Source organism: Antedon mediterranea, chromosome 1, assembly GCF_964355755.1.
Source record: "Antedon mediterranea chromosome 1, ecAntMedi1.1, whole genome shotgun sequence".
NCBI lineage: Eukaryota > Metazoa > Echinodermata > Crinoidea > Comatulida > Antedonidae > Antedon > Antedon mediterranea.
In genome coordinates this window covers 25,692,967-25,750,391 of record NC_092670.1, presented here as the reverse complement: position 1 = coordinate 25,750,391, position 57,425 = coordinate 25,692,967, and the positions used below count along the sequence as shown (strand labels likewise).

General features: G+C 33.5%; 1 protein-coding gene across 4 annotated transcripts; it reads left to right on the top strand.

Moving 5' to 3' along the window:
• Positions 1–27,214: 27,214 nt before the first annotated feature.
• LOC140048573 (uncharacterized) lies at positions 27,215–57,017 on the top strand. Of its 4 annotated transcripts, none has more exons than XR_011845095.1 (13): positions 27,215–27,438; positions 27,717–27,788; positions 33,537–33,608; positions 40,889–40,960; positions 41,380–41,451; positions 41,783–41,854; positions 44,210–44,281; positions 44,464–44,591; positions 44,813–45,185; positions 45,372–45,507; positions 48,779–48,897; positions 54,679–54,824; positions 56,585–56,624. XR_011845095.1 is itself a non-coding variant. In XM_072093321.1 (13 exons), exons 1-13 carry the CDS (start codon positions 27,239–27,241, stop codon positions 56,906–56,908), a joined length of 1,821 nt encoding a protein of 606 aa, XP_071949422.1. In that variant the 5' UTR covers positions 27,217–27,238; the 3' UTR covers positions 56,909–57,017. The 4 variants fall into 4 exon arrangements, 3 of the variants coding, with proteins under 3 accessions (XP_071949422.1, XP_071949429.1, XP_071949438.1); XM_072093321.1 differs by having other exon boundaries at positions 27,217–27,438; positions 54,716–54,824; positions 56,585–57,017; XM_072093328.1 differs by lacking the exon at positions 33,537–33,608 and having other exon boundaries at positions 27,217–27,438; positions 54,716–54,824; positions 56,585–57,017.
• The last annotated feature ends 408 nt before the right edge of the window (positions 57,018–57,425 follow it).

Genomic DNA, 57,425 nt, shown 5'->3' with positions numbered 1-57,425 from the left:
GTGCATGAAAAAGGTGTGATTTTGGGAATTATAAGGAAACCTGTATCTGAGTCATTTGAGGGCAAAGAAAAGTCTACGAACATTTTAGTTACATTATGTATGCAAACATTAAGAAATGGGGTCGAGGGTCAAATGTTATACTACCGGTCATTTTTTTCGTAAATATATACATTCTGAATAAATCAGTAAAAAATCAACTCTCTCTTGCTAGTAGATTTTAAGATATGGTAACCCTGTAATTTCACCTTAACTTGCATATTTAAGTATATCATCGGGATGAGTGACAGGTGTGATGCTCAAATTAAGATATAAGATTTATAAAGCGCACATATGTGCTCAAGGCGCTTGTGAAAATCATGAAAAATACAAACCTTGAAAATAAAAACAACAACAAAATTTGAAAAAACCGAAATAAAAGCAGACCAATCGAACCCACTGCTCCCGTTTACCGGCAATTTAAGGTACAGACCTGCCAGAACATTACTCACATGTGTTTTCAGTAATGTGGGTATCTAAAGCTAAACAATAACCTTTCAAATTCCAAAGACAGCCGACAGCAGATGTGTCTTACGCGCACACTTGCTAGATCTAATATGAGATGGTTCAGAGACGAGGTGCCTGCAACATTAAATGACCTATCATCCCATGAATGCCTGGACCTTGTCACATGAGGATGATGCAGACTACTAGACCTACGATGCCAGACCAGCAATAACGTAGGTACGCGGAACTTCACCATTTAATGTCTTGAACGTTATAGGTAAAATCTTGAAAATCGACAGCCAGTGAACGTCTTTCAAAATCGGAGTGATGTGATCAAATACCATCATTCAGTTTAAGGAAGTTATTTAGTCATCCAGGTCTTCAGCCCAACAATACCATTTTTAATAGTCTCAAACCTAATCTCAATATCTGGCTACCCTCATTTCACAGATATTCAAACCACTGGTGCTGATATATTATCTATTATCAACAAACTAAAAACAAGTAAAATCTCCTGGACCTGGTACAGTAGCATAACTACAACTAAGATTAAAATTGCTGCTGTCTACATAGTAGAACCATTATGTAAAATATTTAATCTATCTCTCATGAAGGTAGCCAACATCACTCCAATCCATAAATCAGGTGACTGTAGTGATGTTTCTAATTATAGACCGATTTCATTATTTTCGACAGTTGGTAAATTGATTGAGAGGCTTGTTGCTCAAAAGTTACTATCTTTTCGTAAAGACAACAAAACACTTCTCTCTGAGAAACAGCATGGCTTTGTGAATGGCAGGTCTTGTACCACCTTACTTACAGATGCAATAACTGATTGGTATAAAATATTTGATGAACGTTCTCCGCCCCAAATTGATGGCGAAAGGCTTTTGATAAAATTAGTCATACAATTCTTTTAAATAGATTACATAATTGTGGTATCTGTGATTCAATGGTGGACTGGTTTAAATCCTAGATCTCAAAAGAGTTACATTCAGGGGATATTCGAGGATATTATTGTTTAAATTCGGGGTTCCTCAGGGATCAGTGATCTGGCCAATCCTCTTTAATCGCTTTGTATCTGATCTCCCCTCCTGCAATAAATCACAGATACAACAATATGCTGATGTACAGAGCCATCAAAAGATGACCATAGCGATGGTCGTATCTTCATGCTACCAACAACTGATGTGTGACAAACAAAATTAAATACAGTTAAATGTTTGGTGATGCACCTAACTAGATCTAACAGTCGTCTTGAACAAGCATGTGATTATTTTATTGGAGATGATAGATTGCCCGTTACGAATTCTATTAAAATATATTGGAATTAACCTGAATCGTAAACTCACTTGGGTGATCATGTCCAATTTATTAAATCTAAATCTAATAGCATGTTTGGTTTTGTGAGGAGCATTGCTAAATGTCGTGATAAAGCTATTATATTGCGACTATATATTATATCGTTAGTTATACTTTACCCTGAACGTTTGAAACGCCTTAATCTAATGTCCATTAATAATCGTATTAAGTATTTATGTATTCTTTATGTTACCAAATGTATGTATCATGTTGTAGATTTTAATTATATATCTATAAATTGCAGACATGTTAATAATCTTAAGTTGCGTAATAATGTATTGCTCGGACTTATTCCTTTCATAACTCTGTCTTTAACTTTTTTCTTAGACATTTCAGAGACCTACCCGTGGATCTCTGCGACCTATTATTATTAATTAATAAAAACCGTTTTAAGCATAACCTTAAGAAATATCTTACCAACCTGTTTTAAATTGTATATATATAATTTTTTTAAAGATATTTTTTAGCTGTATCTATTTAAATTAACAATATGTTATATACAATTGCAGAATTTTAACGTTTTATCTTAATATTATAGTAACTGATGATTATTATGTGTGTAATTCATTTTTTTCATTCAAGTAAGTATTTCTATTTGGAGAGAGCCGCTCGACGGTTATTTGTATTTATAACTTTTAGGTGATTCTGCCTCATCGATTTACTTTTAATGTTTTTATGTCTTTTTTTTACTTTATTTGGCGAAATAAATGATATGATATGATATAGCAATGCTTAGTACATTCGAGTTTGAATACGCGAAATGTGTAAATAATAAGTATCACCACATAAAGCAAAACATCAAAACCACAGAACCCAATTTAATTTAAAAAGTAGCAAAAAAGATAACAAAGCTCCCAACTGCAAAATATTAAAAAAATCATTGAAATAAAAAAAATGTAAATGAATAAAAATACACAAACAAAACGAATCTACTTACTCATCCAATGAGTATATAACCACATACTAAGACAGAAAAAGACGGACTGCTGGTAATATAGTTCATTTTACTTCAACTGTTTCAAATTTCTCTTCAATTTATGTCAAGGTGTAATGTTTGAGGAAAGGAGGCAATGCTAAACACGTTGTTCACCTGTCCCGGTGGCAAATTTGAAGAGCTTGATACTTTAATTATGTAAAATAATTAGTAATGAAAGTCATAAAAATACTAATGAAAGCAAGAAATACGTTGAAAAAACATTCATTACTTTAAAAATCGTTTCAAAAATTAATTAAATAATTTTCAGTGTATCACCGGGCGGTTTGGAATTTATTTCTATGCCTGTTGTGTTTATATATATATAAAAGTATCTCTCGAGATCCCGCTTAGTGAATAAATATACTGAATTATAGATGAGGGCGTATCAATTTGATCTCTGGTGCGCGTGCGTACCACTGAGGACTAGTTGTGTTCCAACCGTACCACGCCGAGAATGTTAATAGTCCAAGAGCATTAGTTCATAAGTATAGGCAGACCCGGACATTTCTGGTAACAAGCTAATTTTTTCAGGAAAGGTCCAGAACTATGATTGGAACATCATACTAAAAGTCCTGAAAAATCCTCCGTGTGCTCTCCGAGAAATTCAAGATGGCGTCCAAAATGGTTGCCATTTTAATTAGTCTATATAACTTTGTAACCGCTTGTCGTAGAGTATTAATTTTGGTGTCAAATAGTTCACAGTATATACATTCCTATTTGCTCTAACAGAAAATTTTGTCAAAAAATGGCCGCTACTACAGTTTCTAGTAGTTTGACCTTTGACCTGGTCTTATCATATCTCGGTAATGGCTTGTCATAGAGAATTGAGATTAGGCCCGAATTGTTCAGAACATGCATATTTATATTTGGTGTAATAAAATATTTTATCTCAAAAGGACCGGAAGTGAGGTTATTGACCTCTTATTGACCTATTCAAATATCTTTTAGTTTTACCGTATCTCAAGAAATATTTACCGTATAACGTTACTTTTGGTGTCAAATTGTTTGGAACATATACATTTCTATTTAGTCTAATACAAAAGTTTGCCCTGAAATGCTCGGAAGTAAGTTAAATTATTGAACATTTTAAAAATCAAAGAGCTGCATAAAGGCAGAGTATATGAATACTGTAGATAAAATCAAAAACAAAATTTTAACTCTGCCTTAAAACATGTTTTTGGAGTAGCACATCATCAGGTAAAGTGAATTGTTACAAAAAGAAAATATAAAGTCAATAAATTACAAAGAACAACTGTCTGTGGCTAATCAAAGTTTGAACATGGCACATATCCGGATTGTCAAAAACAAATGTCAAAGACCCTTTATCTGCAATATACGATGTCGATGTTTTCGTTATTTTTACACTGGATGTTAATACTTGGAGACAAATATAAATGTTTTTAAACATTTTTCAAATTTTTTTAACATTTTCAGCAATTTCGGCCGGTTGGTCAGTTAGTAACCACTAACTCATTCATATTTTTCCGTTATTTTGACACTCGATATTAATACTTGGAGGCAAATATAAATGTTTTTAAACATTTTTCAACATTTTTAAACATTTTCAGCAATTTCGGTTAGTCGGTCGGTCGGTAGGTAAAGACTAACTCATATTCATATTTTTTCGTTATTTTGACAGTGGATATTAATACTTGGAGGAAAATATACATGTTTTAAAATGTTATCAACATTTTTAAACATTTTCACCAATTTTAGTCGGCTGGTCAGTAAACAATAACTCAAATTTGCACACGCGCATGCAGCCATGTATATGGACTGACTTATTAAAAATAATGCATTTTGAAACATTCCTTGTTTTAAATGTTCGTTATGGTTTATTTATGATAAAAAGAGAATGTACCCTAGGTATTTCGCATCAAACACCCTTTACCAAGCATGCATAGACTTTTTTTTCAGATTCAGATTTTATTTGGTACTTGTGAAAATCCATGAAAAAATAGATTGAAAGACACAGGCAATGATCCCGGTACCTCTACTAAGTGAGTGCTCTACCATTTGAGCTAGTCCCCCAGTTACATATTTAATTGTTCAAAGATGAAAAAATAATCGCCATTTGCCCTATATAGGATTTATTATATATTGAAAATAATGCAAAATAAGGGTCTTTAAATCTCTGTAACATTGATCAGCAGCATTCTGTTACATTCATTCATCATCTGATGTTGCATCTTCAACATCTTGGTGTTTGTTGCTTTCTTCACATCATTATCATGTTCATCTGTAGGTGTTGCATATTTGCCCAAAACAGTTATGACGTTGTTTTGTTTTCATCTTCAAACAGTTAAAAGGTTAAAGTCTAGGCTTGCCAGTTGGAGAACATTCAAGAGTGCATTCTCTTTTAAAACAAGGAATGACCTGGTTTCATGTTTTAAAATACATTATTTTTACAAATAAAATGTTCTTTACATTTGTTTCTGACAATCCTGAGTATAATATATTCCATGTACATACTGTAGTGTTTGCCAATTGGGCATTTTCATGCGAAATGTATATGACCTGTTCATTTTCACAGTATCGTAAAGTCTATACATTTCCTAAATTACATAAAAGTTATACTTTTATGAACAAAAATAATAAAATAACAAAAACAACGACGTGATTTCAACAAAGCACTAATTCGCGTATGTAACGCGAGTTAAAGACGAATAAAGCATTTAAAATGTATTCATGACATCTCTACATATGGGTGACATTTTGTAGCAATAACATTTCAACCATAACTAGTATGAGAATTTACGCTTCCCTGTTTTTAGGTCATGTCCATTTTTTGTAACAAGTGTTACCGATATTCTTTGTTGTATCAAAGTAAAATTTACCCTCAAGGTTATTGTTGAAAACAACAAAACACTCTTCAACTACCCAATAAAATGTAACGCTTGTTGTGGAATAACCCATTTTTTTTTTAAATTAACCAACTTAGTTATTGACTATGCAGCTCTTTGATTTCTTTAATTTTCAATAATATAACTTACTTTCGAGTATTTTAGGGCAAAATGTTGTATTAGACTAAATAGAAATGTATATGTTCCAAACAATTTGACACCAAAAGTAACGCTATACGATAAATATTTCTTGAGATACGGTAAAAGATATATGAATAGGTCAATAAGAGGTCAATAACCTCACTTCCGGTCATTTTGGGATAAAATATTTCATTACACCAAATAAAAATATGCATGTTCTGAACAATTTGGGCCTAATCCCAATTTTCTATGATAAGCCATTACCGAGATATGATAAGACCAGGTCAAAGGTCAAACTGCCAGAAACTGCAGTAGCGACCATTTTTTGACAAAATTTTCTGTTAGAGTAAATAGGAATGTATATATCGTGAACTATTTGACACCAAAATCAATACTCTACGACAAGCGGTTACAAAGTTATAGACTAATTAAAATGGCAGCCATTTTGGACGCCATCTTGAATTTCTCGGAGAGCACAAGGAGGATTTTTCAGGACTTTTAGTATGATGTTCCAATCATAGTTCTGGACCTTTCCTGAAAAAATTAGCTTGTTACCAGAAATGTCCGGGTCAAACCCTAATGCTCTTGGACTATAAAGGGTCGTTATGCGATCGAGTTAAAGAACAATACCATGAAAGCCCCAGTGGTCTAATGGTTAGGGCAACTGCATATCAAGCAGACGGTCCGAGTTCGAGTCTCGGTTGGGGCGACTTTTTCTCATTCTGCCAGATTTCCTCATCTTTATCGTTTCAAAAATTAATTAAATAATTTTCAGTGTATCACCGGGCGGTTTGGAATTTATTTCTATGCCTGTTGTGTTTACTTTAAAAATGTTTATATACCTGGTTGCATTGTGAATAAACACTATAGTAATGTAAAGTGTGTTGTAGAGTAAGTAAAGTTGAACATGTTTCAACATTTCTGTGTATGGTTTACCACAAATCTGAATTATTTTTTTCCGTATTAGGTTAAGGCAGAAACTATAGAGGGTGGGCATGAATATGCATGATGCATGCGTGATCTCATGACGTCATACTTGCAAAACACACTGTCTGATGCACGTTCGGAGATCGGAATCTTTTTCTCTTTCGATGTTGTTAAGTTGTTTGTTCGCCTACTTCAGGTAGTTGTCCTAAGGCGGTAGTTGTCCTAGAGGGTAGTTGTCCTAGCGGGTAAATGTCCGGGTGGTAGTTGTCCTATGGGGTTATTGTCCAGGCGGTAGTTGTCCGGGTGGTAATTGTCCAGGGGGTAGTTGTCCGGATACGTTCAGGTATTTTAACATAATTTATAATAGCGCATCCCTTTATTATTTAATTATTTAGTGTTGGTTTATAATTAAACCTGTATAATCATAATTGCACTATATTCAACTGTAGGCCTATACTTACTAGGCCTACTGTATATCTGATGGTTTGAACAGAAAATCTATATCTGCATACGAAGTCTTTTAACATGGAACATAGGATCTTGGATCACATCAACTAAGCATCATTTGATACAGTAGACGCTGTAAATTCGAAAATTATGTTTCCTCATATTTAGCTTTTATTTACCACAAAAACAAAAAAGTAACTTATTAAAAACATAATAATAAGAATAATTGTCATGATTGCGCACCACTACATATTAGCTACCATGTGTACCATGTAATTTAAAAAAGTATAACATAAATAATAAACATTGAATGTGAACCACAATTTAAAGCCTGGAGTTAAATACCTCCTTGATTAACGGAAAAAAGTAACCGTTGATGATTCTAAGGTTATGTGTAGGCCTAAGTTTTAATTAAATATTTTAATTCATTTAATATGTACATTGTTGGACGAAAAAAAAAAATTCAGAAACATAAGCAACATATATATTATAACGTTTTTGTTTTTATTTTGTTTTTGCATTAGCAGTTCCAAAGATGGATTCCCATGTATATAGAGGGAATAATTTTTGCTATGCCTAAATTCTTAATCAATTTAATTTACACTCAATGTTTAATGCTATACGTACGTAGGTGTGGCTACATGGTTGGTGAGTGTTTTTTGCAGCAGCAGCTACCCTACCAGGGCATCCTTTTTTTTTCATCTCCTTTATTCAATTTCAATTTCTCTTACATAATCATACATACATAAGTTACAGAGCTCTTAACCATAGTGTAAGCAAAATAATAACTCAATTTGATAACAGATGTCTATCATTGGTTCATACATCTTACGAATAGATCACTGAGGAGTTTGTATGTATTTTTTTGGAAGCAGTCTTCTCTAATGAGATGTGTATCTCAACCTCTAAAGTAAATTTCATTTTTGAAAAACTACATTACAGTCTGGTTTCTTATTGTTCACTTTACAGTTAAAAATATATTGTTTACAATAAAGTTTTTAAAATTTACTGGGTTGTAAGTATCTTGAATTTTACCAAAGAACAACTCCTCCTTGGTTAGGACAAACTGTCTTCCAAAGAATAGTTGTTCACAATCTAAAATAAATCTTGAGGTTACATTACATAACCAGAATAGGTGTTCTAAGTGTCTCTATTTCTGAATGACAGAAAGTACAGAGTTGACTATCTGCTATACCCAGAAGAAAAGCCTATTAGTTCCCAATTTACGGTGCAAAAAGCGAAATTGGAAGTATTGTATCTTGGCCTCAGTAGCAGTACGAAATGGTGTTTCAAATATGTTTTCCCAATTTTCTGGCGTAATATTGAAATTTAAGCCCCATTTGTCATATACTATTGGAGGTTTAATAATATCGATAATTAACAAAGGGTAAATTAAACGTGACAAATTAATTGTATGGGCTACATTATAGAAAATATGATCGGAATCATTAAAAGGGATATTGGGATCAAATTGCTTCCAATGATTGGGTATAGCAACTAATATTCCATTAAAATGTGATAAAAGGAAAATTAATAAGATTATATCTATTCAAAAGCATTTCATATGGTAATACTTCCCCATTAAGAAGAAAAAGATCTTTAATATAAGTAATTCCCACTTCGTATAACCTCTTTTGATAAACATGTGCATTGTCTATTCTGATGTTTGTATTGTTCCAGAAAATTTGGTTACTATAGTTATCCCGTTGTTCAGCATCAAAGATTGCATTCTGGACTTTTTGAATAAATGATTCCGGAGGATTTGGGAGAACTTGAATTAAGAAAACAAGCTGGCAAATAGCAAATGTTTTAACAATAACACTCCAAATCTTAAGCTGATTCTTTAGTCTAGATAATTTTTGTAGATAATTAAGGCGGAATAGGTAATTACCATCGTGTGTAAAATTGATACCTAAATATTTAACTGGACCGTCAGTAACCGCGATAACTGTATCATTTATGTAAGGCGGATGCTCTGCCACATATGAACCTAATGGAAAGAACTGCGATTTACTGTTGTTCATGTTAAGGCCGGATGATAAGTTAAAGTCATTCAGTAAAGCAATTAATCTGGTCGTCGAGTTGCGACTTCCATCTAAAAAAAAACGTGGTATCGTCCGCGTATTGTAAACTTTTAATATCTTGCCCTAACACGTTAAGACCTCTTACACCGTTATCATTATTAATTCTTCTGGCCAAAACTTATGCTACGAGCAGAAAAAGGTAGGGACTGAGAGGACAATCCTGCCTTACTCCTCTTTCGATGGAGAAAAATCCCGTTGAATGACCATTATTTAACACGCAGGCCGTGCTACCGTTATATAGTGTTTTAATCCATGAACTAAAATCGTTTCTAAAGTAAAAATAATTTAGAGTACTGCTAAGAAAACCTCAGTCTACCCGATCAAATGCCTTTTCAAAATCAAAAAGAGAAGGAGGCCGGCAATCTTACGTTTATTTGTATAGTCAATAACATCAAGTATGTATGTTTTCTCCTATGAAACGCCCAGTTTGGTATTCGCCTATGATATGACTGATTACTTTTTTTAAGCGATTACCTACTGATTTGGCGCAGATTTTGTAGTCAGTATTCAACAGGCTAATCGGTTTATAATTTGTAAGGCGGTCGTGGTCTTTTCGGGTTTGCGAATAAGTGAGATGATGCCTCTGGATTGTTCAGGGGATAAAAAATGGCGTTCTTGTGCAAAATTAAATAAGTCTATCACAATCTGTCCTAAAATAGGCCAAAAGTGTTTATAACAATCAGTCGACAGACCATCGGTACCAGTTGATTTACCACTCGGTATGGAAAAAAGGTCAGAGGCTTTACATAAATTATAATCAATATCCTCTCTGTCAAATTCTGGAAGCGCATATATGAAAATGAGTGGTATACAGGTCGAATCACGAGTATAATAGTGTTTGGTAGAAATCTCTAATTTCCTTTAGGATACTTTCATTATTAGACACCAAATTATTTGACTTAGTTTTTAGTCAGGAGATATTATTATCCGGTTCCTTTTCTCCAAATTAAAAAAAATACTTGGTGCTCTTTTCACCATCTTCGACCCATCTGGCTCTAGAGCGAATGACAATTCCCTGAAATTTATTGTGATATATATCATTAAGCTTATTACGCGCCTCGTTTATTCTATGTTTAAGTTCCTTTGTGTTGTCATTACGAGTTGCTCTATATGGAGATTTCATTTATTAAATCACTTTCATTTTTCGAGTAGCCCCGGTCTTGTTCCTGGAGTATTTTATTGTTTCGCTACGTAAAAAAAATTTAATTCTTTCTCATTTAATTGAAGGACCTAAACCGTGTGCTTTTTGTGCCTCTGATGTTAACTAGCAGGGCATCCTTGACGCACCCTTCTTTCTACAATTTCCGAGGGCGGGTATATTTGCTAGAATAGACACAATTCAGGTCATGGAATGGCATGCATCAATCCTTTTAACCGATATCTTTTTTTATCTTCAATCATAAATGTCACCTATGTTCATTCGTTAAAATGACAAATTAACATCTACTTTTATAAGTTTGTATATGTCTGTACTATACTTGAGTAAGAAAAACAAGAATAACTCATTCGTAGTTGTAAAGGTATGCACTGATTGACGCGAGCCGAACGAACAAAACGTCAATGGTTCACAGTGTTGGTCGCAGGGCTAACGTTAAACAGTGTTCCCCTTCTTGTTGTTGGTTTCAAATACTTAAATAGTACGATGTATCATTCTTATCAATGTCACGCTCTACTGCTTCGATAGCCTGTTAAAGCTTTAAGCAATATTCCACTGCTCACCTGCATTGTTTAATTACAATTCAAATGAAATTGTGATCTATTGTCTAAAGAATTCAATTTCACCTGCATTTTAATCAACCAGTTGATTCATTGTCCAACATCTTCCGGTTTTTGTTCACTTATTTGTTCAATTTTAGTCTTGTTCACTTTACCCTTATCGTGATGCACTCGAAATTGTCACACGGTTGAGTATTTTTCTGACGTTTTAGAACTCTATAGTTCACTATGTCGGTCTGTCGGTCTGTCTGTCGGTCCGGTATCACTATGCGTTTTAGCACGCGACTTATGGCTGTTGGCCTTGTTTTTAAAAAATCTATTTCGGTATAAAAGTAGTAATCAGCCGCCAATGTCTGAATTTAATTGCTTTACATAAAAACACATTATTATTAAAATAAATAAAATACATCAATATTACACATTTTATTCTATAAATTCATAAAAAATTACATGAATAAAAGGATTAATAAAATTATTATTTAAAAAAATATTAATATATTTATTATATAATAAATAATATATCAAGATAACAATATCAAAGTTTTAAAACAGATAGAAAGAAACAAATAACGTTATTTACTTTGAAAGTTGCTTTATGTTAAAATACTAAATGCCTTTTATCTTGATAAATAACATAAAATGGATTGAGTTTAGTTTTGGTTAGAAGATTAAATTCACTTTACTCTGTGGTAGACATTAAATAGGCTTCCTCATCTTTCATGTTTGTACTCAAATATTTCTACATTTTTACTTGTACTATTATGAAAGAAACATTGTTAAAGTTGAATTTGAGGTTTCAGGTTTCTAAAAGTAAATAATATGTGTATTCTCTATAATACATTTATAATTAGGATGAAGAATATTCAAAATACAAGATATATAATTTCATATTTTTTACCAGATAATAAGAGATCAACTTTGAAAAACGCGATGAGTTTTAGATTTAAAATTCATTCAAACTAATGTTATATCCCCATTGTTTCCTTTTAAAACAATTACACTATAAAACTAAAGATGACATTTTTTATTCATTTTTTAAAAGTATCATATCATACCTTTGCTATATTCTTAACATGAAAACAGAGAAAGTAAAGGGTAAGTCAATGAGGAAGAAATACCAACAATAACAGTCGAGAAGCCCTCCTCAAAGAATACTTAAATAAAATTAAGATAGCAAATATTTAGAAAAAAAAAACATTAAATTACAAATAGAAATTTAGCGAATTTCAAACAAAGTATTTAAAAATAGGCCTATATTAAAATAGATTAGTAAAATATTTCTTTAGACTATGTTTGAATGAGTTAAAATTAATTAATATTGGTCTGTACAAAATAGGTATAAAGTTGCTCCCACATGCTCCAGAAATATTTAAAGACCGATGAAATATGACTTTAAGGAATGATGATATTATGTGATTTAATTATACTTTATTTCAATATCAAATCAACGTTTTGTTTCGGAAATAGTCACGATTATTATTAAAGTATATATTATGAACAAGTACCAGTAATTTGACAACAAATTTAATTTGTAGCATTCATTTCCAAAATAAATTTAGTTTAGTTTGCAAAAGGAATCTCGAAAAGAAACCCATCTCGAAAACAATCCATCTTGAAAAAAGAAGCCCACCCAAGAGTACTAAAGAAAAAAAAAAGTCCAGTGGCTTCTTTTCGGGATTTTACGATGACTATGAACAAATAATTGTCATCATTCATTTATATTTAGGTACCAGATGATTTGAAACATTTGGAAAATGAAATTTTCTTTCAACTTTATTGAGTTATATTAGTTATATATCATTGTAGACATAATTGAATAATTATTGAAACGTGCCTGATCTTAGACCAGATCGCCTAAAATGTACAACATTTAGGCCTAAACTTGACAATACTTTGTGTTGTATATTCTAGAATAGATAAATAATACCAAATCATTTTAGGCATATATTAAAAAATACCATTGTTACTGTAATTAATAACGCCATTATAATATTACTTAGGCATATATATTTTTAACATTTTTACCATCCTATTCATAATTAATGTTCTAATGTGATTAAAATACAATGAACAGGAATTAAATTTTTATTTTTTTCGATGGTTAAATGTTTTATTTATTTACTTATTCATTTTTCATAGCAACTTTATTCAAAGTGCTGTTGTATGCCCATGGCTTTACCACCCGAGCACTAAAAACCTGATATTAACATTTAGGTTCGGTATGCATACGAAAGAGTATCTGAGAACACTTTTTCCAACGTTTTAAGGAGAACATGACATTAATCTCCTCACTGATACTTAACATCAAGTTAAATTCTACGTCTACAAAATAAAACAAATTATATAATACTTACGTTTCAGATGATGCAATGTTCGTACATCATTTTAGTACGACGAAGTTACAAATATACCAGCGTTAATGGCGCTGATGATATTTATACACGCACACATCGAAAAACATCTGCACCTTATAACTTCACAGTGATTCTAAGTTCCGGTAAGTATTCAATCGTGACAGTATAATAAAAGCGATTCTGAATAATTGAAACCCTAATCAGATATTCGCATTAGAAACACTATTGTCGGCAGGTGCTTTTCTATAACTCTACTACTGCATCTCATTAAAAATTCCGCAAAGCATTATTCGATTGCATTATGGAACATCGCATTCACGAACAGTTTTTGAGAAATGTTATTTCGTAATTTCCGTCACCAAATTTTGATAAGCGTTGAAGCGACGAGAAAGTTAATATTATTAACAGCACATAATATTTCGTGAATGTTATAATATTTATTAAGTACAATCTTACTTTAACTTGGTGAAATTATTTTATTTCTATACTACACATTCATGAGTGGATAAAAGGGAAATAATTATTCAATATATTCGTAATAATTGGAATAATTATTATATATAATATATATATATATATATATATATATATATATATATATATATATATATATATATATATATATATATATATATATATATATATATATATATATATATATACATTAGGCAAAGAACATTAATTCTAAACCGCTCGGTGATATACTGAAATTTAATTAATTAATTTTGAAACGATAAAGATGAGGAAATCTGTCGTCCCAGCCGAGACTCGAACTCGGACCGTCTGCTTGATATACAGTTGCCCTAACCATTAGACCACTGGGGCTTTCATAGTATTGTTCAAACTTGATTGGATAGCGACTCTTTAACATTCTCGGCGTGGTACGGCGGTACAGCACTAGTCCTCAGTTGTACGCACGCGCACCAAAGATTAAATTGATACGCCCTCATCTTACAGTATTTTTATTCACGAGGCGGGATCTCCGAAGAGATACTTTTATATATATAAACAAATCAGGAAAAGAACATTAATTCTAAACCGCCCGGTGATATACTGAAATTTAATTAATTAATTTGAAACGATAAAGATGAGGAAATCTGTGAGAATTAGAAAAAGTCGCCCCAACCGAGACTCGAACTCGGACCACCTGCTTGATATGCAAATGTCCTAACCATTAGACCACTGGGGCTTTCATGGTATTGTTCGAACTCGATTGGATAGCGACTCCTTAACATTCTCGGCGTGGTACGGCGGAACAGCACTAGTCCTCAGTTGTACGCACGCGCCCCAGAGATCAAATTGATACGCCCTCATCTTACAGCACTAGTCCTCAGTTGTACGCACGCGCACCAGAGATCAAATTGATACGCCCTCATCTTACAGTATTATTATTATATATTTTAAATAATAGACACATACTCTAAGATATCTAAATATATTTGCCGTATACGACAACGGCAACATTATCATTGACCCGTATTTCATTTCGGCCTACGTAAATTTGCATTTTTCATAAACGATCAATTGGTAAAAATCGACGATTCTATCAATGTGATTCAAAATGGATTTCTTTCTTTCAACTTACGCCTACTTTAAAAAAAATATATTATGTATCAATTTGATGGTGCGCGTACGTACACTTGATGGACTAGTGCTGTTTCACCGTACCACGCCGAGAATCTTATAGAATCGCTATCCAATCGGGTTTGAACAATACCATGAAATTTGTATATCACGCAGAAGGTTCCAGGTTCGAATCTAGGTTGAGGAAAAGTTAGCAGAGCTTTCGGGCAACTCTAGACCTTTATCAGTATATATATATATATAAATCTGAAAAAAATGACAATGCTGTGGGTATCAATGGCTGGATCTCAATGGAGATAAAAAAAAAAGCGAAAAGCTAAATCAAAACAATAAAGTAAAACAGCCAGAAAAGTTAGCAGAGCTTTCAAGCGACACTAGCCCTTCATCAGTGCAAGTGAAGGAATTTGGATAACGTCATAGTATAAGAACTGGCAAGTGCTGCCTGGGTGGACAGGAATAAATGAAATACAAAAAAGGAGACAGGGTGGAGTGAATAAGAGTAGAAAACAAAGAAGGGAGCTTGGTAGAGATATAAACAATTTTGGAATGAAACTAAAAAACAGCTTAAAGGGTGGTTAATATTGAAACTTAAATTTTGGTAGTCAATGGAATAATTTTACCGATCTGGGAATATGTTTCTAATGTTAAGTCCAAAAAGGTTTTGTGGTTTTAAGTTGTAATTACCAGTGGTTTTTTTTGTCTTTGCGAGTTTTGTCGCTCCATTTGACATCGTAGTCTATTGCAATAACTCTGAAATTTGCAATCGAGTGACCAGCTGAATTAAAATGTTCGGCTACAGGTTGATCAAGCTTTAATGTTTTGATAGCTGATCTGTGTTGTGTCATTCTCATACGGAGAGTGTTTTTTGTTTCTCCGACGTACTGTTTGCCACAAATATTACAGTATATGAGATAAATGACGTTTTTGGTTAGACAATTAATTGATTGTCTTATCCGGAAAATGCGGCCAGTTTGGTTACTCTTAATTTTTTCAGTAGAGTCAACCAAATGTGACTGCCAAAATTTTTGCTGTCATAAGAGTTAATTTCACTCTTAAATTTAGATCTGACTAATATATCACGAAGGTTGGGAGGTCTACGAAATGCAATAATGGGTGATTCCGGAAAAAACAGTCCTGAGACGTTCTGTGAACTGTAGAATGGGCATACGTTTCTCAATAATGTCCTAACCATTAGACCACTGGAACTTTCATGGTATTGTTCAAATTCGATTGGATAGCAACTCTTTAACATTCTCGGCGTGGTACGGCGGAACAGTCCCTTTAGTTGTACACACGCGCACCAGAGATCAAATTCATACGCCCTCATCTTTCAGTATTTTATTCACGAAACGGGATCTGAGAAGAGATACTTTTATATATATCAACATCACAGGCACAGAATAAATTCTAAACCATCCGGTGATATACTGAAATTGAATTAACTAATTAATTTGAAACGAGGAAAGCTGTGAAAATGCCCCAACCGAGGCTCGAACCCGGAACCTTCTGCTTGATATGCGGATGTCCTAATCATTAGACCACTGGGGCTTTCATGGTATTGTTTAAACTCGATTGGATAGCGATTGATTAACATTCTCGGCGTGATATATATATATATATAATACTAACTTTTCTGGCTGTTTTACTTTATCGTTTTGATTTAGCTTTTCGCATTTTTTTTTGTATCTCCATTGAGATCCAGTCACTGATACCCACAGCATTATCATTTTTTTCAGTATTTTGCCTTTGGATTTAGATATATAACACACACATATAATATAATACAGATATTGCCTGCTTAGAGGTAAAATATGATATTTGACATCCCCGAGGGAATGATATTTTAATCAATTGTGTTGCGAAGCACTGTGTAAATTATATGTAAATCAATCACTGAAAATAGTAACAATGCTGTGGGTATCTATAACTGGATCTCAATGGAGATACAAAATAAAATAATCAAAAAGCTAAATCAAAACGATAAAGTAAAACAACCAGAAATATATATATATATATATATATATAATATATTCGATGGAAATTACATTTTATGTAAAGGAATTTTAATAGAATGGATTGCCGTTCAACTTCACATTATTTTGTTTGAACAGAATTTTTTTTATCTTTCATTTGAATCACCCACCTTTATTGTAATTTCTTCTCATTTTCAATGTATAATAGTATAAATAATTCTGTCATTCTTAAAAAAAACAATATAGATACAATTACATATTTGGCATAAAGGTAAATATACTCTATACAGATGAAGCTATAATAGAACCATTGATAAAATATTTAGTGATACATTATACATATTGTATATTTAAAATTGTACTGTACAGATAAATGGAAATATTGCATATATTAAAACAGAAAATGAAATAAAATCAAGGTAAGTTCTCTGAAATGTTTTTACATTTTCCCATTTTTTGTCTGCTTTAATAAAATTACATCCGTATTCATTTGTAATTAAGGATTTCAATTCAAATGCAAACAAATTTCATATCACTTTATGTTTTTTCGTTTTTTCTAATTTTTCCAAAATGCATGATTTGTTAATGCAAACTGTGAATAATGAAATAAGTTCATTTACAACTATGTTTCGTGTACCTGTTATTACTATACCAATTGATAGTACATGCTGTTGGAAAACACTTAAATATGAGGTCATTAAATTTAAGCCATACATTTGCTGTACATTCAACTAGCATATGTAATTCACATTCAATTTCTTTGTTACACCTGTAACATATATTGTTTTACTATTTTCCAATCTTTAAGCCTTTTTTAACAAGGTAAAATATTGTGTAGTAATTTAAAATTAAATTCTCCAATTCTATTTATGTGCTTAAAGTTGTGTATTTTATTTGTCCATACTTCATACCAATCTAGTTCGGCATTATTGAACACTACTTCCCATTTTGCCTCTGCAATGAAATTGGTAGCTATTTAATTTACAAAATGCCTATACTGTAATAAAATTGACCTTTGTTCTCTTTTCGGAACAAGGATTTCCCAATTGTGTTCACTTGTTCATCATCGTATTGGTCTCTCGCTATAGATTCTTTCCATTCAATAGGTATGGAATAAGCACCATGTATTCTATTAGACCATTTTGTCTTAGATAGAGTGGGTATTAGTACATCTGGTGCTATTATTCTGTTATTTACTATAATATCATTAATTACTTTATATCCAGAATGTAACCATGTTTCGATTTTCCATTAGTTGTAATATACCTATTTTCCCACAATTGTTGTTTTTAATTTCTGCTACATTTATTGGATGTCGACCTATAATATTTTTGATGTTCACCACATCTTTTAACATTTCTACATAGAAGTCTGATAAACCTCTTAAAACTATGTGTTCTTTTAAATTAAGTAGAGTGGTATGCACTTCCATTTACTTGGGTCAGGACTTTTTTGATGTATTTTGACCCAACTTAACTTTAGAGATTTTACCATTGACTTAACATTAATCATATTAAGACCACCTTCACACACTTGCTTGATGATTGTTGTTCTTTTAATTTTTTCTTTTTTCTTTCCCCAAAGAAAACTATATATAAAGTTTTCTACTTTGGGATAGACGTAGTGTGGAACATTTAGTATACTTGCATTATGTACAATTTTTGAAATGGCAAGTGTCTTAATGATTGTAATTTTACCAAAGAATGTGAGGTTTCTTTTCTCCCACAATTTTAATACATTTTCTAGGTTAACAATTTTATTGTCCCAGTTCATTGCATTACATTTATATTTATTGTAGCCTACATAAATTCCCAAAATGTTACTGGTTCAATTGTCCATGTTATGTTACATGGTTTTAAACAACTATTTTAACTTGCAGAAATACATGATGAAAATATAGCAGTTTTCTAGCGTAATCATTAGAAACGATGCTTTTTTGTCTATACAAAATATTTTGTTTTGCACCATTTGTTTAAATAACAATGTTATTATTTAATGGGTGATCAAATGAAAAACATATTATTATATGTAATATATTGATTGCTTAATAACATTTCCGTTACAATAAAGTCATTGGCTTGTTTTAATTTTTATTTGTTTCAAATTAATTACATTTTTACCTTAGTGAATTTTTAATGCATTATCAACCAACCAATAATTGTAATATGGCTCGAGTTCTTTGCTCAGCAGGCTAATAAGATCGGATTTTTACTTCACATTAGCAAAGTATCAATCATCTGCATAAAGCACAAGCTTACAATTTACACTGATAGGCATGTCGTTAACGTAGTAAAGAAAAACAATGCTACCTTGTGGAACATAATAGACCAGAATGTGTGCTGCTTCCTGTAAAGATAGGATCTTATCCATTTGGTAATCCTCCTGTTGTGGTAATTTGTGGAATATTTCTGCAAAGGAAAAGCGTTAACATTATTAATACACCGAGGTTTTGGGTGGTATGGTATGTGTAATTTTTACTATTTTAAAGTGAATTTATACTATTATCTAATACCCTATACCTAATAATCGTGAAATACACCTATCCTATATAAGTAGTCATAAAACAGCTGAAAACACGCACGTTTCATTGTGAATTGCAAGCTGCGGATCGCACAATAAAAATATACACCTATTAATATAATTAATAAAAGGTCTAACTAAATTATTATGTTTATTAATTTCAATGAATATGGAAAATATTGAACATTTTGCTATTAGAGGTCTTCCATTAAACTTACAAAACATTACCTTTATCATCGCTATCAATTTACCTCTCTGAACACGTTTGATTCAAATGTAAAGGCTCGATGATCTTCGGTATTTTATTGGGAAACGTCATTGAGGCTAATTTGTTGTATACAATACATTTAGAGCAAACTTGTTGTTCCCTGTCTTTTGTGAGATTCATTCATCTTTATTTCATATTTTTGTATACTAATATTCATTTTGAATAAATACATTTCTTTTAAATCAATCAGTTAGTGTTTCTTTTATTTTGTTTTTGCATACACAGTATTATAATTTAGAGCGAACGGCAATAACGGTATTTAGATTAATCCCGCAGAGTTGTTAGAAATCTTTAGGAATAAGTGAACCGAATGTGAATTGCTTTAGATAGCCCTTACATAATTATTTCCATTTAAACAAACGGAAACAGAAACACCTGTATGGTTAACAATACGCCAGATTTCTCATTAATAATTAATAGAGTAAACCTAATAAATCTACATTAATAATAATAAATGAAAAGGAGACTGCAATGATAATTATTCCACTTAGATGCTTTCTAATTTGATTAAATTTGGTTAAACTTCAATTTTCGAATATGCAATTTTCTCAATTGCATTTTATAAGGAGTCATTTATTTCCTTATTTAAAGTGTTGGCCTGTTATGGTGGGAAATAGTCACTAAGGCTAAGTTACAATTTAAATCATCCTTTGAACAAATACTATTAACTTTCTGAGGTCTTGCAATAGTCGAACAAAGAGATATTTTAATTAATTTGTACCGTATTCCATCAGACTATAGAAGGATGTATAATGTGTGACTTTTATTTATCTGTATACAATTATGAGGTTTTTTATGTATAGTTTTATTTTCTATTTCATATTTTAAAGTAAAGTGTTTTATATTATTCTTTATTTTTATTTTTATTGTTATATTATTCTTAGATAATTTAATTTCTTTTAACCAAATGATTAGTATGTACTATACTATGAAATACACTCAAAATATTTTTCTATTGAGGAGGAAATAAAGTAATTTGATTTGATTTTGATTTAAATTCTACATTTTTGTCAACAAAGCAGACAAGAAGAAGATACAAGATGCAATCGAAGTACCATTTTGAAAACAATAAAGAATAAATATATGAAGCTTGATTGTCATTAATTGATACCGTATTTCAGATACAATCTATCTTGAAATATGAGCTTCTTTTTTAGATTATTTTTGAAAGCCACAGAGGTGGTTTCGAGATGGGCTTCTTGACGAAGTTTTACGGTGTTGTTCTCACTGTTAGTTCTACATTTGATATTAGAGCCTTTAAATAATCTTGAACAATTGATGAATGTGATGTGGGGGCATATATTGTTAGTTTCATTTTGACTTGACGATTATGGTGATGTTTTATGTCTTTATATAATAGTAATACTTATAACAACACAAATCTTTTATTTTTAAGATTTTCCTTTTTAATACGATAGTCTATCTCTTGATGTTTTTTCCCATAAAGAGCCTTCAAGATGAAACTTTTAGCTCATCCATCAATATTGGTTAAGAACCAGCTGTCTCGGTTGATGTTAAACAAAATCTTTCATTTGTGATTTAATGTAGGTGCCTATAGGCATACTGTAGTTATAAAATTAGTTCAACACTCGTGGAAATCAAATCTATACTAGAAATTGCAAATTACAAGTGAGGGCTGCGAGAAGATATATGAACATAGGCCTACAAATGTCTACAAACATTTTAAGAGGTAGATCCATAGTAAACAGAACGGAAGATGTATAGCTATAGGTGGCCATGTTAATACAGTTTATTTATTCACTTTCTGGTGGTCGTGGGTGGTGCACTATGAGTGAATTGTTCAAATGTTTGCGTCGAGGATTAATTGACAATAACAAGATATTGCTGAACATCTTTTTTAAATTTCATCTAAATCGGACTACGGAAAGTTTACTTTCTTACGACCGTAGTTTTAAGTAATTAATAATAAAATATGCAATTTGTATATTTGAATTTTCATATTGCTCTAAAAATGACTGAAATTGTTAATTTAAAGTTAAAGTTAATCTTTAGAATATAGAGATTTTATATAGCCGAAGGGTAGATAGTAAACTCCAATGTTATCTCAGTTCAAAAGTGATTCTCCATGGAGAGGGAACCAACAAGATGGCGGCTGAAACAGACCAATCAGATATGCCCTACGCAGTACGCACTACTATACGCCTGTCTTGAGCCTATTTGCGTGAGAACAATATGCAACGCAGCGCATGAAGCATATAAAATAACGCGAACGTATTCTATATCATCCTTGTATACAAAATTCCAAAAACTACCAATAAATTATTCATTCCATTGCGATTAACAAAATGTACTTTGAAAAGAAAATGTGTTGTAATTTATGTGTTCTTTAATGTATAAAATTACATAGCCTATGTAAATACGTGAACGTGATTGGTTGAAACTGCATCACATGACTACCGCTGCGAGGATCGTAAATCGTATATATCCTCGAGTACGATGAATTGACGTGTCCCTGTCATTAAACATATAAAATCCAGCAAATTCTCGAGTACGATGATATTGACTGTAATTTTCGTGTGGCAACACTCGTGTTTGGCAATAAATAAACAAAAGTCATCTACTGAGTCATCAACTCGGGATGATTTGTCCACACCATCACAAGACAACGTTTTACACGTCACGCCACGTAACTTTCTTGAAGAAATTAATCAACTAAACTATTTAAACTATGCAGACATAGTGCCCTCATTTGTTGTTAGCCCTCCCTAGATGTGATGAAAGACCGTTTGTTATTGGTTAATACATCCGGTGATTCGGCTCCTCGAAGAAAACGAATTATTATTTATTCGGCCTAGGCCTACCTGATAATAAAATTAATAGTATTATCATTAATGTAGGCTTATTGATGGAAATCTTCTTTAAATTTAAACGACCTAGGCCTAAGTGAATATTTTATTGCCAAGGAATCATTTTTTTTTTTTTTTTTTAAACCATATTTAATGAGGGTGATCCATCCAGCTAATGCTGATCATTAGGAACCCTCAGAGTTTTACAAGACAAACATATACACAAGATGCTCTACATAAACAAAGTCTTATTACAAGTCTTTGGGAGGGGAGTTGTAATTTGGTCCTTAGAAAAAATCCTGACATGTGACGGGACTTGAACTCAGGACCCTTGGAGTGGTAGCCAAGCATCATAACCACCAAGCCACAACTCCACTCAACAGAGACAACACGTGACGTAAAAATTCTTCCGCAGTCTGTTGATTTGCGGCAACCAATTAAAGGGCGAGAATCCAAAATCGTTCAACCGTGAGCCCTCATAGACTCTTTTCACATACGTTTTTGGGTCCAGCAGGTTAGACCTATAAATTAGTCGAGAGGTGTGATGTGCCGAAGGCTAGAGGGCGTAATTAGTAATTATCTGTATATTATTCTTCGGAACGCCTAACTAGGCAGGCTTAATATTACATTAAAGGAGGCCTAGCTACACCTGACTCAGCAGTAGATATTCAACTTGTTGTTGGCTATATAATACCCCTTTTACACTATCACCGTAACAGCGGTGTAACCCCGCAGTTGTTAGTACACCGGGCCGTTAAACTCCGGTGTTGTGGTTTTTATTGACTGGTGTAAATGGGAAAATCCGACCACCCCGGTGTGCTCTCCCCGGGGTGAAACGAAGCTGAATGTTTTCCGGTGTACATTCTCCGGTGTAGTCGAATCTACATCGGAGACACGAAGTGTAAACGGTTTTTGTGGTTCAACACCGAGCTGTTAAAGGTCATTGACGTGAAAATTTAACATGTTGTCACAGAAATACAATATATTATGCAAACAAAATAGGTTTTTTTGCTTAAAATACACCTTTTTTGCTTAAAACAATAATTGTACGATATGTTGTGCTGTTCGTTATTTTCTTTTAAAGGCACAAACAAATTTATGACTTTTCTTTTCTGCTGAAAATATTGAAATGTTCGTGTGCATTCTACCTTACCAGAAAGCCTAAAATAATGTAATATTGTGTGACCGATTCTATGTAGGCTTAATTATTGAAAGAGAGAGAAATATATATAATACTGACGTCTCAATGGATGAAAATGATATCTTTTTTAGGAACAGAAAAAGTACCATATAATAATTTTCCTTCATTGATTGTTATGCTAATTAACAAATACATTTTTTATTTTAAATACTTACCGTACCTACCCTATTTTTACGGCAACCTAACAATTTAGGGCCTATTTAATGTACGTGCAGTCTACAAGGCGGAAATGTAGTCATTTTAAAAAGAAAAATAATTGTTAGGCCCTAATTTTTAAAATAATAAATGATAATCTTAATAGCCACAAAGAAAATATAACACTGGACTATATTCAAAATTAAATAAATTGTGTGTAAATTCGGATTATTATGTTTTTATATGAGATTTGTCGATATGTTCCAGTGTTAAACGTTTAAACCATAGTCAGTTAAGTTCCACGTGTGCGCTTGCAATAGTAATTTGATTGACAGCACCGGGGTGATCGATGTAGTGTAAATGGGCGCAACTCAAGTTCATCTCGCAGTTTTTTTGGCTAGTGTAAATGGAAATTGCCTCCGAGTTCAACTCGTGTTCCTCTCTCAGTCGATAGTGTAAAAAGGGTATTATATACTAGATATCGCCTTTTAAGATTTTAAAAACCCCTTGGGAATGATGTTTTTGAGAAATATATTTCTATCAGCTAGCACTTCGGGAAATATATATTCCCTCAAACAAAATATCATTCTCTTGGATGTCTAAGCAGGCAATGTCTGTATAATATTAGATTATTATTTTTTATATTAAATAATGTGTTTGAACACATTTACGGCCTCCTGTTGAAATCACTTTTCAGTCTGGAGTACGCCCTCTAGCCTTCGGCACATCACACCTCTCGACTAATTTATAGGTCTAACCTGCTGGACCCAAAAACGTATGAGAAAAGAGTCTATCACCCGTATTCTTAAACCGGAATTTACGCCCGTATTCTTAAACCGGACTTTAGTCGTAGTTCGAGCTAAAACTAAAAAAATGACGTCATTTTAATTCATAAACCGAACTTCAACTAAATCACCGACTAAATCAGGCCAACCTCGACTAAATCGAGACGGATTTTGATCGATTTTTTTAGTCCTGGAGGGGGCAGACTAAATGGTCGACTAAATGGTTTTTAAACGATGTTTATAAAAAACGTAACAGTCATTGAGTTGTTATATTGGCCAGATATTGAAGAATGAAATATCTATATTTATATTAGCTTAATTAAATATACATTGGTATAAATTATAATAATGAAAATCATCTTTATTTACAACTGTATACAAATTACATTATTTTCTTCGCGCAAGTCCGACTTGAGCTACGTCACGCCATAGCGACAATGGGAGATGCGGCAATTCACCACGCGATGGAATGTTTAGGGGGCCTAGCGCTTTCTTGTCACGCTATGAAGTGCGTGGTTCGTGGCGATCATACTTTGTTGGGGGCCTAGAAAATATAAAAGTTACCGTACCGCCATGGTTCCTAAATATATTTTTAAGATTTTATTTGTTGTTAATCAAATATACTTCACTGTTAAATTAATACTGATATTGTTCTAATAATTAACGATTAAAATTATTTTTCATGTATATAGTCCTGATGCGTAAAAAGTGTTGTAAGAAATGGAAAGTGATATCAATGCGCAAAATTTCGTCTGCTCCTCAAATACTCTCTTGTCATTGGCCAATGTATAGCCTTTGTTACCCAGACGTGTGCAACTCGACTAAAAGCTCGACTTCATTAAGTCGAACTGCAAACTTCGACTACTTCGTTTTTGAATCGAATTTGAAGTAATAGCTCGAACTACGACTTTTCCAAGTCGAACTTCGAACTACGACTAAAGTCCGGTTTAAGAATACGGGCGTTAGTCGTAGTTCGAAATTCGACTTGAAAAAGTCGTAGTTCGAGCTATTACTTCAAATTCGATTCAAAAACGAAGTAGTCGAAGTTTGCAGTTCGACTTAATGAAGTCGAGCTTTTAGTCGAGTTGCACACGTCTGGGTAACAAAGGCTATACATTGGCCAATGACAAGAGAGTATTTGAGGAGCAGACGAAATTTTGCGCATTGATATCACTTTCCATTTCTTACAACACTTTTTACGCATCAGGACTATACATGAAAAATAATTTGAATCGTTAATTATTAGAACAAGATCAGTATTAATTTAACAGTGAAGTACTTTTGATTAACAACAAATAAAATCTTCAAAATATATTTAGGAACCATGGCGGTACGGTAACTTTTATATTTTCTAGGCCCCCAACAAAGTATGATCGCCACGAACCACGCACTTCATAGCGTGACAAGAAAGCGCTAGGCCCCCTAAACATTCCATCGCGTGGTGAATTGCCGCATCTCCCATTGTCGCTATGGCGTGACGTAGCTCAAGTCGGACTTGCGCGAAGAAAATAATGTAATTTGTATACAGTTGTAAATAAAGATGATTTTCATTATTATAACTTATACCAATGTATATTTAATTAAGCTAATATAAATATAGATATTTCATTCTTCAATATCTGGCCAATATAACAACTCAATGACTGTTACGTTTTTTATAAACATCGTTTAAAAACCATTTAGTCGACCATTTAGCCTGCCCCCTCCAGGACTAAAAAAATCGATCAAAATCCGTCTCGATTTAGTCGAGGTTGGCCTGATTTATACCCCTTTCACACCAAAACTCCGGAGTGTCTCCGGAGACACCCCGGGGTTTATGACCATTCAAAACGTCGAGAAACTCTGGAGATACCCCTTTCACACCAACCTAGCAACTCCGGAGTTTATAAAATAAAATTGTAAATGTCGCCCTCTATTTTGTTTGTTTACATCGCAACGATCATTAGAATAATTTTAATTAACAATATTTTTAATTTAATAATTACTTTCAAAAGTCTCAGAAGTAATATAATATTTTATTTATACTACTTATTATTTTTTAAACCCGCTATATATTTTGTACAAATATTTAAAGTATTTAAATAAAACTAAAGCAATGAGTGATCGTGTGAGGATGACCTTTTGACCCGAAACACTCCGGAGTTTGATGTTGGTACCTTTCACACCAAAACACCGGGGTGTCCCCGCAGTTCGCTCTCCGGAGAATGTTCAGCTGTTCAACCCCGCAGTTTTAAACTCCGGAGTTGCTTGATTTTACCTTTCACACCAAACAGCGGGGCGTCAACTCCGGGGTGTCTCCGGAGTGTCTCCGGAGTTTTGCTTTTGGTGTGAAAGGGGTATTAGTCGGTGATTTAGTTGAAGTTCGGTTTATGAATTAAAATGACGTCATTTTTTTAGTTTTAGCTCGAACTACGACTAAAGTCCGGTTTAAGAATACGGGCGATAGACCGCTTATAGCAATCCGCCCCAGGAGTTCTTTGGTTCTAGTGTGCGCGGGCATTCCCTCTAAGCAAATTTCACGCAGGCGCGCATCGTAGAACGTATAGCACGCGCTAAACAAGCACGCTATTTTTATTCGTAAATGCTAACAAATTCTTGAAAATGTTGTGCATTCGTTTTTAGTTTAATAATCATGTATGTATTAACATTTTTTATGGTTGTATTTTCACTTACAAATGCTTTCGTTTTAAGTACAGAACTGTCGTCTCCTGAGTTTTGTCCGATAAATTGTATTTGTGCCTTCGATTTCAATATTAGTACAATTTCTTGCCACAAACTTATGATGATTCCGTCAAATTTAGCTGATGTTGGACCACCATTTACTACTTCTATGTAAGTTATAGGCTTATGAATTATTTACACAGGCCTAGCCTAGGCTATGCCTGGCTGGCCTAGGCTATGCCTGGCTGGCCTAGCTAGGCAGTACCGGCGTATAATTATGTCCAGATGTTACAAGAACTTTCTATTTAAGGCCTAGGCCTAGGTTATGTCTAGGCCTATAGCCTATTAGACCAGCTTAGGCCGTTATCTTAGGCTAGGCGTGTATCTACTGACAACTAATTTTAACAGTATCCTTTTAACATACTTCTTGTCTTGTTTATAATATATAGAAATATGTCTTTTAATGAGGTCTCTGCAGTTAATCGGGGTGACTTCTCAGGACTGCACCAACTAAAATCATTGTAAGTTTCAATAATAAATAGGAATAGGCCTAGGCCTAGGCTAGCCCAGGCCTAGTCAAAATGTATACCGTATCCAGCGTGAATTTGACAAAGTATAAAATAGGAGAATCAGGACGAAACATGTGACCGGATTTATTAAACTTGCTTAGCTTACTAGGCTACTGCTCAGTGGCGTACTATCCAGTGGCGTATCTCTCCTCCCCCTCCCCTGATTTTGTGTCCGTCGGCACATCATCGCGTCCGTCGGCAAACAAAAGTGCCGGGGAAAATAAAGTTAGGCAAATAAGAATAAACTATTATTCTGACAATAGTTGAACTGTAAACATAATTCTTTTGAGTGTTTGTTTATTTACATAATCATATCATTCCCTTCAGATCAACTATTTTTAATTTTCATTACATCTAACCAACCACGTAAAAAATGTGGTTAAAATATCTTATCATCTATCTAGCACGTACGGCCGTACGCGCTAGATTGTTTTTGTAGTTGAGCCTCTCATGACCTGGGATTTGTATGTCTTCCTACGCTAAGATTATATAGTTCCACATGCCATGTGCTTTTTCCCTTAAGCCCGGCGCACACTAGAGCTTTCGGCTGAGCCAACTGGCACGAGTAACACTTGGCTCACTAAAAAAATTGCCGCAAACTATGTTCGCGTTCTATCGGACGCACACTAAACGCCTTCAGTACGCGATTTTCTGATTGGATAATTACTTACTACGCTATTCAGCACGCGCTGAAATATCATAATAAATCAGAACGTCATGTCATGCGCAGTGGAATTTTTTAGTGAGCAGGAAGCTCACGTTCGGCGCACACTTGAGGAAAATGGCACGCGTGCCAAAAAATATTAAACACGATAGATATTTTCCTCAGCGGCACGCGTGGCCGATTCCTCACGAAATCCCCGGCGCACACTGTGAGGCAAGTGTTACTCGTGGCAGTTGGCTCAGCCGGAAGCTCTAGTGTGCGCCGGGCTTTAAATATATTTGCCAAAAGCCCCGGTTTTTTCTCGATATGAGGCCTTTATTATTCACATTTTTTACAGAAAAGGCAAACATACCATAACAAAAATCCATGTATTTCATTTTTAGAACAGAATATTCCGCGAGGTTCAACTACAAAACCACCATTATTGTGATATGATGTCATCGTAAGCCAATCAAAGCTGGGCTTTCCCGTGATTGGCATTACTCACGGTTGAATGATTTTGGATTCTGGTTGATTTGATTGGTGAATGCAAATCACCGGCAGCGGAATGTTTCTCTTGCGCGTTTACCATAAAGTCACATGGCTCTCTGATCGGTACCGTACTACACAAAGTTAGAGCAATGAATTTGTCCGAATTCCGTTAATTAGGCCTAAACAACTTTATATATTTCATAAGCATTTAATAACATGTTTTATTGATATTTCCAATGGTGATATATAAAATAAATTACTAAAAAACGTAATTATATGTAATTATTTAAACCAAAAATGGCGTAGGTAATGACACTGATTTAGTCGGCAAATTGGCAATTCCCGGCCGCGATTTTTTTTTTCGTACATAAGTTGGGGACCCCCTCATGAAACGTCACAAAATAAACATGAATAATTCATCAGTTAAATTTTCTTGTTCCGAGTGCACCCAAGCGTATAGCAACAAGAAGTGATTACAGTAGTTTACACAAGTGCGGTACGATTCTAGGCCTATCTCCGCTGTGGTTGCCGCGTGCGATTTCATAATAGAATAGCGGCGTTTTGTGTGGATTGTCGAAATAATCAGCCTTTAGTTTATGGTGTGTTTAATATAATTTATTACTAAAGAATTACGTGTTAAAATTATAGTTTCTATTGATACTATTAGACCTAATTACTATTCTCTAAACCCATGTCTATTCTAGTAGTAGCTGTGTTGGTGTGTGTGACGTGTGTGTTAGAGTCAGCAAAATTAAACAATAAACATTACACAAAAATACATTTTTTATTCTCGTGGGTCTAACCTTCCCATCTCATGTGTTCATATACGCGCAGTTCCTTTGATTACATGCATATTGTTTGATAATAAAATAGCAGAATTAAAAAAATACAGTAGGCCTACACAAATTATAGCCTACACATTCTTTATTCTTGTGGGTCTAAGCTTTCTTTGGGCTATGTCCAATGAATTACATTACCATGCCGGTATGGTTTTCTGTGAGAACGGGTCATCTTGGCATCATGTCGGCACCATGCCGGCATCGACATGACCTGCTTTAGACCTAGTAATATTCCCCGCAATGCCAGCAAGACGGGCATTCTGTGAGAACGTATCGCCGTTATATTCCGGGGTTCCCCGTCGAGGCTTTTACACATTGCGCGGTCAAGTGTATCACTTTGGCGCCTATTCAATTCAATTAACAATAATAATGTCGAACTGGAGGGATAATGAGATAAGAGAGCTGCTTAAAATAAGGGGACAAGAAGAAATTTGTAGCATAATCTATAGGCCGCTAGGCTAGGCCATTTAGCTCTTTGTTTGTTGGTGCCTGACCTTTCGTCGCCTTGTAAATTGTAGGCCTACAGCCTTCTAAGGTGTTTTACAGATTGCCGATGACGACAAATTAATTGCTATACCTGTATAATATATGCACAATATACTGTACATAGCATGTATTGCATAAATATGCTATAAAGGAAGATAATAATCTGTAACTTGACATTCGCCGCCATATCATCGCTAGACAAAAATAATAACATTAAAGGACGCCCTCAATAATTATTTTGTCAGAGACTTTTTATTGGCCGAATATGCCCGACTCCTTTCTCACAGAAAGCCGGTATATACCGGTTATATTTCCGGCACGATAGTCCGATGAGAATGGTTATATGCCGGTAACGATACCGGCACGACGCCAGCACTGTACCGGTATATTGCAGGCACATCTGTGAGAAAGGGGCTTTAGTGTAATGTCTTGCCTAGCTGTCGATTAGCCTCGACTCGACACATTTTGCATAGTGGTGTGTGTGTATGAAGAAGAGTGCGCGAAGGCAATCACGTGAATTGACTTACGCCCGTATTCTTAAACCGGACCTTAGTCGTAGTTCGAGCTAAAACTAAAAAAATGACGTCATTTTAATTCATAAACCGAACTTCAACTAAATCACCGACTAAATCAGGCCAACCTCGACTAAATCGAGACGGATTTTGATCGATTTTTTTAGTCCTGGAGGGGGCAGACTAAATGGTCGACTAAATGGTTTTTAAACGATGTTTATAAAAAACGTAACAGTCATTGAGTTGTTATATTGGCCAGATATTGAAGAATGAAATATCTATATTTATATTAGCTTAATTAAATATACATTGGTATAAATTATAATAATGAAAATCATCTTTATTTACAACTGTATACAAATTACATTATTTTCTTCGCGCAAGTCCGACTTGAGCTACGTCACGCCATAGCGACAATGGGAGATGCGGCAATTCACCACGCGATGGAATGTTTAGGGGGCCTAGCGCTTTCTTGTCACGCTATGAAGTGCGTGGTTCGTGGCGATCATACTTTGTTGGGTCCTAGAAAATATAAAAGTTACCGTACCGCCATGGTTCCTAAATATATTTTTAAGATTTTATTTGTTGTTAATCAAATATACTTCACTGTTAAATTAATACTGATATTGTTCTAATAATTAACGATTAAAATTATTTTTCATGTATATAGTCCTGATGCGTAAAAAGTGTTGTAAGAAATGGAAAGTGATATCAATGCGCAAAATTTCGTCTGCTCCTCAAATACTCTCTTGTCATTGGCCAATGTATAGCCTTTGTTACCCAGACGTGTGCAACTCGACTAAAAGCTCGACTTCATTAAGTCGAACTGAAAACTTCGACTACTTCGTTTTTGAATCGAATTTGAAGTAATAGCTCGAACTACGACTTTTCCAAGTCGAACTTCGAACTACGACTAAAGTCCGGTTTAAGAATACGGGCGTTAGAATCCTAGGCCTACTGTAAAAGTATCGTATCGCAGTTGTGTAATCACTTCTTGTTGCTATACGCTTGGGTGCACACGGAACAAGAAAATTTAACTGATGAATTATTCATGTTTATTTTGTGACGTTTCATGAGGGGGTCCCCAACTTATGTACGAAAAAAAAAAATCGCCGCCCCCCCCCCCCCGACTTCAACATTCTGGATACACCACTGCTACTGCTGTTACTACTAGGCCTACGATGATAACTATGACGATACACGCTTAAGTTAAAAACAATAGAACCGTTCACACTAGGACGGTACCGGTAACTAACGATTCTATCGTGGTACGATAAAAGATCGTTTTAAATACCGCTTGCATGACCGACATTTTATTGGGAAGCAAACAATAAACATATTTCAGCCAAACAGAGACCTTTATTTATGGCAAGCGCCTAGGCTAGTCTTCTATGCTTCTAGGCCTAGGTGCCTATCTAGTAGGCATAAGACATAATGCTAGGGCCTAGGCTAGATCTAATTGGGGCCTATAATAATGTAATTATTGAAATACTACTACTAGGCCTAGCTAGCCAAGAGCCTAGATAGAGACCATACCTCTAGGCTAGGCCTAAAACTAATACTTAATAATAGGCCTAGACTAGGCTAGGCCTATTATTAAATCTCTCTCACAGATTTCCTCATCTTTATCGTTTCAAATTAATTAATTAAGTTTCGGTATGTCGCCGGGCGGTTTGCAATTGATGTTCTTTGCCTACTGTGTTTATATATAAAAGTATCTCTTCGGAGATCCCGCCTCGTGAATAAAAATACTGTAAGATGAGGGCGTATCAATTTGATCTCTGTTGCGCGTGTGTACAACTGAGGACTAGTGCTGTTCCGCCGTACCACGCCGAGAATGTTAAAGAGTCGCTATCCAACCGAGTTTGAACAATACCATGAAAGCCCCAGTGGTCTAATGGTTAGGGCAACTGCATATCAAGCAGACGGTCCGAGTTCGAGTCTCGGTTGGGGCGACTTTTTCTCATTCTCACAGATTTCCTCATCTTTATCGTTTCAAATTAACTAATTAAGTTTCGGTATGTCGCCGGGTGGTTTGGAATTGATGTTCTTTGCCTACTGTGTTTATATATATAAAAGTATCTCTTCGGAGATCCCGCCTCGTGAATAAAAATACTGTAAGATGAGGGCGTATCAATTTGATCTCTGTTGCGCGTGTGTACAACTGAGGACTAGTGCTGTTCCGCCGTATACCACGCCGAGAATGTTAAAGAGTCGCTATCCAATCGAGTTTGAACAATACCATGAAAGCCCCAGTGGTCTAATGGTTAGGGCAACTGCATATCAAGCAGACGGTCCGAGTTCGAGTCTCGGTTGGGGCGACTTTTTCTCATTCTCACAGATTTCCTCATCTTTATCGTTTAAAATTAATTAATTAAGTTTCGGTATGTCGCCGGGCGGTTTGGAATTGATGTTCTTTGCCTATATATATATATATATATATATAGAGTTACGACATGGGATTAAAGTCACGTGATATGCAGATCAAATAGATATTTGACAATGACAATGATAGTAATAGTAATCTGTAATCAGTAATCAGTAAATAATAAATAATAATTTGATATTAAATGATTATAAACTCAAAATTATTTATTTTTCAGTTACATTATATATTTTCTGACATCAGGAAAAAAAATTATTTTGTACTTAAACCTAACTAACGATAATGAATGAATCAGTGAAGAAAATAAGTTTTATTTATGGTATAAATATTATTTTTGTATAGGGATCTTTCTCACAACCACTTATCTGTTTTACTTGCGGAAAGTTTCCAAGGCTTATGGCAGCTAATTATTCTGTAAGTAAATTTTAGTCAACACATACTGTACAATTAGTCAAATTAGAATAAGAAAAATCTTCCAAACTAATTAATTAATTTTGCATTGTAGTAATTAGATTCTTCTTATCTGAAAATTTGCAATATCCACTTCTTGATTACTGCCGTTTCTCCAAACCAAGTGGAATACCACTTCTTGGAAAACCCTTGCCAATTTCAATCTTTTTGGATTATTGGAATATGAGTATTCTTAAAAGGAACGGCTCGATACTGCCTAAATAACTGAAATTTAGCAGTCAGCGTGTCAACAAAATTATTTTTCATGTATATAGTCTTAATGCGTAAAAAGTTTTGTAAGAAAATGGAAAGTGATATCAATGCGCAAAATTTCGTCTGCTCCTCAAATACTCTCTTGTCATTGGCCAATGTTTAGCCTTTGTTACCCAGACGTGTGCAACTCGACTAAAAGCTCGACTTCATTAAGTCGAACTGCAAACTTCGACTACTTCGTTTTTGAATCGAATTTGAAGTAATAGCTCGAACTACGACTTTTTCAAGTCGAACTTCGAACTACGACTAAAGTCCGGTTTAAGAATACGGGCGGTAACTCTTTATATATATGGCTCTGCGCAATATATTTGAAATTATTGAAATAATGATGTCTCACTCGTTTTATCCATCTATATCTAGACCAACTAGAATACAAGATCAGTCAGTAACACTAATTGACAACATATTTTCAAATACAATTTCCGAAAAAGTTCTATCTGGTATACTAATCTCGGACATTTCCGACCATTTACCAGTATATCAAATAACTCACTCTGCTTCGTCTTCCCACGTAAACACGCACATGAATAAAGGCACCTCAGTCTCATGTGACACGTATATAGTTAACAATAGAAATATTATGAAACTAAAAATAGTGATTTATTAAGTGCAGAGTGGCTTGGAGTATATGAAGCGACTGATCCAGAAATCGCTTATAATGATTTTCTGGATAATTTTAAGTTTCTATATAACAAACACCTTAAAAAACTGTAAAGTCATCAAAACAGTATGACAAATTCAAGCAGCCCTGGATGAGTTTTGGGTTACTAAGGTCAAGTAAAAGAAAGCATGTACTGTATAAAAGGTTCATAAAACACCCTACTGTAAAAAACAAAAATACGTATAAAGAATTTAAAAAAGCTTTTGCACGCACGTGCAAAATCGCCAAAAAGATGTAATATGAAAATCTTTTCAATCGAACAAATGGTAATATTAAAAAAACATGGAATGTTATAAATGATGTAATTGATCCGAATAAAGGAAAAACTAAAGTTCCATCTTCTTTTACACATAGCAATGAAACTATACATGGTTGCGAAAATGTTGTAAATCATATTAATGATTATTTTATTAATGTAGGTTGTAAGGTTCGAGACAATATTGAGTCTACTACGACAAAATATTCTGAATACCTCACAAACAAACAACGCAACTCAATGTTTTTTTGCTATGTTGATGAGGAGGAGGTACTAAAAGTTATTGAATCTCTCGATTCAAACAAAGCTCCCGGATTTGATGACATTTCAGCAAAAGTTGTAAAGGAAGTAAAATACAATATTTTAAAGCCGCTGACATATATTTTTAATTTATCACTTCAAACTGGACTAATACCAGGGAAATTGAAAATTTCCAAAGTAGTTCCCATACATAAAAAAGGGGACCGCCATTTGGCCTCAAACTATCGTCCCATATCGCTGTTGCCCATTTTTTAGAAAGTTTTTGAAAAGATTATCCATAATCAATTATACAATTATCTTACAAAATGTAAAGTGTTAAGCAACAATCAATATGGATTTAGAAACAAACACTCAACTTCTCATGCTATGATCGACTTGGTCCATAAAATATTAAATGCATTTGAAAAAAAGGAATATGCACTTACTACCTTTATGGATTTGTCAAAAGCGTTTGACATTATCGATCACAGTATTCTGTTGAGCAAATTGGCGCATTATGGTATAAGAGGCATCGTTTTAATGTGGTTTAGAAACTATTTAAGTGGCCGCAAACAATATGTTTATGCCAACGGTAGATCATCATGTTTAAAAGACACCAATATAGGGGTGCCACAGGGTTCTGTTTTAGGACCACTTTTGTTTTTAATTTACATCAATGATATAAGTCGAGCAAGTAGTAAAATAGATATAATTAGTTTTGCTGACGACACAACTTGTATAACAAGGGGAGATGACCCTACAATGTTAAACCATACTATGAATATTGAACTAGAAAAAATAAACGTATGGCTTAAAGCAAATAAGCTGTTACTGAATGTCAGCAAAACTAATTACGTTGTTTTTAGAACTAGCCAAAAGAACTTTGACAAAAACCAGTTTAAAATAAAAATGAATAATGTGTTATTACATAGAAAAGAAAATGTGACATTTCTAGGTGTAATTTTAAACGAAAATCTTAACTGGAAACATCACATACAGCTTATTAGGAAAAAAATGTCTAGGGCAATTGGTATACTTTTAAAAGTAAGAGAATTCTTTCCTCATAAAGTCCGTATTAGTCTTTATAACACCTTAGTATTACCTCACCTTCAGTATGGTAACTTAATATGGGGAAATACATACAAGAGCACGTTAGAAGTAATACTAAAACTCCAAAAGAGAGCTGTAAAATGCATTACCTTCTCTAAATCCAGACAAGCCTCAGAGCCACTGTTTAAGAAACTAAAAATATTAAACGTTTATGATATTTACAAAGTAAACGTCATAGGATTTATGGCAAACGTAAAATTCAATGAATTACCACATCACATTTTAAATATTTTTAATTACTGTTACAGTATTAGGCCTACTCATAACCTCAGAACAGAAACTGAATTCAAAATTCCCTTCACAAGACTAACTTGCAGTCAACAGTTTATACACATATATGGACCAAAATTGTGGAAAGAATTCACTTGTAATGGTGGTAATAAACCAGTTATCTTAAAGAAACAAAATAAATGTATAAAAAAACAGGTTAAAAAATACTTTTTATCACTATATGCTGATTAACAACACCTTTGTTTATTTAAGTTCTATATACTTGTTCTTATGTAAAAGGGTCCTACAAAAAAACGAAGCTACAGCTTTTTTATGCAGGATCCCTGTTCTCAGTTGTACTGTAATTATGATGTACTGTAATTGATGACTAAATAAATGTGGAATAAATGTAAATGCATGACGATTGGTGTGTACTCCATGACGATTGGTGTGTACTATGGAACGCCTCCTGTGCCTTCAGTTCATATTTATCATGCAGTACACACCAATCGTCATGCAGTACACACCAATCGTCATGCAGTACACACCAATCGTCAGGCAGTACACACCAAACATCATGCAGTACACACCAATCGTCATGCAGTACACACCAAGCATCATGTAGTAGGCTACACACCAATCGTCATGCAGTACACACCAATCGTCATGCAGTACACACCAAACATCATGCAGTACATACCAATCGTCATGCAGTACACACCAATCGTCATGCAGTGCACACCAATGGTCATGCAGTACACACATATCGTCATGCAGTACACACCAATCGTCATGCTGTACACACCAATCGTCATGCAGTGAAATATTGCGTAATTTATACCGCCACCTATCGACAAAATTGAATATCACGTGACGTTTATTAGACGGCTGTAAAACTAAGACTATTTAAACTTCTTTTATGGAATTCAATAATTGCAATGGCCTCCCAGCCGCGCCGGTGTCTCGCATAATAAATTAATTGTATATATAACAAGGCCAACAGCCATTAAGTCGCGTGCTACAATGCATAGTGATACCGGACCGACAGACAGACCAACAGACCGACAGACAGACCGACAGACTGACAGACAGACAGACAGACAGAGAGACCGACCGACCGACATAGTGAACTATACTGACCGAAATTACTGAACATGTTTAAAAATGTTGAAATGTTTAAAAACATTTATTTTTTTTTAATTTACACGTGCGTAGCCTGTCACTTTCGACGTGCTCGTATAACGTAATTTCGAGTTGAAAAGTAAGTCAAGAAAACAGAAATCGGGCAAAAAGAGTGCGCAATAACATTTAACGCGCAGTGCGCGCGCAAAAATATGCGCACTCATGGCAATTTTGTAAACGCTTAAAATTGCCTGAAATGTACTCTTATTTCATCGAAAATAAATTTTGAAAATGTTAAGCGCGCGTACGCATGCGTTACATGCGCTACGCACGTAATTGTATTGCCATATGATGATTTATGCCCTGAAATTTATGAGTACCAAATTTTATTTAATTGTGATTCATGGTTGTGAAGATATGATTACAAACGTGATTTCGTTAAATCGTGCGTAGACCGCGTAATTTTTTATTGCGCACCGTGAAAACATAACCACATTGATTCCTGGCCATAAGGAATATACTGTGAAAAATTGACCTAGCTAGATTAAACTGATATCAAGATAAGGTCAGAAAGCGATAAAACGCATAGTGATACCGGACCGACAGACAGACAGACCGACAGACAGACCGACAGACAGACAGACAGACCGACCGACCGACATAGTGAACTATAGAGTCGCTTCCACGCGACTAAAAAACAGAGCATTTACAGAGATGTGTAGCGGTTAAAATAAGTACAGTATGTCAAGCATAAAAGATAAAGAAAAGTCGATGTCCTTAGTTTTACTCAGCCGTCTAATAAACGTCACGTGATATTCGATTTTGTCGATAGGTGGCAGTATAAATTACGCAATATTTTGGTGTGTACTGCATGACCATTGGTGGTGTGTACTGCATGCACGACTGCATGACCATTGGTGTGTACTGCATGATGTTTGGTGTGTACTGAATGACGATTGGTGTGTACTGCATGACCATTGGTGTGTACTGCATGCACGAATACATGACCATTGGTGTGTGCTGCATGATGTTTGGTGTGTACTGCATGATGATTGGTGTGTACTGCATGACAATTGGTGTGTACTGCATGACGTTTGGTGTGCAATGCATGACGATTGGTGACTGCATGACGATTGGTGTGTACTGCATGACCATCGGTGTGTACTGCATGACGATTGGTGTGTACTGCATGACGATTGGTGTGTACTGCATGATAGAAGGCAGAGGAGGCGTTCTATACTTTACTTTATCAATTGACTATGACCGTGAAAGTTTTAACACAACGTATTAAATCACAAATGTTCTACTGTATTATTGGTATATTATTTGTAGGCCTATAAAACATGAAAAAATATTTTGTTACTGATTGGATAAAGAATATATTTAGAAATCGTTCCTCATTGCACCCATCCTCTTCCTCATCCCTCAACCCTAATACATACAAAACACAAATTGCGTTTGTTTAAATATGTATTGTCCCTTTGTCAAATTCCAAAAAAAAAAAAAAAAAAAAAAAAAAATGAGTCATTTTGAAGTATCTTATTATTAATTTTCACCAAAAATGAGTCGAAATAAAAATAATTTAACTGAAATACAGACGTTTTTTGGATCAAAAAATAACTTTGACTTCCAGTCAAAGTTTTCTATCAAAACATATCTCATAATGAAACGCGCTTATTTGGCTACTCTGTATGCATAATCATAAAACTTCCTCGCGATCTGTGTAACAACACCTTCTCATCTGTGACGAGTTGTAAACAATCCTAATTAGCATCATGCATAATGTATACTCATGGTTTGAAATATTTGTTTACTTTCGCTCGGGACGATTATCCAGACGAAATGTAATCAAATTAATTTAGCTGTTAATTACGTAAAATTGTTGTTTTTGGCTCGAATTTTCGACTCAAGGTGAATAACTTTAATATTACTTTGATATGGCCAATTTAAATTTAGAATATTTTGACCTTCTTTTTTTGTGTTTCAAGGGACAATACATCTTTAAATTAGTCCAAATCAAACATTTTTGATTTTTATTAAAAATTGTTCATTGCAATATGTAATTAATTATGCGAGCGCTTTGCGTTCCCGTTAACGCAACTGTTTGCTGAACTACTATGCAAATCAGTAGAATGTTGACGTCATCCATTAAAGTAAACGTTTACGTGCTCGAATAAAAGCTCCTTACTAAGATTTTGCGTAATACTTACGCATCGCAGAATAATTTGTTTACAAAGTGGGTGGAACTTGAATTTTGGGAAATAGCGTTAAATTAATGTTTACGTACTCATGCGCAAAAATTATCTTTAAAACATTCTTAATTCTTGGTTTATTTCATTTTTTATAAACTACTGGTGTACCGCGTAAACCTAACATTATTATTGTATTATTCTTATATGAAATCATATAGACTCAAATGCAATTTCAAAACCGGACCTCAGAATAACCTGCCCGAATTCATTGCATTGGATTGAATTGAATTAGCAGTTGTTACTATGATTCTTTGTTCATTGTGATGTGTTTCTTTCTCTATATTAGGGTTTACTTTTCTTGTTGCAATAATTTGTTCCGAGACGTTAACAAAAAATGTACTGGTGCTTTAAAAAAAACACGCGAACACATAGAACTCAACGGAAGACTTCATGTTGGAAATACGCCCGAATTTTAGAAACGTTTTTATGTGTTTAATGAAGAGGCACTCTGGAGTGTCCATAGCATCTATATCTACAGATGTAACTACAATATCTATCATCAAACACATAACCATACAGTTCTTTAACGTTTAGGCCTACTTCTTTTTTTTTACTTCTACTCTTTCTGATGGTTTCTTGTATTTTTTTGTGTGTAACATTAACTTCAGTTTACTTACTGAACGTTTATTTACGAACATCCTTCCATTCCTGTCCTTTCAACTGAATCATTCCTTTATTTAATGGTTTGAAATTCTCAACATTATACTGTATGATCATGAATGTTAATAAAGTATTTATGTTGTAGTGTTTCCAAATCATCGACTGCGGTTCTCGTCTATTATGTATACCAACGATCGATCCATATTTTAGCTTTGATGAAATTCGTTTCTAAAAAATCATATAATCCATTTCCGATAATTGGTAAAGGTGTTGGGATGCCTCTATATTTCCAATAGGTCAATGTGTGTTTACAGTATTTGTAAAAAACATTGAAACAATGGTGATCAAAAATAATATAGTTTACATGATGGTTGCACTGAATGATTGTGTCGATGGAATCGGCTAGTTTGTATGAAATTATTCATTTTAACAAGTTAGATTTTAATAACAAATAGAATTGTATAAGTCGTAGCTAGTCGTTAGCAGTAACGAATGCTGATTGGCTTTTCTATCTTTTCAGCAACATTAGTAACAATGGAATAGAATTCTTTCAAGACAATGTTTTTGATGGCCTTGTTAATTTAAGATTTTTGTAAGTATGACATATCCTTACCCTTACTTTCTAGGTCATGTATTTTTTCTATCCAGATTTAACGCCGGTTTATACAATTGTTTTCTGTATTCTCATTTCATTTTATATACGTAGCAGGGACTTCCCTTATACATAGTTTTTTTTATATCAATTATCTATTATTATTTTTATGTTTAAATTTGATGTCAGTTTTATATTATTATATTGTATTTTTAATGTTGTAATTTTCGATGGTCTTCTTATACATAAATTTTAACTTTTGATGTCATTTTTATATTTAATATTGTAATTTTATTGTAGCAATTCAGCCTTTCAGTCACAAATAAAGATACATGATATAGAATCTTCTTCCTGATTTCCTAGTTTAATTATACGCTTTAATAGCAATTTGTTCTCGTCATTCATTTACTTGGTTTCAGAAATCTGTCATACAACAACATAAAAAGTATTTTTGGAGGTATATTTCAACAAATGACTCAATTAACAACATTGTGAGTAACAGAGTAGATTAAAAAAGTAGGCCTAGGCATTTTTCTAAACTGTGTCTAATGAGTTTGATGAGTATGATTGATTAATTTGGATGTAAAGAAGTATACTCTTTTTCAATGCTACAATATTTTATGCGTAGATTAGAAAGATAGAATATAAATTAATTACAATTAAATCGTTTGTTAAGGAGAAGAGGTTTATGCCTACAACTCTCAGTGAATAAGATTAACAGATATGATTTCATTGCGTTTAAACAAAGGTTTTTCCAGATAAACCACCCAAGTTGTATTGCGGAACGTAACAATTATTAAAAATGTATACAATTACTTTCAGAAATTTGTCGCACAACTATTTGAAAGTATTGATGAATGACGCATTTCTTGGTTTAAACGAACTAAAGACATTGTAAGTATTTGATCTGAGTAAGTGAACGAACAACAACAACGCACTAGTTTTTTACAAAATATAGTCAAGATTTGAGAAAAATTAAATTCTGTAGTCTAAAATAATACAAAATAATTTAAATAAAAAAAAAACTTGTATTTATTATTGCGATGTCAAAGAGTTTTAAATAATTATATATTTTATTAAATCGACACTAACCAACATTAAAATAGAACGTGGCATGAGAGGGCTAATCGCACTTAAATAATGTAGTACTGTAGTATAATTATAAACAAGTACACTAATTTACTTTCAGTACTTGATACGAACACAAATACACATTGTTTAAGTGTCAGGCCATAGGCGTTCCTGTTTGGGGCCTAGGACAACTACCCTCCTGGACATGACAACTATCTTCTAGGACAACTATCCCCCAAGGACAACTACCCCTATGACAACCACCCATAGACTACTACACCTCACGATATACAGCGGAATCATTCCGTTCGTCGGGTTCGTTCAACGTTCTCCGACCATCCTTCCATGGGGTTGTCAGATTTCCAATCACTAACATTCATTGTAAAGTCCCTTTAAGTGTTTACAGCCAAACCAATATTCTAGTCCGGCAGCCAATAACCTTGCAACGTTTTCTATAGTTTTTTATAGATTTTGATTCTCGATTTTTTTACTGTCGATCAGCACTGTTGAGGATAAACAAAATGGCCGCTATTTTATCCAAACATGCTATATCTCAGGAATTTCTAGACATTAATTGAGTTAATTTTTGTATCAAATTGTTCACAATGCATATGTTTATATTAGCTCTAACAGCTTTTTTTTTGTAAAATTGACCGGAAACCCCATTTTTATACAATTATACTATTTTTAGTAGATTTCATCAGACTGTTATCTACAATTTACCAAGCATTTGTTATTCTTTTTTACCACTTTTTATATCTACTAAAGGATTTTATTTGTAAATGTACCATATTATTAAAACTAAAAAAAATAACGTATCCCTCGAATAAGCACCTCCCTCAAATTAACTCCGCCTCCCCACATCCACACTATAAGGGCCCTACCAAACAATAAACATTAGGGCCTATACGTAAAACGCTATTAATCATCTAAGACAGTAGGTTTAGTTTTAGGAATATCAAGCATTTCAATAACGGTAACCAACCGAAAACGTCCAAGCCAGAATGTCCTTCTAAAACCTTTTTATCCGAGTCATTATCATTCCGAGAAACATCGTCTACACTTTCTAGTATATATAATTTTCGTAATTAGCATAAACAAAATGGACGCTATTTTCATACAAACATGCTATATCTGAGGAATTTCTAGACATTAATTGAGTTAATTTTGGTATCAAATTAATTTTGTTTGTAAAATTGACCAGTCGGAGAGAATTAAAACTAGGTGCAAATTGTTCCCAAGGTATAGGTCTATATTATATATAATATTCCAGAGATGCATGTTTGTATGAAAATAGCGGCCATTTTGTTTTTGCTAATTATACAAATTGGTCAATGGTGACAGCCGTCCTGTAAAAATATTCTTCATTCTGATGGTATCGAGAATCCATTAAAAATGGAAGAAATATGCATTTGGCTGCTGGGCTATTCAAATTACTGGACTTAACAGTAAACTATTGTAAAATCCATACAAAGAACAACATTTCAATTCCACCCTTTTTATTTCTAAAGATTTTATTATTGTTAAAGTTAATTTGGAGCGTTATCGTACATACCTTAAACAGAGTAAAATATTCGAAATGTGTTGAACAAGTAAAAGATAGGATACAATTGTTTCCAGTAGTTGCTAGTATAAAAGGACTTTTTACGCTTAAGATTGGACAGAGTTTGTACAAATAGCTTTAGCTTGAAAAGGCGAAAAAATTAACATAAAATGATATCACGTCATATGAAAATTATAGTTATCCTATATATATATAGTAGTGAAGTAATTTTTCTAGGGGTAACATCCTAGAGGGTAGTTGTCCTAGGGGTTGTCGTATGAGGTGGTTGTCGTATGAGGTAATTGTCATAGGGGGTCATTGTCCTAGGGGAAAATTGCCCTAGGGGGTAGTTGTCCTATGGGGTAGTTGTCCAGGTGGTAGTTGTCCTATGGGGGGTTGGGGGGTTGGGGGGTTGTTATTCATTTGGTATTTGTCCGGGTGGTAATTGTCCAGGGGGTAGGTGTCCGGATACGAACGCAATATCGATTGACGCATAGCCATGTTGAGCGTTGTGAAAACGAAACATTGAGGTTCGATTTTATTTTCAGGAGCGCGACGGACGGAAGCACCTGTAAAATACGTTTTTAATTTACTTTTTCTAAGTAAAATTATTTATTGATATTTAATAATACTAGATATATACACAATAACAGGATTCGGTATATTGAAGGAGATACAGTTGAGACTCTACCCAATTTGAAAAGAGTGTAAGTTGAAATTGGCTTTCATATCAATTAGATTCATTAGAACATTAATGTAATTCCGATAAGATTCAACTAGAATGCAATATGCAATTGCATTAAACTATAATTCCAACCCCTTAGCAGCATGCAGTAATAATAATGGCGTACATAACGCTAATAATGATAAATAACTGATTTACTCATAGATCAATAGGGGCAAACAGCGGTCATTGTGACTGTTCATGGATTCGTCTGACATCAAGATTAGAATTCTATGATATAATTGTTATTGACCAAGATTTCTACTCTGGCTGCGAAAACGTGTCCTTGTGCAGTAAGTTGTAAAACTGACCGTTGTAGTGAGATTAAATCCTTGCAAGTACTAGAACATTGTACCTTTTAAATAGTTAGACCCATACTCTTGTGAAATGTGACCTTGTAATTTTACAAAATTGCAACGCAAACAAGCACCTTGATAATCTCTGTATGTAACGTCAAAGTTAGTAAATTGTTTAGAATAACCTATCCATGACAATTATTTTTTATTCTAAAAAGGAGAGTATTTTACGTCACAACATTCCTCGTTAATAACCTCAACGCTGGCGTCTGTGACAGGCCCTGCCGACACCTTAACGGAAAGCAATGACGTTATCAAGACGAATGGCGATAAAACAGCTTTCTCAATGTTTTCCATGGTTCATCTAGAGGTTAAAGATGGAATACTGTTTTGCAATGGGTCGTCGACATTGTTGCCTATATCAAGCAGTGTAGCCCAAGAGTACATAATCCAGTATGACCGTGCCATTTGGAATCGAATAAATGAGATTAAAGACGAGAAGACACGAGGGATCATAGGTCGTGCGTTTCATCGTCAGATGAGTGCATTTATTAAAACATACTTTGAACTTGAACCATCTTTTTCACCAAGGTAACAAGTCTATGTCTATATTCCTAACTATCCAGCTAAACGCACGCACACAAAACAATAAGCATTAAATTGTAAGGAGATGAGATACAGCAACTATTTCCCAGTTATTGATTGTTTTAAATATTTTGTAAAACAATATTATGCTAATCAAAAACATCTGTTTTTATACTTTTATATTAATTCCAGACCTACAAATTACACAGATGAAAGTCTTAATGCTACCGATTCTAGACAGCACATTGTCATCGAAGAAACCAGTATGATAATCGTTGCGGCGTCTATCCCAATTATTGCTTTTATCGCCATTTACTTCACATTACAGGTACCGTAAAAGTTAACAACATTTCATTGATTTTATAGTCAACTTAATAATAATGTTGTTGATGCAATAATGACGAAAGAGCATTAAATGATCGCGATGAATAATTACGGGTATGAGATCAAAATAGTGAAGCTGATTATGATAATTACCAACGAGTCGGATTTATTATGAAAAAATTATTATGATGATGAAAGTGTGGAAGCAAAGCAGCGCATCCCACGCACATCTCTCCTACTATATCCTGAATTACAACAATTATCGAACTTGTTTTATAAAATACAATAGTGTTATTAGGCCTATATTTTCATTTTATAAATACACTCCCCCTCATCGGACCCCCTACCTCATGTAAAATATTTGAATACACTATGATTGTTTTTTTCATTTCTAAACCAAATACAATATGTAATTCAACATTGATTAATGTACGCCCGTATTCTTAAATCGAACTTTAGTTCGAGCTTAAACTTGACTCAATTTTAATTCTTAAACCGAACTTCAAGCCAACCTCGACTAAATCGTGACGGATTTTTATTAATTTTTTAGTTCTCGAAGAGCAGGCTAAATTGCCGACTAAATGATTGTTAACAAGGTTTTTAAAGAAATGTAACATTTATTGAGTTATATTGTCAAGATATTCAGTAATGAAATATATATTTCTAGTGGCGTGATAGTCGCGTGCAACGTGACTCTAGAGCTCACTGTGTCGGTCGGTTGGTCGGTAAATACTAACTTGAGCACACGACTGCAGCCATGTATATGGCCATGGTGTATTTTTTTATATTAGCTTAATTCGTTATATATATTTTACACAGTTCTACGCAACGCAATTGATTTACATATACACAATATTATTTAAAAACCCGTTGCGTATTTTAATACTTTAAATTTATTCTGACTATAGTTAGGCCTCCATTGATTGTGAGGGCGTTTGTTGTATGATAGAATCAGGGAGTCTCCCTGATAGAATGTATCTGGTGGGTGAAAATCTGTGATAATACCATATATGGGTCTGTGGTCTAGTGGTATGGTACTCGCCCTGTAAGCTAGAGGTCACAGGTTCGAATCCCGCCAGAGAATTTTTTCATACAACTTAAAAAATACGGAACTTTCGCCAATGTGCTATGCTCGATGCGAAAGTTCCGAATATGAGCACTGTTTCTATAATTTGACAGTATGATTTATATATGGCGTGGTACGGCGGAACAGCACTAGTTCAACACATCAGGCATAAAACATTAATTCTAAACCGCCCGGTGATATTCTGAAATTTAATTAATTAATTTGAAACAATAAAGATGAGGAAATCTAAACCACCCGGTGATACACTGAAAATTATTTAATTAATTTTGAAACGATAAAATAATCTGTGAGCAACCGAGACTTGAATTCGGACCTTCTGCTTCATATGCAGGGCTTTCATGGTATTGTTCAAACTCGATTTTCGGCGTCGTACGGCGGAACAGCACTAGTCCCTCAATTGTACGCACGCGCCCCAGAGATCTAATTGATACGCCCTCATCTTTCAGTATTTTATTCACGAAGCAGGATCTCCGAAGAGATACTTTTATATATATAAACACAAAAGGCAAAGAACATTTAATTGTAAACCGCCCGGTGATATACTGAAATTTAATTAATTAATTTGAAACGATAAGACGAGGAAATCTGTGAGATTGAGAAAAGATCGCCCCAACCGAGATTCCAACCCGGACGCGATTTTTTTTTTCGTACATAAGTTGGGGACCCCATGTGAAAGATAGCCGAACTACTTCCTAAATATTCATGAATATTTTGTGACGTTTCACGAGGGGTCCCCAACTTATGTACGAAAAGAAATATCGCAACCCGGACCGTCTGTTTCCTTCTAAACATTATACCATGGTATTGTTTAAACTCGATTGGATAGGGAATCTGTAACATTCTCGGCGTGGTACGGCAGAACAGCACTAGTCCCTCAATATATATATATCCGTCTCACAATGGACTTTTTGCTGCCTGTGTATAGCGCACAATGGATTTGACCTGTCGCCATGAGAGCACATTGATGTCCTGCGTGTGTGAGGCTCTTTGGCATTTACACCAGTTGCCATTTTCCTGCTTGGAGCATGGCATCGAACCTGCTTGGGTTGAGCGGTGTGGAAATTTCGATCGCGTTTGCTATACGTCGGCAACGTTATGATTTCTCTTTGGCATTTACCTTCCAACTTTCAGGCTCTGCATTAACTTTATTTTTGTCCTTTCCTTTCGATGCGAAGATTAAAATTGAGTTGGCTTTTGTTAGTAAGACTGTACACAGTACCCTATGCATACACACATATAGACCTAGGCCTATTAGTATTATTAGCGACATTACTTACAAATAAATAATGTAATGTTAAATTATATAGGATAGGCTTAAATGTATACTGTATATTACAAATTGTGTAGGCTACTTTTACTTATTAATATTAGCCTAGCGACCAAAATGAGACAGAACTTTCTACTTGCTATTTATCCTACTTTTTTTTATTAAATCAACTTACCACTTTTTAGACAATTATTTTCAATATATCATGTAAATTTATCCAAAAATCATAAAAACATTGCATGTTTTTAAAAAAGATGATAAATATGTTAAAAACTAGATTCGTTTTTGTACTTACGAATACGGCTGCCTTTTTCCTTAAAACGAATACCCATCTACGAATATGACATGGGGATCAACTCAAAAGTAGAAATGAAATGACTTTTTTGTGAGGGGTCTGTTTTCGTAAGGTTGCGAAACCCCTTTATTATTAAAATTTACCAAATATAAAATTATTAGTGGATTTATATAATTTAAGTTTTCTTCTTCCTAATACAATATTAAAAAGTTTTGATTGCCACATTGAAAATTTTGGACTTTTGGCACACTTTGAATTGATTCTGGCTCACTGTGTGCCGGCCCGAGGCCCACGATTGCCGGCCCAAAGCCTACTCTAGAGTAGAATCAAAATTGGCAATGGGTTATTCCCAAAGTGTTTATATTACAATTTGTATACCGTTGGCTCAGAGCCGGCCTCGGAATCGCTAATACCTAGAGTGGAAATGGAGTCTCTGTTTGCACAAAATAAAAGCGTTCGGTTTAAGAATACGGTCGTTCGGTCTAAGAATACGGCGGTTAGAAATAGATCTATGGATTTAAGACAAATAATATGATGACTTTATATTTATCTATTATTTTTTTATTGTTATCCTCTTATTATTTTTGTATTGTTTACATTGCGTATGTACGGTATACATATATTAGTATGTGCATGAGGTTCGCAAGGATACAGGTTACGTTGAAATTTCACCAGGAAAGAATTCCACACAAAATCAAGAAAATGTTAATAATTCCAGTTCTACCATGCCATGTTGCTGCCTAAGGTACTGTATGTAAAATCATTTTTAAATATTAGAAAGAAATGGTGATTTTACCCCTTAAAATATGTATTATAAACTATAAATGAATGCTAGACCTCTGTATGTATATAGTCCATAAAGATGGATAGGGTATTTTTATTCATTCACAATTACAATGTTCAATAGTACAGTTTTTCAGTTTGGATACCATTTACATGTACAGTACAACATACCAAACACCGCAGGAGAGGTAAAAAAACAGTTTAAACAAGTACCTCTAATACCGTAACGAATACATATCAGTCGTATCTGTTCATATTTAGATTTTCAGAATCGTACCGAAGAACTAACCGAAAATCTCCGGAATATTTAATTACAAGAAGGAACACATCGTAGCTGCTATAAAGAAAGCAAAAGATATTCCTCGATGTCAAACACTGACGTACAAACCACGTCAGCGAAAAAAGTCGCAAAGACAAAGAAAACCACTGGGAATTACTACTTAAAACCACAAAACCTTTTGGACTTTACATTAGGAACATACTCCCAGATCGCTAAAATTATTCCATTGACTTCCAACATTTAAGTTTCAATATTAACCACCATTTTAGCTGTTTTGTTTAGTTCTATTCCAAAATTGTTTATAATTATCTCTACCAGGCTACCTTCTTTTTTCCTCTTCTTATTCAGTCTTCACCCACCATTTACCACTCTGTCTCTTTTTGTTTTTTTTATTTATTTTATTCCTGTCCACCCAGGCAACACCTGCCAGTTCTTATGCTGACTTTATCCAAATTCTTCACTTGCACTGACGAAGGGCTAGTGTTGCCCGAAAGCTCTGCTTTTCTGGCTGTTTTACTTTATCGTTTTGATTTAGCTTTTCACTTTTTTTTGGTATCTCTATTGAGATCCAGCCACTGATACCTACAACATTGTTATTTTTTCCAGTAATTTGCCTTCGGATTTATATATATCCTGTAAATACATTTTTCGTGTCATTCTCCGTATTTTTTTCAATCATTCCATAATTTTACATTTGACTGTCATCTTTTTAGACAATATTCTAGACGATTATGATCTAATTTTCCACATTTCTTTCTAGCCGCAAGATTATCAATTGCGTATTTAAAAAGTGAAAAATAACCGTGCAAATTTAATTTTTGTAAATACAAAAAGTAAATTTGATAACAACTCATTAACAATATTATTGGCTACATCAATGATAATATATTCAAACAATATATTGAAAAGAACAATCAACAAACGCCTGATTTTCTTTGTTACAAGAGTTTAACATGTTGTTAAAATTATACCAAAAGGACGCATTTTTTCACAGTTAATTAGCATGTGCCTTTCGTCTTCTATTTATATGTTATATCTGTCACAAATATCTGAATCATAGATCTTCCATAACTTAAGTTTCTTTTTTACAACATAAAATTCTATGCAACAATTTAAAATTAAATTGTGCAATTTTACTGTGAATCGTACAATGTACTTTTCTATACCATATTGTATTCCAATCTAAAGATTTTAAATTAAGATATCTTTCCTATTTCGTTTGAACATTTGGTTCTATGGATTTATTCACTAAAAATCCCTTGAAAATATTTTTACTGAATAACAGACCTCCGCTTAATATTATATAATCAAAACTGGATTGATTCTGGAATGACACAAATTTGTGATATTGTTAACGACAAACATTTTAAGTATTCACAAGAAATTTTTGATAAATTTAATACATCAAAGAACTGGATTGTTGACATTTTTGTTTAAAACAAGCAATTCCCATACATTGGAAAAACACACTTTTTAATGTTATAGATAATTTTCAGGTAGTAGAAGTTAAAAATGATGATTTATATGGCAAAAAAGCTTCAGTAACCCTGGGTTATTATTCTTTGATTGTTTTTTTTAGAGTAGTGGGTTACTATTTCTAATCATAAATTAGGCACCTGGAAATAGTAACCCAACCCCCAACTTTTCCGGTCAGCATCTCATAGCAAAATAATAAAACAGTACGAATAAACAAATTTGGTTAAACTCTAACTTATTTTATAAACTCAAAAACACTCAATCCTCCCCCGCTCGCGGGATCAAAATGCATTATCTCCTTATTTTCAAAATACGACTGCATCATAAGTTTTTGTGACTCTAACAAATGGAGGTTACTATTAGAGTAGTGAGTTATTATTATTATAGATTGACTTATAAGGTTGGTTACTATCAGAAGGGGGTTACTATTAGAGTGTGGGTTACTTTTACAGGATTTACGGTATATACTATGGATACTTAGTATCGGAAGTCATAAATAGATACATTATTCTATTCATTCTAATGAATAACATCACAGTTAAATCACTAAAATCATTTTTATTATTTAGTATTACAATTAAAATCTAAAAAAATCACTATTTAACAATGGTAACTCCCTTTCTGGCTCCCCAACTAGTGGGGCATTTCGTATTTACAATTCAAGAACACTGAAAATGTTACCATTACCATACATGTGGTTATGCTGACTGAACCAACCAGATTGTTAAAGTTAAAAAAGGCATTGTTTTCCAAATGCTCAATATGAGAAAAGGCACATCATTCAATGTTTTGAAATGTACGTAGGCCTAAAAGAAATGAAAGTAATAAAAGTAAATCTGTAACATTCACAAATTAACCAAAAAACAAGTAAAAATGGCAATAATGAAAAAGAAAATGTGTCATGTCTTAAGTGACAAAACTGTTAGTGTTACTACCCATCTAATCGCGTCCAGTTGACGGCCGGTTTTGTTTTAAAATAAGTTTGGTGGACCAAAGATTACTTAGGTCTGGATAAAGAATATATTCTTCAGTTGTGGTTCGCGATATGGCAACAGTAGTCTTATTATTATATTGTGCACCCCCCCCCCCCCGAAAATGTCCATACTATCAATTAGTATGTTGATATACCCCAGTTTAAAGGCCCATTAAAGGAAGATGATACTCAGCAATATAGGATAAATACCCTGAATGTAACAACCAAATAAACACAAGTACTCCATTAAATGAAATTGGGTATTTGTTGTCTATACAAATTTCTCTCATTTGCGTTATATAGTAGTACTCACTTCCAATAGGACAATCTATTCAACTTCATTCAGTATACTTCGTTCAACTGCGCATGAAAGTAGCCATCTTCGACAAGTGCTCAATAGTGGGCTGCAAAATAAAACAAATTTAGAGTTTTATATATGTCACATTAACAATAATTGTACTTCCTCTAATTTGTTAAACAAATCTTCTATTAAGCAGAATAGTAACATATATATTGTGAACAACCAAAATGAATTATCCACGTCAACCCAATAATGAGATATGGTAATTTGCCTGAAAAACAGGTCAAAGGTCAAACATGATATTTCTCGTCTTTATTTGAGAAAAAACTTCATTATAGTAAATAGAAATGTTTATGTTCTGAACATTTTGACACCTCTCTATGACAAGTAGTTTTATGGATATTCATTCATTCATTCAATCTTTTATTTCAAAAGATATTAACATTAATGCAGTTGGAAATTGCACCATAAAGGTCAAAGGTTAAAAATGGTACTTCCTGTCATTTTTTTTAGAAATACTTTCTTAGAGTAAATATAATTGTTTATGTTCTGAACAATTTGACACCAAAATAAACTGTCTGTGACAACCATTTACTGAGATATAGCAATGCCTTAAAATATGGGTCAAATGTTAAAACTGGTACTTCCGGTAGAGTTAGAAATGTTGATGTTCGGAACATTTTGAGCAAAAAATCAACTCCCTATGCCCAGTAGTTTCAGATATATTGAGTGTTTAAGCGAAAATGTCCGCCATTTTAAATTATGCAAATTAAGTGACCCAAGGGATCATTTTGCTTGACGCCTATCAAAAATTGAATTCGTATTGGATGGGCAACCTGTATACCAAATTGGGTGTTTTTGGAAAAAACTGAACAAAAATATCCCTCTACCAGACTCCACTATGCTAGTTATATTTAGTTGTTATTTTTATTTATTGTTCATTCAATTTCTATCAAACTCATTACGATCGTCATTCTCATTTATACTGTATATATATATTTTAAAAATTAAATCCTGCAGGTTGAACTATTTCTTTTTAGCTCACAATACAAGATGATACAATTTAATTAGATTTACACAAATAATACATTTTTCATAGGTATTTATTATCTAACATGACTTTTAATTAATTAATTAGGATGAAGATTTAATTATCTATAAAATAAATCTATTTTCATCATAATCGGTTAAGTATTTAATGCAACCGAAAATAGAGTACCTTAAATAGCGCCCTTAACTTCACAATTTCACTAAACATTATTAAATCCCTGCTACAAGTACGCAACGTAATCGTTAATAACTTGTGTTTGCCTTTTCGCAGTCTTTCAAGTATATATAGAGTCAGTTTTTTTGCATATCTGAAAAATTTTTTTAAGGGATTCTTGCCTTATTAATTAACATAATAAATATCGTATATCACAGATTTACCTAATTTTTTTGTTAAAATCATCATATGGCAATACAATTACGTGCGTAGCGCATGTAACGCATGCGTACGCGCGCTTAAAATTTTAAAAATTTATTTTCGATGAAATAAGAGTACGTTTCAGGCAATTTTAAGCGTTTACAAAATTGCCATGAGTGCGCAGATTTTTGCGCGCGCACTGCGCGTTAAATGTTATTGCGCACTCTTTTTGCCCGATTTCTGTTTTCTTGACTTACTTTTCAACTCGAAATTACGTTATACGAGCACGTCAAAAGTGACAGGCTATGCACGTGTAAATTAAAAAAATATAAATGTTTTTAAACATTTCAACATTTTTAAACATGTTCAGTAATTTCGGTCAGTATAGTTCACTATGTCGGTCGGTCCGTCTGTCTGTCGGTCTGTCTGTCTGTCTGTCGGTCTGTTTGTCTGTCGGTCCGGTATCACTATGCATTGTAGCACGCGACTTTATGGCTGTTGGCCTTGTTCACCATTACTTTACCAAAAATACTTAAATTTCATTTTCCCCATGTTTTTAACACATTTTTAACCTAGTTTTTTGTGGCATTTTGTTTTATTATAACCAACAAAAACACCTAAGAATTTGGTGTATTGCAATAAAAAGTCTTGACCCATTGTATTATTAGGTCCTGATGACCAAAACCAAAACTTTTCAGTGATTTGATTAAAAATATTCTATCTATTCTGTAAAAAACAAAATCTAGAAATATTATATCACCTTTTTATTAAAACTACTGGTGTATTCTAGTATATCTTCAACCTTTTATTTTCACCAGCAAACCTTCCTTTAATATAACCTTTTGATCAGTATCTGTTACGGTATGTCACCAACTACAAATTTTAGTCTATTAGCAATAACATTTGCCATAATCTTGTAATCTATATTAGGAAGAGTTATTGGTCTCCAATTTTTAAAGTCTTCTCCTTTGTTTAGTAAGGAGACTACTTCTCTTCTTTAAAAAATTGACAGTTGTCTATTATGAATTAAAATAATCACAAACTGCTGTTCTAACTATTGTTAGTTGAAAGGCTGGTTTCATAACCATTACACCTAATTCGCATACACATGCTTGTAGTGAAATTTAGCACTGAACTTTGTGATTTGTAATTCTAAAACATGATTTGATTTAATGTACAGGTTTTTTTTATACGAGTAGTTTTAAAAAACCTAGTTCTTTTCAAATTTGACTTTATTTTAAATTAATTTTAACTATTCGTTCATTCTAATATGACAATTATGATTTATAAATCTTATCTTTCTTTTAGAATAATATATTTTATATGTTGTATCTCTTCAATAAAGTTGTCTTAATGCTATAACTACTAAGTTGGTAGTTAGAAAGAACTACGTGGAACAGACGGAAGATGATCATGGCGGTCGTTTCAGAAAAATCCACGAAGGAGCGAAAATTGTAAGACAATTATTCAATTATAAAACTAAGGCTACTGTAGTTTGATTTATTAAAATACTAGTAAGAATCGCAGAAAGACAGAATAAATAGCTGAGTAAAAGAATAAAACAAATAATTTACACTTGAAATATGTTTCTAGCCTTAGCTTATCGTGGCATTCAATTTGCCTTTATTGTTTTAATATTATTCATACCCTTTTCAGTACATTAACAAATATATCCACGACACTTTATTATTTTATTTAGTCATCAAGCATGCATTATGAATTAAAAATATTACATAATTGTTATTAATAAGACGTACGGTAGTTATGGGATGTTTCGTTCAAAAATCAGTCAATCGCACTTTATAATGTACTCTAGTGCGCAATATTCTTTGCCGCAAGTACTTCTGTGTACGCTGTGCACATCGATATTTGACGTCAAATATGCAATTAAATTTTTCAAAATATAAGAAAGTTGAAAGTATTTTGTTGCTCCTATAGGCCTACTTTACATGCATTTTTGGATTTGCATATCACGTGACTTTAATCCAAAGTCGTAACTCTTTATAATAATTATATGGCTCTGATAGAGCCAGACTTCCGCTTGTGGAACTGTGGCCGTATTCACCAATCGCACTTAGGCTAAGGGAAATACCTACCATTACAATTTACCTTAAAGGTAACTCACAAATGAGTTAAGAGATTCACTTACCAATGGAAAACACTTAATTTAAGAGTAAACAAGAAAATTAATCATTGTTCTTTCTTCAGATATATTAAATGATTAATTATTAAAATGATGTCCTTTAAAACACTTAAAAATAATAAAGTACCTATTAATAATATTATTGATTCCGAACGTTATGAACAGCAAATATATTAATCATAATAATAATAAATGCTTTTTTGAATTGAATATATATATAAGATTTAACCTCCGTTAAGCCAAAATTCTACTGACAGTCCTCTGCAGGCAGTCCCAGGTTAGCCTCAGCCTGAGACAATGGAACTAAATGGACTGAAATAGTTATGGAAACTTTTAAAGGAACTCTGAGGTCACTTAAAGTTATGGGGAAAATAGACCAAGTTAAGGATTTCACTTTCACTTAAAACCTTTGTGAATACCACTTACGCGGAAACCTTTTTTCTTGATTTAAGGAATATTCTTAGGATTTAAGGGAAATATCTCACTTAAGTGGGATTGGTGAATACAGCCACTGGACTTTAGTTTAGTTAATATAGATTATTTTATCTAAATGAAAATACTATAGGTAAAATCAATTTTAATAATAAAGATATATTGTTCCCAAAAAACATGAACAATTATGATTATTAAAATGCCATTTTGCAGTTTTAATCAAGTTATTTATTACAAAAACGTTTTCTAAATTTTGTTTAGGGGACAATATATATTTTAAGATATATTGTTCTCCTAAAAAACTAATATGCATTATTTGATTTTTTTTAAAGTAAAAAATAGTCAAATTCACTGCCAGGAAATGGGGTTTTGGTTGAATAATATAACTGTTTGTTTGTCATTTTATGTCAAGTAATTTCTTAAAACACTGTAGACTTGTGACATAGTTTCCACTTCTACTATTAAATACAATTGTCTTAATAATTATTATACATAACCTAACAGCAAATCCATATCCTCTTGGTAGTCTACCGATATACTTTTTTGAAACTGTAATCGACCGTAGTATCACTTATTATATTAGTGGGTATAGAAAAAGACCAATGTTTTGCTTAACACTCATTATTTATCTTACTACAGGAAATAGATAAAAATAAACGAGAGACGAAACCTATTCGAAAATTGAGTATGATATCATCGTTAAGAAAACTTTCATTTGCGCAAAAACGCAAAGAAGAAGAGGACAATTCAGAGGAAATATTGTATTCGTTAGCAGGAAACGACTCGGAACCAGAGTACTGTAAGCCTATACCTAGGAGTGGTACCGTAATGTATAGTTCAGATGAAGCATCAGAGCGAAGCTGGGATGAAACTGCAATGCTAAATACGAATGCAAACCATTCATCAGCATGTAGTGATCCAAATGATACGTTCTTTAAAGAAATTGAACTATCAGATTACTAATTCATCACGTCATATGAATTGTTCTCTTTATTAAATTATGCCTTTAATTAAATTGAATATATAATTAGTGTAATAAAAATTATGTTTTAAATAATAAATAAATTATGAGGAGGAAAAAGATACAAACTTTCTCAATCTTCAATGTCTATCACAGGATAGTTAAACGATCGTTTAATAGTAATTTTGTTCGTGTACGAAAAAAAAAATCTGTTCACGTTTGTTTTAAATACTACTGTTTTTGAAATACAACAGCGCCACCACCTTTGTACTTTCGCGGCGATTTGAATTTTATGACCGGTTTTTCGCGATTGAAATACATTTCTGGAGACATATAGGCCTATGTACTAATTTAGATCAAAAAGCATTTATATTAGCTTTAGATCGTTTTTAGGATTTGTGAACTTTGCCTCGTTGATATAATATAACCTTTCATCATTCACCTCATGCCATTATTTGTACCATTTCACTCATAAACATTCCGTATTTGTATAATAATATCTTGGTTCATAATATTGAC

What these genes read in the sequence shown, in the direction of transcription:
- LOC140048573 (XM_072093321.1), top strand. Translation starts at nt 27,239, where the DNA reads ATGTATGTATTAACATTTTTTATGGTTGTATTTTCACTTACAAATGCT. An exon ending in CCACCATTTACTACTTCTAT is followed by an intron (nt 27,439 to 27,716) that starts GTAAGTTATAGG and finishes TATAATATATAG; the next exon opens with AAATATGTCTTTTAATGAGG. An exon ending in TTATGGCAGCTAATTATTCT is followed by an intron (nt 33,609 to 40,888) that starts GTAAGTAAATTT and finishes CTATCTTTTCAG; the next exon opens with CAACATTAGTAACAATGGAA.